Genomic DNA, 72,089 nt, shown 5'->3' with positions numbered 1-72,089 from the left:
CATTCGCCGTCGGATTTTCCAAGGGCATAGCGTGATTTATCACTCCAAATCACTTGTTTCTAATAACCTACTGTCCAACAGCGAAGCTCTTTACGGTGCCTCAGGTGTCGCTTAGCCTGACAAGAGAAACATGTTTGAGTTTGACGACTATTGTACTCTCTTATGTTTAACACCTTACGCACAGTATTTGAGCTAGCCAGACTGCTGATAGCACTCTGGAACTCGTGAGTGATCCCTTCAGTTGATTTCATACCATTTTTGACAACCACTCTCCGCAATGTTCCATCGTCCATGTCCGACAGTACATGTCTGACTAGTTTTCGTTGAGCTGTAGTTATTTCTTCGCATTTCTACTTCCCAGTCACGTCACCAACAGTGCCTTTGGGAAGCTTTACAGGGGTTGAAGCGTCCCCGATGGATCCGTTACTCAGGTGACATTCGTTGACTAGTCCTCTTTCGAGGTCATCGAGCTCACCTGGTTGACCAACTGCGCTCTCACTGCTTCCCTACTGACAACACAATACTTTCCGCTTCCTATTATACTGATGGGTCCACCTGTCGTGACTTCTAATGGACAACTCCGCTCAACAAAGGGGTGTCCGTATACTTTTTAGCACATTGTATTTTAGTCTGTGAAAATATAGCTACGTGATGACATTTTTAGTAATTGTATTGTGTATCTTCATATGCAGGGTGTTCCGTTGCAACCTGTGGCTGTACAGGTACCAGCAGCCCATAGTGGCTCGCCTTCGCGCATTCCCTTTTATATATTTTGTAACTAAAGTCCTTCTGGCCTGTTAATTATTTTATATATGACATTTAAGTACTGCCTCTGTCTTTTATTGTTAGTCAGTACTTAGACTTTTTATATAAAAATGTCTTTTCCTATAAATCTGTAACTATGTTATAGGCCATTTTAATTGTTTTAATTCTGATGAAGGCACTCTTAGAAGTGTTGAAACCTGGTCAATAAGACTAAAAATAATAGTTACCGAAGGCTCATTTGTTTCAATTTTAATGTAAAAAGAAAACACCGATAATTCTTTGGACGTTATCAACATTCACTGTAGATGACCATCACCTATTTATTTTTAAGCTCAATGCTACCGCTTCCGATCAGTAGACCATTATCAAGCCGAAGAAAACCGTAACCAGCTTGTCACATTAAATGTTGCGTGAGAAGGCAAACTGATCGGGTCCACAGTTCGTGGTCTAGTGGCAAGCTTTGCTGCCTCTGCATCACGGGGTCCCGCGTTCAATTCCCGGCCTGGTTGGGGAGTTTCTCTGCTCAGGGACTGGGTGTTTGTGTTGTCATGATCATCATCATCATCATTCGTGACGGTGGCTAGATTGGACTGTGTAAAAAAATTGGGCCTTGTACAGGCTCTGATGACCGCGCAGTTGAGCGCCCCAAAGCCAAAAATCATCATCAAATTGATCAGTTTTCAAGAGGGAACCCATATTCAAAAACTCACGTTTTTGGCTCTGAAGAGCCTAGGTATGCAACCGTTTAGCCATCTGTGCACTGCGGATGGACGACCTGAGCCTCATAACATCCTTACCAGGCGCTCCATTGGTCCATAAGGCCATTGTGCCCATCCTACTGCGGACCTCGTGTGGTCTGCCAGTGAAGTAATGTTGTTGACAGCAGTGCGACTTCTAGCAGGTGTTTTCTGCATGAGAAGTGTCCATTGTACAGCAAAGTAACAGCACTTTGCGCTTCGTACTCTGCGAATGCTGTCCCTAGTCTACCGTTTGTCCCCTGGTAGGCGTCGATACGTGATGCGGGTCGTCCGCGCTCGGCTTGAACACTACAGTTGAAGGAGGCTGACAATGTTCGAAAGGAACCCAGCCATCAGCAGTCGGCAGGTGGCACAGACACTGCACACGGGCAGTGTGGCGTGTTGTCCATGAACACTGGCTCCATCCAAACCATCTGCAGAAAATTCAGGCGTTATGGGAGGAGGACTACGCACGGCGGGCACAGTTTGCCCAGCGGTATTTGAAGCAACACATACTCTAGCCACAATTCCTGAGCTTGGTGATATTCACGGATTAATGCATGTTTACTAGAGGCAGCATACTGAACTTCCACAGCATACATGTTTGGGAGGACAAGAATTCGGATGCGCAGGTGATTCAGAATCTCCAGGTATTAACATCTTGGCCGGGATAATTAGTGACCATATCATTGGGATGGATCTAATATCAAACAGACTGACAGAAACGACCTGTCTCACACTTGTTGAGATGTTTTGCCTAACCTATTGGGTGTAGTGCCACTGAATGTTCGGATGGACAAGTGACTACAATACGACGGAGCTCCATCGCACCTTGCTGTCTACCTCTTCTTCTTGGTGAACCTTGGCTTCCTCATCGATTTTCCCCACATTTCTCGGTTGTTTGCTGCTCTTTTCCACCGCCGCCTCCCATGCTGGTGAGATCCAATATTACGTCATCAATCCATCTTCTTCTAGGTCACCCTTTTTACCTAGCTGAATGGATCACACCTTCCATCATTTTCTTTGGATTTATATCCTCTGCCGTTCTCTCTACGTGTCCTAGTCATCATATTCGCTGTGAATTCATCAAGCTGGCCGAAGAGGCCGAGCGGTGCTAGGCGCTACAGTCTGGAACCGCGCGACCGCTACGATTGCAGGTTCGAATCCTGCCTCGGGCATGGACCTCGGGCATGGATGTGTGTGATGTCCTTAGGTTAGTTAGGTTTAAGTAGTTCTAAGTTCTAAGGGACTGATGACCTCAGACGTTAAGTCCCATAGTGCTCAGAGCCATTTCAACCAATTCACCAATATTAATATGTCCTTATTTATATTATGACTTGTAATTCGGCGTTGTGGCGCATTCTCCAGCCTTCTTCCTCCCTTATTTTACCATAGATTTTGCTTAGTATTTTCCGCTCAGAGGTTCTTAGTGCATTTTTATTATGTTCGGTCAATGTCCTTACCTTAGATCCTTATGTGGTAACGGGGTGGACTAGGGAGTTATATATTAATAGTATTGTTTTTCTTGTAACAAGGCTATTTCTAAAACGTTACATACTTGCAAAGTAAGTTTTGTTTTCTGCTTGTATTCTTTTCTTTATAGCCTTTCCAATACTATTACCATCCGTTATCAGGGATCCCAAGTAGTTGAATGAGGACACTTCCTTGAAGCATTTTCATTTATGTTTAAGTCTTCAGGAGTTCTTCTGGCCTCAGATAGTGACTTTACCATAAATTTCATATTGTTTTCATTTACTGAGGCCAATTTACAAAGCTTCTGCTTCCGTTGCCTAGTATGTTTCTTTGAATGTATTGATATTTCTTCCTAGTATTGCAATGTCATCAGCGTATGCAAGTATCTGGAGAGTTTTCATAAATATGGTGCCTCTTTTGTTGATTTTATGTACTACACTATGCAGGGCTATATTGAATAGGACAGTGGAATCACCTCTACGTCACGTATCCCAGTCGATGAACTGGTAGGAATGAACCAGTTCCATGGCCAGCACTTTCGTCAGATCCGACACTCCAAATAATGGTTCAAATGGCTCTGAGCACTATGGGACTTAACATCTGAGGTTATCAGTCCCTTAGACTTAGAACTACTTAAACCTAACTAACCTTAGGACAGCACACACATCCATGCTCGAGGCAGGATTCGAACCTGCGACCGTAGCAGCAGTGCGGTTCCGGACTGAGCGCCTAGAACCGCTCGGCCACAACGGCCGGGCTCTGACACCCCTCAACGATTCTCTGTGCAGTAGTATCAAGAGTACGGTGTATGGCACACTTGTAAAGTCAGCGGAGGACTTTATTGCTCGAGTCCACAGAGCAATTTAAATACTTCAAAGACCGCACGTAATAACTCAAGTGCGTGAGATTCAGCACCGCCGATGTAGGCTCTCCATTGACGTAAGAGGTACATAGTTCTAAGCCCGTTTGTGATGTAGACAGCGCGTTCTGCTATTAATGTTGGGTTTTTTGACGTAATGTGGAACGCACATCCATGTCAGACTTCAATGCTCTACGGCGCCCAAGCCATGCGTTTCTGGATTTGGGTTCCTTCCTGCACAACGTACTACGAGTTGTTCATCTCTGCCTTTATTTCATTTTTATTTAACTTCCTGCATACTGTATAATAAAATGAAATAACTGTAAACCTGCCAACACAGACACCGTCTATTGACAGATTTATTTATTGCATTAAAGCAAGTGTCAGCGATCCGCCAGAGACAACGTGTCTCATACATCATAACACTTAGAAAATATCCCTAACCGTTGTCCGTACAGTTTCACACTCTATACAGAGTGTAACTAATTTCCCCTTACTGGGTTTGACGACTTGTACTGGGCACCAAGACTGTTAAATTTAGCATAGGCTTTCACGGATGGAAACGTACCATTTCGTCGCTACACGCAGAATATCACAACATACGTTGTTCTCTGACTCTCCACTTGTCTGGGTCCACAACAAAATATTGGATCAAAACAAAATGTCCAGACACTCTGTGACCACAAAGGTACTGAAACAAAGGATGACAGACTAAAGGCCGAAATACTAAATGTATTTTTCCAAAGCTGTTTCACAAAGGAAGACTGCACTGTAGTTCCTTCTTTAGATTGTCGCAAAGATGGCAAAATGGTAGATGTCGAAATAGACAACAGAGGGATAGAGAAACAATTAACATGGCTCAAAAGAGGAAAGGCCGCTGGACCTGATGGGATACCAGTTCGATTTTACACAGAGTACGCGAAGGAACTTGCCCCCCTTCTTGCAGCGGTGTACCGTAGGTCTCTAGAAGAGCGTAGCGTTCCAAAGGATTGGAAAAGGGCACAGGTCATCCCCGTTTTTAAGAAGGGACGTCGAACAGATTTGCAGAACTACAGACCTATATCTCTAACGTCGATCACTTGTAGAATTCTGGAACACGTATTATGTTCGAGTATAATGACTTTTCTGGAGACTAGAAATCTACTCTGTAGGAATCAGCATGGGTTTCGAAAAAGAAGATCGTGTGGAACCCAGCTCGCGCTATTCGTCCACGTGACTCAGAGGGCCATAGACACGGGTTCCCACGTAGATGCCGCGTTTCTTGACTTCAGCAAGGCGTTTGATACAGTTCCCCACAGTCGTTTAATGAACAGAGTAAGAGCATATGGACTATCAGGCCAATTGTGTGATTGCATTGAAGAGTTCCTAGATAACAGAACGCAGCATGTCGTTCTCAATGGAGAGAAGTCTTCCGAAGTAAGAGTGATTTCAGGGTTGCCGCAGGACTGAAATGTCCGACAGGTGTCGAAAACAAAGTGGCAACAATAATGCTGTCATCCTGGCCGCTTTTTAGTGGAGTTCGAGAGCTTCATTGAAGTGTACGCTATCCGTGAGCGTTTATCACTGCCTGACTCCTACTTGGCATGCTCCGTACAAGTCACAGAAGCGACCCGATTGGTTGCTATTCTTCAATGAGAGCTCATGAGAGTTCTTGGAGAGTCTGTGATGGAGCAGGACGACCACGAACACATCTGTCCAGCGTGTCCCACATATGCATGATGTGGTTTAGGTTGGGTCCCACCCCCGGCTGTTCCATTAATTCGATGATGATGTTGGTTAGTGGGGAGCTCAACATCGTGGTCCTGAGCGCCCGATCAAATTTAAAATCTTCCTTTTTCCAGTCTCGGAACGCCCTAAATAATGATGAGATGATGAGGACAACACAAACACCCAGTCCCCGGGCGGAGAAAATATACGACCCGGCCGGGAATCGAATCCGAGACCCTGCGATGAAGAGGCAGCAACGGTAGCCACTAGACCACGAGCTGCGGACCCATTACTTCGACGTCCAGGCTTCGCAAGACACTCTTTTGACGCTCACTATATAGATTCTGGCATTAGACCGAATTTAGGACCACCATCGTATACAGCATCCACCACATGATCCAACAGGATGTGTTCGATATACTGGCTGGCGGTATGACGAACGTGGAACATGACAAAATCCCTATGGCTGTTAACAGTGAGGCCTTCCCGCTGCATCACTGATCGTTGGAACTGCATAGATTTCATGGACAGGTACGGCGCACCATGAACATCCACACACGAACACGGCTTTTAGCATTTGTCAGAGATATCTGGAATCAATCGAACGGGACGTATGGGTCATAAGGTCCTTTCTCATAACCTTTTCATTACAGTCTGATCGGACACAGGGTCTCCAGTGGCTTTCTGTGGTCGTCTTGCAGTACTCTGAGGCATCCGTACGACGCCGGAACGCAGAGATGAGCATGTATCGGTCTTCGAGTGGTGTTGTAATGCGTCGGCGACCTCGTCCAACTCGAGTTGTGTACTGTCTCGTTGTAAGGTGTCCAGAACCTGTGAACGACACATGGACAGACACTGGCGTGTGTACCAACACGACCGAAAGACCATCATTTTTGGATCAACTTGCACTGCATTAAGACGTGTCATTATGTGCGCTTGGTAGAATACAATGTCGACAAATGACGACTAGCATCTGTACACCTGACTAGAAAATAGTGGGACACCGATGCTCGTTTCCATCTGAGGGCTCACCTGGCACTGTAATGCCTAACACAGCCAATAGAAGGTGAACGATTTTAATTGTCGGCTACACTGAAAGCGAAGATCTGAAGCCACGAAGCAATACAAAAGGTACAGACTATCGAAATGTATTTAACGTACTGGATGTTGATACACGTGTTCTCCTAATTCTTTTTAACAGTGTAGTTACACCCTGTATGACATGTTCAGACTTCGCTACATCACAATGTAGATATCTAACGGACATATTGTAAACACATAAATAGTCCACGTTCTCCGTCTGTACTTTTGTGCTACTTGTTGCCGAGAGGGAGCTTACTAAACAGCTAGATATTCTAGCGGAATTAGTCAGGCTTCCATTTCCTTTACCAACTTTCTCAGAGCTTAATATCTTCCAAAAGAAATGTTGAACAGGACGCACGCTAACAGCAAAGCACAGCCAATTTCCTCCACGGGTACGAAACGGGAAATGTGAAACGTAAGCCAGGCCGGAAGGAGGTCCAGCTAGCGATGAGGCATCCCGCAACGAGAGACGGAATGAATGGCACGTGACGGGGGGCGCGCAGCCGCATCAGACGCGCCTCATTACGAGGAACAAGTGCTGGCGGCAGGGTCATTTCCATCCGCGCTGCCCTCAGCACCACGCGCGGGTAATCTTCGCCGCCTCGAATGCCTCCTGATGACGCTCAATTAAGATGAAACGCCCGGCGTGGGGCCCGCGCCATTAGTGTAACTACCTCCGCATTAGGGGCCCCTTATTGATTCTTATTAATGTAGCTAATTGTGTAAAGGCCATGGCGCGCATCCGTACGTTTAATTGGATTTCTTCGCCCGCCGGAGCCGTCGCTTCGCCGCCCCGGGCCACGTTCCGGGTCGGCTCTTAATCGGCACGGCGTGTGTAACGACGTTAATGCCGGCCACTGGGTATGTAAATAACATTACCGGCCGGCGACAGGGCTTTGATGCAGCGCGCAGAACCGCCCGCCGGCCTCGTGCGCCGGCTACCGAATAAAGGCTGGTCAGCGCGTGCCGTTCGATCAGCCTCAATTGCACTCCAAGCGATGCGAGACCGGCCACTGGTCGTAATAACGTACGCTGAATTTCTTTTTCGTTACAGACACCCAACAGAAGCTTTTCAACCATCGATTTATATCACAGTAATACTTTAAATAAAACGCACAGTGAATGTTTGTTTCCATGTACCATCATAATTCGAATGTTCCGGAAAACACCCGTTTAAAAGGCAAGTCGAGGAATGGAGTTAGCTCTTATATTGGCTTCGGAAGACACACAGGTTACTCTATTATCAGATTCACATTGTCACTAAGGTTAACAGTTTCGGGAGTTTGTGAAGAAACCTTGCATAAATTTCCTTTACTTCACGTCTATGGTCACAATGTTTTTGTTATCAGACTACCCGTTTCGGTTTATATTGACCCTCTTCAGATGTGTTTTATAAAAACATGTCCTAATATACTGGAGCCATAATGGCATCGTCAGTTCTTACACACAAAATCAGCACCCGCATCATGAAATATATAAGAATAGCAGCATATGCAAGAGTCATCTTGTCAGCAGCACCAGTGTTCAAAACAAACTGCAAATTGTATGACTTCTAAATAACATGTACAGTTTGTCAACAAAAGTATTTGATAATAAGCTAGGGTTGTACACCTTGTCGACATGGAAACCATGAAAGAAAAGTCAGTATAGAAACAGAGCGAGACGTCGGTCGCGGTTATTTTAAATGAATCATCCCGGTAATACCTTCGAAACTAGTTAAGACTGTGGCGGAAAAACTAAGTGTGAATGACAGGATTGCCATTTAAATTCTGTTCCTTGACATCCGTGAGAGTTTCTTTTTATTATTGTGCCACTTTAGCCGAGTGAAGAGTAGAAAGTTGCTTGTCTGATTGTGGACGACGACATTTTGCTCACCCGACTTCTTAGTTATTTGTTACTTTATTACGAATCATTATACAGAATAATATGAAGTGAGATAATATTTTCAACTGCTTTGGTTCAATACCGTCACGTTTCCATTGTCCTCTAACAGCGGTAAGCAAGTGGGAACTACGAAGAACGATGGAGTGCTAACATTGCAGTAGTAGTAAGAACATGTCAGAAGTTTCCGGAAAGAATAACGTACCTCGAAGCGGGCACCCTATGAAGCCAAAAGCTTCAGGCACTAGTGCACTAACTTTGTGAGGGAACGCTATGATCAAATAAGGCAGAGAATGAAGAGAAGTGGGAGGATGAAAGGAGAAGTTGCGGAATCGGATCTGAGAAGCGGTGCTTGTCACGTACCTGCGCCACAATCGAACTATATCCAGAGAGCTACGAATTTCTTCAGAAAGTTATAGAACACGTAGATGTTTTAATGGCTTTCTAAAGCGTGCTTCTTCTGCGATGTCAGTCATTCCGTCCGACAGAGTCTTATTTTCTTTCGTTAACTTTTAATATAGTGGAACTACCTATGTCATTCTGAAAGGCACATCATTATTCTGTCGAAACGTAATGCCCTTCTAGGATGTAACTATAGTACTGTTGAGTGATAACCTAAATGGATTTCTAGTGTCCCGTAGTACAGACGACAGTACCAGTTCCTAGCCCAACAAACCGTGGCTAAAATGAAGCACCAGAACGAAAGAAATTGGCTGCACTTAAAAGAATTTACAAACATTTATGTGAAATTCGTGACTTGGCTGTGGAAGAACGATACATGTCTATGATATTGCGTCTGAGATTGTCTTAGGTCTCTTATAATGAAACACGAATGGTCTACAAAAATTTAAGTAGTGTAACTGATCATGTAACCAGATGGTTCACAATCTTGTTATCGGCACTCATGCGATAGCATGCGCTCCCAGTATGTCCATAAACGCCGCGCCTAAAAACGGGATTCGTTTGGGGGTCCTACCTCGGGTTCTGCTGTTGATGGAAAGGTAGAGTCAAGTATTTTGGATCATTTGTATACTCAACAGGACAATCGTCTTACTGTAACCGTCCTACTACACATAGTGAAAGTTTGAATATTACAGATTTCCTCTAGCATAGGCAGATGGAGCAAATTCTTTGTTCTTTACGGATTAGATGGGGTATACGGTGCGACTTAAAGAGTCTCATAGAGGCATCATTTAGTTAATGGCGTTTTCTAAAAAAAAATTACAGAAAAAAGCGTTTTTCACCTTTTTCGCTGTCAGCAGCGAATATCTAAATAACTAATCACAGAAAATTGGTGAAATTTTAACAGTATATTTTCTAGGCATTTATCTAGAAGTTCCATCTTCTCGGTTTCAAAAATCTTTATGTGTTATCGAGAAACATCCCGAAACATGGTTTTCTTGGTACCAAAACCGAACTGCACATTTTAAGGATGCCATGCACAGCAAATGGCTGACATTTTTGCGATGTATTCCTGTGATCCCGATCTCGAAAGACATTGAAAATTTACGAAATACAGAGCTTCAAAGTTATCCTATTTGCATACGTAAAATACGTATATAAAATCCGCTGTGAGTTGAAAACATAGGTTATAAAGTGACGTAGCACGGAGAAATATATTGTAAAGCGTTTTCGTTGTCATCAGAAGCATTATGGGATTATTTGTTATAGTACTAAGGCACAAGACAGATTTTTGCTCTCGCAAAATAGGTTTGAGGCATAAAATTAGTTTTGTGTTGTTTCAGTTATGCATAAGCAAACTACCAAACTTTTACTTTACCATTAAGTTCTTTTCATGTGACTAACATGTTCTGCTGTATCACGGAAAATAAGGCAAACACCAGAAAAATGCTCCTATCGGAGCACAAAAAAGGCATTATACTCCTGTTTAAAAAGGCTCTGAAGGGTGGAGTATCAGTTGCCTCATTTTTACCTCCCTCAGCGCATTTAAAATTTCTCTCAAAAAATTAGGCACGCAGACATATTCGCACTTTCTCATGCTAAGAGAGAAGGAGACACTGGCAGTAGGAAAGAGGCGGAAAGGTAATAAATACTCGAAGATAGTAGACAGTGGTTGTCGCACAGACGAGCGAAGAAGACAATGACAGTGTGAGAGAAAGAGGAGGACAAAGGGAAAAAAATGGCTCTGAGCACTATGGGACTTAACTTCTGAGGTCATCAGTCCCCTAGAAGCTAGAACTACTTAAACATAACTAACCTAAGGACATCACATACATCCATACCCGAGGCAGGATTTGAACCTGCGACCGTAGCGGTCGCGCGGTTCCAGACTGTAGCGCCACACCGGCCGGCGAGGACAAAGGGACTCAGTGGCTGTGGTGTATAGTTGACAGTGATAGAACAGTACTGGGAGGGGAGTGAAGGAGACAGTTCCAGTGGGACAGGAAAAAACAGAAGGAGAAAGTGGATGTAGTTCAGAGCCAGTAATAATGAGAGACAGAGTGTAGACTATGACGAAGAGGAGAGAGTTGGCCACAATCAGAACAGGCAATAGCAGTCGGAAGGAATGAATGATGTAGTAGCTGTAAGAACTTGCAAGAGGGAGAAAGTGACAGAGAGCAGACATTTGTTGTAGTACAGAACGAAGAAGGCTGTGGCCGTGAGACGGGAGAGAGACACACAAATTGATAATGATAATGAGTTGAGCTGAATGATTGAGTGAGAATGGGCAAGTGGGAGTGGATAGGTATGAGCGACTTACAGCGATGCGTTTGTGGGGGCGAAAGGATTAGTTAGTAGAGCTTGTGGGGATGAGAGTCGAATTTTATTTTAGAAAGAGCGCGAATACGTTAGTACGCCATAATTTTTGGGAAAGTTTTTAAAGATGCTGAGGAAGGTAGAATGAGGCGGCTGGCAACCTACTCTTCCGTTAGAGTCTTTTAAACAGGAGCATATACACCTTTCTTGTGCTGCGATAGGAGAATTTTTCTGCTTGTGTTACACTGAATGAATTTAAATATATTAGTCGAGAGTGATAAATTCCACATTCGAGGTTACGCGGTCAGAGAATGAAAATACTTGTAAATTTGCCGATCTACTCAAAACCAATATAATTGTACTAATGTACCGGCTCTGTACTTTTGCTCAAACATGTGAACACAAGGATAAAAATAAATAATTAAATATCATTCTCTGGTATTAAATATAGTTGCCACACGTATGAACACGAATTTTATTGAATAATATGTATGCATGTGCCCAGAAATACACTGAGTTAATCGAAATACACCGATGCACCCAACCCATGCAACTTGCGTGGTATTGAAAACAGGCCAATCCCAAAGACTAAACACCAGCTATCAGAGACCAATATCGCAAGAGCTGCGATTCTCGCCCAGTCAAACAAAGCACGTTTGTGACAGGTTTTCCGCGCACGTCATCTGTTGATTTGGCCAAAGTTGTTTATTTACTAGTATTAGGCGGATTTCAGATTTGTTCATCTGACAGAGGTATTTATGTATTACGTGAGACATCAGAATCTGCTGAGCATCTTAATTGCACTAAATGAATGGAAGCATGTTTGACTATTACATGTTTGGCTACTATTGTGCTAAACAAAAGAAAAATTGTACGGAGGCATGGGTAACAAACACTACATTTTTATTTTCGTATTGTTTCAATGACAATTTTGTCGTATACCCAGAACTTAAAATATTACGACAGGAGAAATATTTTAATGTAAGGAAAAAACCAGGTACTACTTTTGAAACCAGTTTGGTAGGTACTCAGAGAGCGCACAGGATAAGGTTATGATTGTGGATGGGGTCACAAACAGTTACTGTGAGTTGCACAATGAAACACACAACTTAATTTTTCTAAGAAACACTCATTTACACATTGCTTTAAAAGATCACACTCAAACAACATGGCTGAAAGTCTAGTTTAAGAACTTGAGATGGTTTCTGGGCTGAAGGCCCAAAACTACACCAAAAACAAGAATGGATGAAGACTTGGCTTAGAAATCAAAAGCAATTAAAAATACAAGGTAAAAATTTAAAAAAAAACCATGCAATTGAAAACAACTAGCGGCTGAAGGCCTATACTACGCGTCTGAAGGGCAACTATAATTAAAACACATTAACAAACAATGTTTCTAACTAAGAAATTTCTCTTTAAACTCACAACAGAATGGCCAAAAGCCTAATTAAAGAAATATTAATTTATTACATGGCTGAAGGCCACCAACAAATTTGAAACAACACCTGAAGGCCTGAACAACAAGTCAGACAAACAATTTAAAATAAACCCCTTCCTTCTTGTAAAAAATGTCCTTTACAGAATACACATGGCGTATTAAAAGTGGTTCACGTAAATCCCCAGCTGAAGGCCACACATAGCATATCGAACAACTAACGGCTTGGGGCCTGGATTACAAACAATTTCAGATATAACAAAATTTAAGAAATTAAAAAAAAATAAAATCAATGATCAAATTTTAATTTAACATGGCTGAAGGCCTTTATGTAAAATTCAAAAGAACTGAATCCATACACGGCCGAAGGCCTCACACAATACTTCAAACTAAAATGAAAATCACAATGTAAAACAAACAGAACAAGTGGTACTCAGAAATGTTCCAAGGGTCAGCCTGAGAAGGTTGCTCAAACGTAAGGTGAGGTGAGATAGGCAGCCAAGAGTTGAAGTTAAATAATCAGATGGCAACCCAGACTAGGGACGGCCCAAGGTCCGACCACAATTTAACCATTTCCCTTCCGTCCAACCAACGGCACAACGATGGAAATATTTGCCAAGGACGAAGATACGAACAGCACTACATCTTCAGAAATTGCCGTCTAAAAACAGCCAAGGGAACAATAACCACTCCAAGCAAAACATGAACCAAACAACTTAAAGGCTGTCGAGCTACACGCCGTGCCAGACAGCACCAACACGACGAGGAAACGCACACTGCCGGAAAACGACACTAACGACCAGGGAGGTAACTGGGGCGTTAACAGCCGCAGGGCAGAAAATACCGCTGGTGCACTTCAGTGGCAAGTAACAGTCAATTTAATAATGAATCACAATATAGGAAGACGGCTCCAAGATTTCGTCAACTCCAACACACCATACGTTGCTGCTAGCCGGAATGGCCCAGGGAGCAACAACCAAAAATGAACGAAGATATGTCACAATAGTTGAAGTTTCATAACAGGTTAACTGATCACTCAACTTCAGCATCCAGGTTCGGTGGGCAACGAGCTTTTTCGCTCTCGCAACTACCGCCTCACGATCTGACAGCGCGTGCACGCCGCAAGCGGTCCCAGCCTGGCCTCACGCTGTGGAGACTTCCTCGCTACTCTGTCCCAACCGATTGACTCAATTCAGCACACAGACAGCATTAAAATAACTGCTCAATCAAAACCCCACAAGCTTCACACGGTTCCGCGAAACACTTCCGCAAACAACTAGAACAATACTAAAAGCAGTCAGTGTGGAACAACTAGGAGGAATCACAAGTCGACACACACAGAGAACCCGGAAGCGGTCGTACGACCAACCAAGGTCGTCCCCACTGAAGTCATGTGTGCTGGCAACGGTCAGGCGAGTCAGAACCTCACTGCTGCTCCATCCCCACTTAACTCCTGACAAACGACGACCCGGAAATTCAAAGCTAGTACGACTGTGCTCTTGTCGATAAGCGCTGCTGCTGCCACTCAAGGGCAGGCAAGCCAGCAACTTAGTGACGCCAGTAAATCGAATCAGAAACGAGACAGGAGTACGGCCAAGACAAGATGTCAAGCAATAACGGCATGCACACGAGCCGCGTACGGCTCAACTTTATTTTTGGAGGTGATAACCAGATGTTATGTAGCAGTCTTTTTCAGAAGTTTCATCTCTGGTTGCACCTCACCTCGTTACAGAATGCCCAGACAGTGTGGCGTGGATTACGAGCGATGCTGGTGTTTTGTGACTGTGCGTTGAGAATAATGTGTTCTGAACCATTGTACATCTGCTGCATGTAACAACAGCGCTCCTGTTATGTAGCAACTTTCATCGTGAGCTTCATGTCGTAGGACTGCAGTGCCACAGTGTGCACTGTTTGAGACACGCAGCACTGACGTATTTACAGAGTATTCTCGTCTGCAGAAAGTCCTCTCCGTGACACCCGCAAAAATGTTCCAGTTCAATGGGCGATTCGACACAGTTGAAGGCTCATTCACATAAAAAAACAGTAGAAATGGAAACCTGTGTCAGTCTTTGAATATCATCACTACTCCATTACATGTCTCTGAAATTTAAATAACATTTTCCTTAGAGGGAACCAGCAACAAAAGTAAATGAGTAAGAGCAGCATTAATAACTCTTACGGTAACATCTACATGTTGTCACACCTTGCGTGCACGTGTTGTTATTACTTATTTGTTTTTGTTGCTGATTCTCTGTAAAGAAAATTTTATTTAAATTTCAGAGACAATTAATGGTCTGATAATGATCTTCAGAGACTGAAAATCGTTGCTATTAAACGAAAGTATTAAAAAAATTGCATCTTGCGATCTAAACTGCTTATTTCCTTTAAAAGATTTGTAGAATGTTAAAATTCTCATTAGATTTAGATGAAATTCAAAAAGAAATTGCTACTTCCAAACAAATAGCTAGGGATAATGATTTTCATGCAAATGAGATTGATGATACGTTCAATTCAGTAAGTTAAAACGAAAATCTTCAGATTCTCCTGCCACGACTACTTCAAGATTTTTGAAAATGGCGTATGTGGGTAACCTGTCTTATAAAATAAACACACTGTTTAAAAATACAGGCATCACAGCAGCGTTTACCACTAATAACGTCCTACAAAATAAGTTCAAACATACAGTTCGTAGTCAAGGTAGCAAATATTCGAAGTCAAGTATCTACAAACAAGGATCTTTCTAATGACTGTAACAGAAAAAACAGGTCCTAAGATTATCATTCGCTTTAAAAAGTGTACAACTGGTGCTGCTTGTAATAAATCATTATCTGTCAGCACCTGATGCAAAACAACCATTCTGAAAGGTCGGTCCAGGATACCTTAAAGGTTTTACATAATCCCCATAAGTGGCACCTGTTAAATGCCCTTGAAAAAAATATGAATTTATCGACTGTATAAAAACAGCCGTATCACCTGCTAAACAGACGACTGAACTTTAGAGAGAAACATTTTTACGATACAGTACTTTACTGCTGTTTTGTTCCTTTATGTCTTGTTTTCAATGTTCTTAAATATTTTATGCTCCATTTTATTCTTTTTCTTTATATTTATACATTTACTTCTTCAAGTATTAAGGCTGCATATTTTTATTGGTCTTATTCTATTTTATCCCTGCCCAGTACACAACTGACAGTTCTTTTTTGTTTCTTCAGTACCTACTATTCACACTTTAATAAGTCACATGCTTATAACGGGATGTATGAACTAATATTTCACTAGTTTATGACCTATACAATGTTTCTCGTCCTAAGGGTGACTGACATTGATCGGGTCATCGATGTTCTTGTCTCCATAGTGAATGACGGCGTCCTTTGCCCTTACATCCCTGGTTTGTCGCCTGCCTTACAACAGACGCACTATTTCAATAGCCCTCACGCTGCTCGTCCACTTCACAACTGATGGCGTCGTCTGCATTTATCTCAGCGTTTCTGTGACGTACATTTTATTCCACAGGTGGCAGTTATTTTCATTAATTCTTATTGTACTGTGTTATTCATTTTTTACAAATGTAACTAATGTTTGTAGCGGTTACTTCTAATGTACTTTATTCCGCTATTTTAAACTTCTTCTTTTACAGTGCACCCAGATTGATTACTCTAAGCTTGTTCGTACGTTACCATCACATTACTCACCTTATTGGCTGCTTCCGTGCTCATGAAATAGGCGAGGGGTGGAGCTTCATCTATTTAATACATAATGTTCTTATTCTATCCAGAATTCGACAGATGTGTCTTTTGACAAATGTTCGTGCGCCACTCGACCTCTCTGCACACCACCATCGAGTATAAACCTTTATATATGTTATCATGATTTTTGTTGAACATGTTCTTATTGCTCTTCTCTTTCTTAGGGCTCTGTAGCTCGTTCTGTAAAAACGGAACCCTCTTAGGATCACTTTGTTGTCGGTCGTGTATCTTGACAAACTAGAAGCAGTGTTATGTTGGCAACATTAAAAAACACAATACACACTTAGAAGAATAAAAATAAACCGTAAACAGTGGTATACGAAATGCTGTGCTGTGTAAAACGTAAGAAACACATAGTTCTGCAGAACAGCGAAAAATGATACAAGTATTAGTGTCTAATGAAGAAAGATATCAAAGGTGAGCTATCAGGCGACATTTCTTGATGCGGGCGAGAAACCAAGCACGAATCACCGTAAGTAAAATCAAACAAATTGGCAACGAAGGTGTTTTTCGATCTTAAAAACACATCAAATTGTAAACGTCTTTAAATACAGAGCACTGATGTAGCTTTACCTCAATAAAGCGAAACGTTTCTGGTGAGAAAAACGCGCATTTTCCTCAACGTGTGACGACGGAACGAAAATACCCTCAAATTTGCCTGTCTGTCTGCCTGCCCGACAGTTAGGAACCCTCTACTCATGAAAAGGTAGACGTATCAATTTGAAATTGGCACGTACTAGGATCCACGGTTCCTTGGTGGTGACACACAGTTAAGCTTCTAAATCAATCCAGTCAAACGTTACGATCATTTATGTCACATACACTGAAGAGCCAAAGAAACTGGTACACCTGCCTAATATCGTATAGAGCCCACGCGAGCACGCAGATGTGCCGCAAGACACTGTGCCATCGACTCGACTAATATCTGAAGTAGTGCTGGAGGGAACTGACTCCATGAATCCTGCAGGGCAGACCATAAATCCGTAAGAGTACGACGAGGTTGAGATCTCTTCTGAACAGCACGTTGCAAGGCATCCCAGATACGCTCAATAACGTTCATGTCTGGGGAGTTTGGTGGCCAGCGGAAGTGTGTAACTCAGAAGAATGTTCCATGAGCCACTTTGTAGCATTTCTGGACGTGTGGGATGTTGCATTGTCCTGCTGGAATTGCCCAAGTCCTTCGAAATTCCCAATGACATGAATGGAGGCAGGTGATCAGACAGGATGCTTACGTGCGTGTCAGCTGTCAGAAACGTATCTAGACGTATCAGGGTTCCTGTTCCACTCCACTTGCACGCGCCCCACACCATTACAGAGCCTCTAACCACTGGAACAGCCCCTACTGACCTGAAGGGTCAATGTCTGGGTTGTTGGGCCCAGGCGCGGCGTAAAGCCTTGCAGTCATGAAGCGTACACGAGTGGGCCTTGGCAACGAATGCCCATATCGATGATGTTTCGTTGAATGGTTCGCACGCTGACACTTGTAGATGGCCCAGCACTGAAATCTGCAGCAGTTTGCGGAAGGCTTGCACTTCTGTCACTTGTAACGTTTCTCTTCAGTCGTCATCAGTTCCGTTGTTGCAGGATCTCTTCTTGGTGGCAGCGAAGTCGGAGATGTGATATTTTACAGGATTCCTGACATTAACGGTACACTCGTGAAATGGTGGTACGGGAAAATCTTCACTTCATCGGTACCTCGGAAATGCTGTGTCCCATCGCCCGTACGCCGAATATAACACTACTTTCAAACTCTTGATAACCTGACGTTGTAGCAGCAGTAACCGATCTAACAACTGCGCAAGACACTTGCCTTATATTGGCGTTGCCTACCGCAGCGCTGTATTCTGCCTGTTTCCATGTCTCTGTATTGAGTAAGCTTGCCTGTAGCAGTTTCTTTGGCGCTTCAGTGTATACTGAAGGTCTCAAATTCACTCATCAAAACCTATTAGGTACTTTCCTTTGACCTAGACTCATGAAAATTCTCATGAAAATAGACAAGATACATTGTTTCAAATGGAAAAAAGTGGAAAATTGTTTATCTGTAATTATATTATACGAAAAAATATTTTTTTGCCATTTATTATCCTCTTATCTGTCCATCTGTTAAGACTCGTTTTTCTCAGGAACGAGTACACGAATCAAATTGAAATTTATGTCACATACCAAAGTCTACGGTGCCTTGGCAGTGTAAAAAGTTCAGCTTCTAGGTCAAAGTAAAGGAAAAATATGTCACGTATGTTGATATCCTGCCAATGTGAATATCGATATCAGACAAAAATCGTCGAAATTCTCGATTCACGGAATGGATGGATTGTCTACATACATAATAAAGTTTTTACGAAACCCTCAGTGCACGAGTCATACGTACTCGCAATCTACAGGATTTTTTTCCGATAACCTCTAAGGAAAATGTTATTTGAATTTCAGAGACATGTGCTGGTCTGATGACCATCTTCAAACATGAAGACCGATTACTATTAAAAATATTTAAAAAAAGATATTTGTGTGTTCGAGACTGATTATTTCTTTTAAATTCTAACATCTGTATTCTGATAAATAAAAAGTTCCTGTGTGGTATGAGAAATCTCCTCCAATTACAGAGTTTCTGATGCTTTTGTGGCCACACGTAGTCCGTTGAGTTTTGTGTCAGAAGGCTCCGCCGACGTTTGTTTATTGACTTTCCCGACGTTTAGCTAGTACGAGTGGTTTTCGTTATCCATGTTTCACCCTACCCTGTTGGCGGTATTCCTGGGAGCAACAGCGAATATTCGAGTTGGTGAAGATTTAGCCGCCATGTGGCGGAATTGATTATATTTGTCGGTTTGAAATTCGAGTGCACCAGCGGAACTTTCTGCCTTGTGGCCGTCAGTGTTCCGGTTACCTGCCCTGGTCGCTGACGTAAATTCAGGCAGTGTTCTTTCCTTACCTTTTGTCGCTGTGCAACATGGTGTGTAGTTTTTGACAGCTTAATGTATTTTTGGTTGTGGGCAGCTATGTCTGTAAAGTTTTGGCTTTGGAATTCTCGTATACTGGTTGGTGATTAGCAAGTAGTCTTGTCGGTGGGTCCCTAACTGTCTCTTGGTTGTGTTGCCGGCGGATCGAGTATAGCTGGGGCGACTTCTTGTCTCACCTAAGCGAACGTTAAGACTTCAAGGGCAGACCGAGCCCCCTGGAAACTGCTGAGCGCCGTTGCCTATACTGCCTTTCTTGTTGGCGTTTAATTGCATATTTTTAATGGCTCATCGCCAAAGATTGGAATTTAAATGCTTGTAATTGTGTTTTTAAAATCAAAGGCCTTCAGCCGTTTTAAAAGTAAGTTTTTTTAAATTGGGCAAGTGTTACACTGTCTGAAGGTAAATCTTGGGCCTTCTGCCTGTTGAAAATGTATTGAATTGTTTTAAAGCATCGGCCTTCAGCTGCTTTAAGTTTTAAGGATCTTACTCACCAACTATTACCTTTTGGAAGATAAAGCTGTGGGATTTCTGCCTGTTGAAAATTTATTGTAGTGTTTTGTTTTTAAAAGCATTGGCCTTCAACTGCTTTAAGGATCTTACTTATCAAGTATTACCTTTTGAAAGATACAGCTGCGTGCCTTCTGCCTGTTGAAAATTTATATTAGTTGTATTGTTCTTAAACTGATGGGCCTTCAGCCGCTTTAAAATTTTGAATTCTTACTTATCAAGTCTTACATCACTTGGACTTAAATACTATTTAAAGTTAAAAGCTTTGGGCCTTCTGCCTTGGAAAATTGGCTGCAGTTTTTTTTTATTTTAATAAAGACCTTCAGGCGTTTTGGAGTAAGGTTTCTTATTGATCATAAGGCTTGGGCCTTCTGCCTATTGAAAGGTTATTGTAGTGATGTTGTTTTAAATTTATGGGTCTTCAGCTGCTTTTAAAAAGTTAATCTATCTGACTAGTCAAGTCTTACATCGCTTGGCCTTAAATACTATTTAAGGTTAAGCTTAGAGCCTTCTGTGTCAAAAAAAAAATAATAATAATAATAATTAAGCAGTTGTATTGAATTCATGGGCCTTCAGACGTTTTAGAATTAAAGGCTTTTCTGTCGATAGTCAAGCTTAGAAGTTGCGCTGTAATGTTTGGACAACTAAAAATAATTGCTATGTTTGGAGTGTAACTGACAGCCGCTCATTCTGGCCCCCTTCCACAATTCCTACTACTTGTCCTGCCTTGCCGGCTTAGCAGGGCGTCTCAGCGTTCCTGCCATACATTCACACGAAGAGGCACTGAATCCGTCTTATACTGCGCTGACACGGCAATGAGATTGATTTACAAATTGACCAAAGAGATCAAAGAGAGTCTCGAACCGCCAGACGTCAAAAGAAAAACAACAGAAAAGTTGGGAATATACCGCAAATATCGTGCCAGTAGAAAAGTATTCGTGAGAATCACCAGACTACCCATGAGCACAGGGATGACCGAATATAAACGGTATTAACGGCTGGGACAGGCAGTGAAATCAGCCGCGGCGGAGCACGCGCTGTTTGAGACTGACACAAAATAACTTTCACCGACAAAGCACGTTCCCACCGTGGAGAAGAGTTACCAAGCCCATTTGTTGAGGGAAGCCACGGAAATTCGCAAACGTTACAGTGGCTTTAATAAGAAAGAGAAGCCTCAAGGTAATCCTGGATTCTCGTGCCGCAGCGAACGATGAACGCAGTTAACAGGAGGAGAGCCACAGCGACAATAGTTGGTGGGTGGGGAAAGGCCTTTAAACATTGGCGTGACAGGTACTTACGTACACTGTCTGACCAAAAGTAGCAGGAAACACCTGTGTAACGCGCAGTTGACCACTAAACGTCAGTAGATGTGGACAAGCCAGAATAAAAGGAAGTGGGGAGTACTGAGTTGTCAGTAGAGAAGTAGTGAAGTGGAAGTGGGATGGAACTATCAGGCTTACCCAACTTCAGGCAGACTACTTCATGTAATGACGGATATGGACGGTAGAAGGAAGGAACGAATATTGGGTTTAACATACCATTGACATTGAGATTGCGGGCTTTCAAAAAATGTGAAATGATGATGTGATGGTTGCCCTCAACTACATACCCTTTGACCCAGAGTTGAAACTTTGAAGTTTTGGCTGGTTTCGTTGTCTATGGGCTGGGATACGTAGCTGCCGCATTACAAGCCAAATACTGCTGAGTTTACAGTATACAATATGGATAGACACGTGAATCAAATGGTAGTAATATAGACATTTATAAATGAAACATTGCAATAAAATAAAATCTATAGGTACTATTTTAACGACTTTAAATGATGAGTAGAATAGTAGAACCACTTTTGAGAATGCGATATATATCTCCAAAACACTTATTGGTGTCGATGGTACAGCAATTAAATAAAATATAACTTGAATAATATGGAACCAATAGATTCCTACTTCACGTAATTAGTTATGAACAACAACATAGATCGCAAGATATTCACTTCCAAATGCGTACTACATCTTCACTGCAGAAGCCACGGAAATCTCACAAGTTCACAAGTCGGCACTCCGAAGTATTTCTATCTTCCGCGATCATGCGCAAACCACTGCACACTATCCAAGTCTTCCCTGTGACCGTACGTCGCGCCTTCACGTCCAGCACTTGCCGTGTCCTGTCCTGCACTGCCCCTTGCGCCGCACTCTTCATAACTCCATTCGCTTCACTAGTCACCTCCATTACTCACGAGCGCTGTGATTGGCGATATCGCTTCCGTCATGTCTCCAAGACAATGCACACGCACAAACATTATGAAACACATTCGAAATACTGGATTTACATTTAAATAACTTGGAATTAAATAAATATTCCTACGGCTGGACCATAAACACACTCTAACACACATTATTAAATACATAAACAAAGTAAATAAACATATATCAGAGGGATAGAACAGAAGGTGGGGCAGTAGCCTAATGTCTCTGTGCTTTCTAAAACACAGTAAATATTTAACAAATTTCTTCATGAATAGTATATATAGATGAATAAACATATTTATAAGCATGCTGCCACCGTTTTTTCGTGTCATTGCGGAGTACTTATGGCCTGACACAATCAATAGTGATTGGTCACTTTGGCCTCCAATCACTCATGAATTATTGAAGTGACATGCCTTTAATTCATACCATTTTAGGTTTACACTGATAGTTTTCTAAAGGCATGTCGATTGACGAAATCAGATGAACCGTTTGGATTTTGGAAAATCGTTGCTGGATGTTACTTGTATAGTTTACAGTCAGATACTAAATTTTAAACTAATAAAGATGCCGGCTAGAGTGGACGAGCGGTTCTAGGCGCTACGGTCGCAGGTTCGAATCCTGCCTCGGGCATGGATGTGTTGTAAGTAGGCTGTTTATGTTTTCTTATTGGCAACGTTACATAGCGCTCTGTATGAAAATCACTGGGTGTGCTGTGTGCAGTCTGTGGCTAGTTTGCATTGTTGTCTGCCATTGTAGTGTTGGGCAGCGGCAGCTGGATGTGAACAGCGCGTAGCGTTGCGCAGTAGGAGGTGAGCCGCCAGCAGTTGTGGATGTGGGGAGTGAGATGGCGGAGTTTTGGACAGCGACAGTAAATCTGTAAGACTGGATGCCATGAAGTGATATATATATTATGACTTTTGAACACTATTAAGGTAAATACATTGATTGTTCTCTATCTAAATCTTTCATTTGCTAACTATGCCTATCAGTAGTTAGTGCCTTCAGTAGTTTGAATCTTTTATTTAGCTGGCAGTAGTGGCGCTCGCTGTATTGCAGTAGTTTGAGTAACGAAGATTTTTGTGAGGTAAGTGATTTGTGAAACGTATAGGTTAATTTAGACAGGCCCATTCTCTAGTAGGGATTATTGAAAGTCAGATTTCGTTGCGCTAAAAAATATTGTGTGTCAGTTTAAGCACAGTCATGTATAATTCTTCAAAAATGGGACGTTCCATATGTCGACCCTTAGCCGAGGATACCTCACTGGAATCTTCTGATTTTTTCTAATAGTGACGACGAGCGTAGCTTATCAGCACCACTGTGTAATGAAGTAACAGACATTCAAAGTAGTAATTTGGTAACTGTGCGTAGGGAAATGGAGCGGGCGTCAAATAATGATGGTGTAGACAGTGAAACAGGTAGTGAACAGGGAAGCGTTATCGATCGATCGGTCGGCAACAGCTCGCCTCAGGAATCGGGAATGACAGAACACAATATTGCAAATACTGTAGACTGAAGTTTTGGGTTCTCACCGTTTTCTCAAATGAGTCAAGATACATTTTCTACTTGTCAAAATGTGAATGTTGCCGGTGCAAATTCACTGTCGAAAAGCACTGAGGAACATGTTTCAGACACCAGTGCATTGTTATTACAATTAATACAACAAATGGGACAAACACAGAAAAAGCTTCAAAAGTTAGACACAATGGAACAAAATCTTCGAAAGTGAGACACAATGGAACAAAATCTTCAAAAGTTAGACAACAGTTCGGAATTTTCGACTGAACTTGACACTAGCAATCACTCTGCAAGTACTGACAGGGATGATATCGACGGCGTATTTGATACTAATGAGTTAATTCAGAATAAAATTCAAACAATTGAGAATTGTAATGACACTGATAGGCAGGACCTTTTTGAGAGTTTACAAGCACAGTCCACAGTTTTTACTCACAAAACAGGAACAATCAAGGGATTTCAATACCAATTTCGTGTTCGTGAGCATACAAAATTTTGTGTTAGACCATATGTAATTCCAGCACATTATAGGGACCGTGTTAGAACAGAAATACAATCTATGCTTGACGAGGGCATTATTGAGCCTGCAGTAAGCTCATACAACAATCCATTACATGTTGTTGAGAAGAAAAATGGATTGATCAGGCTTGTCTTAGATTCGAGACAAATCAATACTATCATTATTCCTGAAACAGACAGGTCGCAAACGTTGGAAGAACTTCTTCAAAATTTTAATGGTGTAAAAGTGTTGTCTTCCATTGATCTCAGATCCAGCTTTTATCAGATCGAACTTCATCCAGAATGTAGAAAATTCACAGCTTTCCTTTGTTTCGGCGTTTGTTATCAGTTTCGGAAACTTCCTTTTGGTTTGAACATTTCTTCGGCAGCATTCATTCGCAGGCTAAATTCCATATTACCTGAGTTCTTAAAACGTCACATCACCTTATATGTGGACGATATTCTAATAGCAGAAGCTTCATGGGAACAACATAATCGCATCCTCAACAGTTTGTTACGTATTTTTGCAGAATCTGGAATTACAGTTAACTTGGAAAAGTCTGAATTCGGTAGGTCAAAGGTGAGGTTTTTGGGACATATTATTTCTTCTGAAGGCATTCAGCCGGATCCTGAAAAGTTAGAAGCAATCAGTGCCATTCCAGTTCCATCCACAAAAAAACAAGTCCGCAGCATTCTAGGTCTCGTAAATTTTTACCGTCGTTTTCTGAATATGCAAACTCTTGTTACACCAAAACTTTGTTCTCTCACTGGAAAAAATACTATTTGGAACTGGGACGAACAAGCACAGTTGGAATTCAATTCTTTGAAAGAATCTCTACTTAACGCGCCAATACTAGCTCATCCAGATCTGTCACAAGATTTCTGCCTTAGCACGGATTCTTCTAAAGTCGGTCTTGGTGCCCATTTATTTCAAGAAGCCATAGAAAATGACACTACCGTTCAGAAAACCATTGCTGTTGCTAGCCGAGTGCTAACAAAATCTGAAAAAAATTATTCCGTTACTGAATTAGAAGCTTTAGCTATCGTTTGGGCATTTAACAAATTCCGTTTCTTTCTTTCTGGTAAGCACGTAAAAGTATACAGTGATCATCGTGCATTACAATTTCTTATGTCTTCAAGATTAAATCATGACAGGTTAAAACGTTGAACATTGTTTCTGCAAGAATTCCGCTTCACAATAGTCTACATTCCCGGCAAGGAGAACATTGTTGCGGACGCACTGTCACGCGCACCGGCTGGGCTTGAGAAAAGTAACACAGAAGGCAACCTCGAGAAAAATTTCAGTATTCTTTACATTCAGAAAGTCGCCTTTGAAAACTTCATCACCACATCTTTAAAGGACATTGCTCATGATCAAGATAAAGATCCGATTTGGAAAGACATCAAGAGCAAATGGCATGAAAAGACACACACACAGATTCGGCATTATTACCTGGTTAGAAACAACATACTATTCAAGCGCTGCACTGTTGATGACAAGCTATGGGTACTTTGCATTCCAGACGATTTTGTTAATAAGCTCATTTGGTACATTCATTTCAGCTACGCACATTTTGGTCCACGAAAATGTTATCATATTCTTCGAACGAATTGTTATTTTAGCAATATGGAAAAGAGAATTCGTAGAGTCTTGTCTATTTGTAAACTTTGTCAAAAGGCCAAACCATCTACTATCTCCCATCGTGCTCCGCTGTTTCCTATCATTCCTTCTAAATTAAAAGAATTTGCTGCTGTTGAACTCTTGGGACCGCTTGTCAGAACATCTAATATTTTTCGTACATTCTAGTCGCTGTTGAACTTACTTCAAAATTTGTTTCTTTCACACCGTTACGTAAAGCCACTGGACGGTCTGTATCCAGCGCCTTTGTTAAATATTTCTTACGTGAAGTTGGACACGTTAGTAAAGTCATTTCAGATAACGGACCGCAATTCAGATCTGCTGTTTGGTCACGCACGCTTCGGAATCATAAAATCAAACCTGTTTTTATTTCATTGTACTCACCACATTGTAACCCGTCTGAACGGATTATGAAAGAAATCAATAAGCTTTGCAGACTTTATTGTCACAGAAAGCATCAGCATTGGGACAGATATTTACACTTATTTCAAAACGTGCTGAATGAAATGCCTCACGACTCCACTGCTTTACCACCTATTCTTGTACTAAAGAATGAAGAACCACCAAACAGAATCAGAGAGCTTGTACCTTTCCCGAATACACGTAAACTTCGACACAAAGACATAATTGATTTGGCTGTTAAAAATATAAAATCTGCAGCAGACAAAAGGAGAAAACTACACGGTAAAGCAAATGCAAAGAAATTGTATATTGGTCAAAAAGTTCTCCTTAAAGCTCATTCATTGTCACATAAGAAGAAACACTTGAGTCACAAATTCTTTCTAGTTTACCCGACCTTACAGAATCCGACGTATACCACATGATAGTTGCTTTGAAGTTGAAACTCTGCGTACTCGGAAGAGTAAAGGTTTACACCACATTTCACATGTGAAACCGTTTTTTGAAAGATAATCTGTTTTTTAACTTTGTCTTTGCCATAAAACTCTTAACTTCACATTTCTAGTATGCATTGTCAGACTTAGAAACTGTTACCATGCAACAATGTTTGAAGTTAAATATCCAATCAAGAACCTAAGGAACATTTTTAAACAGAAATTACGAATGCATTGTTATTGTGAAGAGACGACCCAGTGTTATTGTGTGTGTGCATTCTTGCTTGTTAGTTGCATGATTATGTAACGACTATAAGGCTTACATACTTAGAACATTTACCAGTACTGCTAATGAGATTTTAATGCAACATTTTGGTTTACTTGAAAATACATTCTGGATTTAAAGTACTTTCAGTGAGATACCAGATGACACAGTGGTTAGTTTATGTGACAGCTACACGATTTTATCATGACGCTACTAATGAGTGACAATTTACAATGTTGCTTTTGCAGTGCTTCTGTTTTATATCTGCACAGTTTTTCTGCATTATTCTGGAAAGTAAAACATGTTTTAGTAGTAACTTTTGTAGTATAGCTACAATGAGACTGCCTTTTCCGTGGCACAACAATACGTTACAGCACAGTACTTTCTTCATCATGGCAATAAGCGTAATAACTAAGATATCTATACGCAACGCATTTCACTTTTGTTTATCATGAGGTAATTACATTGACTTCTGCAGAACTTAGCTTGCGGAGGACGACAACTATGACACTTCCACAGAGATTATCTTACAACAAGATGTACAGTTTAGCGCTACAGTACATGTATTTGAGTGATTAATTTTATACTTAAAACATTTATTTTTAAAGGTTTTTGAATTACAAAGAAAGTTTTCCGTGATACATTTTATTCCATTGCAATAATCTGTAACACCTGAGGGTATAATTACATTACTCCTCAGGGGGGTACACGCTTACTTTGTGTACCATGTGTTTGGCAAGCACAAGGAGTCCTAGCTAATATGGTATTTGCTTATACAACTTTACACATCGGTACCATATTTCTCTAACACACAAATTACACAGCTATCTGATCATTTAACTGAGAGATAAACATTTTTTTTACTACATCAGTGACACGTGTTTACGCAATTACACAGTTGGGTAACTTCACACTTATGAAATTGTATTTTGTCTGTACTTTGTGAACTGTTCATATTTTTTCGGAACCATTGTGATACTATGAGAGCTTTGAATGATGTATTTGGTATGGGATCATGATTTTTAAAGTACATTTGAGGTAGATGACACTATTGAAATGAGCAGAGATTTTTTTTTTTAGGTTTTGAAATTATTGGAGGAAACTACGACGATTTTGAGAGTTGACTGAGGTGTTATGATGTTATTATTACGATGACTATGTGTATTATGCTGTTGTGGTATGTTTATGATCAATAAGCTGATGCTATATGAGTTATTTGAGTATGCTACGTATTTATTAAGATGAAATATTGAAGAAGTGTCGACGAATAAGGTAAGGAATAATGAGTAGTGGTTAGGGACTCTGGTTTGTGAAAAAGGTTGTTGGAAACCAAGAATCGTACTTTAAGAGTTATGAAATGTGTGTAATTGCGTGAATGTATTACAGTGCCAACCAAAATTTTTTGCACACTGTTATATTCATAGGATTTTGTTTCTAAACATTTGCAACGTAAATTTTCGACCTGTGAAATTTTCATATGAGACTGTCACTGTAGCGGAAACTGGTGTCGTAAATATTTCGGTAAGAAAGTTGAGTGACCACCTGCACGTAATGCATCGTGGGCACCCAGCTGGGCGACAGTCGCCTGGGAAAAAAAAAGCCATTAGCATGTGCCCCTTTCAGAGGTACAGGTGGAGAAAAAAAAGGGAGGCCATTATCCTCGCTATTGACGTTCCTTTGTAGAAAGCATCGCAAAAACGACATGGTCGAACTTGAAAACATATGATTACACTGTTGAACTCTTAATTTATGATATTTACTGAAATGCCTAATGAAATGACGAGAAATATTTTTATGTCTATACACCTGATTATGACTACTGTCTCTCTAGTTGAGAGATTTTTCTACTAACTTATGAAATGCCTCATGAATACTGAATGATGTTCTTATGCTTTACTTTGTATGTAATTGCTCATTGTGTTTAATATCTAGTTTCTAGCTGCACTGCAGCATTGGTTAAAATAAAATTTTATAGATGTACTAATATAAATATTTTCTGTCTACAGATCGAGTAAATTATAATTTTTTCAAAAAATGAGGGAGCACAAAAAGACATTTACCTTCACAGGAACTGCATTCATAATTTTCTTTTCAACTACTTGGTAATATCTTTTGTAGAATTAGTTTTGTGATGCACCACTTTAATGACATAGATATTAAGATGTGAACAGACATTTCCCTTATCTGTGTTGTTGTCTTTAGTGTACTATTATTTCTGCTTGAGCTTTGTCATGTTTAGGTTTACAGCATTTGCTGCTGCTGCTTGCCAGGCATAGTGTTACTGAATTTGACTTTGTATTACTGGGTTAAGCCAGTTTTACTACTGATTTATTTTTATTGTTTGCTGCACATTGCCTTATATTAGTTGTAATATTGCAATTGCTTTGCCAATTTCCATTTTTTTGTCATTGCTGTTTGTGTTAACTGTCTTGTGCTGCTGCATTGCCTCGTCCCTTAGTTTAGGCTCTGAGCTCAGTAGATTTAAGTTAGCTTAAGATGGGGTAGGCCATATAAGAGAACAAGTTGTGATGAATTGGAAGAAATACATTGAGAAGCTATAAGAAAATGGTTTGGCCAAAACAGTATTTTGAAAGAGGATATGAACGAAAAAAGTAGGGTTTAGGGACAACAGGTTTAGGTAGGATTTTCTTGGAAATAAATGATGAAGTAAGATAATGGAAAATAAATAATGAGGTAAGAAATATGTGAACATATATATACAGAAAGCATGCTCGAATAGGATTGTTTTGGTGGAAACAAATGTGAAAATAAGACGAAAGATCTATGGAATGAAGTTTTGGGTTGGACTGCAGTACCAAATGTTACACTGAAAACAAACCCTGTCCTTTCCTTTTGTGTTATCCCACTATGTGTTTGTGTACCCTTGTGTATTTGTTTTCTTCCTGTCTCTGTGTAGTTTCATAGAATTTTTTCTTCTTCTAATACTAAGCTACATTCACTATTATGAGGAATACTGTTATCCTCAAATATAATTGGCATTAATAATATGTTATTTACCTTGTAAATATGCTTAGACATTATTTATTCTGTTTTGTTTTAATGCTCATGTGTAAAGTTGATGTTTCAAAAGTTATTCTGATCTTTTATGTATTACTCATGTCATAATTCCTGTAACACTGATGTATATGTTATTTCAATTCTTTTGTAAAGCCTGTACTACAAATGTTATCTGTATTGTTATGTTCTTTAATGATGTATTTTGTACCTTTATAATTGTATTCTTATGTTATAAAATTGTAATTGACACCAGTTCATCAAATTAAGTAACTTGTAAGTTACATTTCACTGCACACGTTTCTGTTGGTCATAGTATATGCACAATGTGTGCGAAGTTGGGACTGTCAGTGTTTGCACGTGTGTTAATAATTCAGCAAGGGACTGGATAACAGCATTGCTGGTTCTAAGGACAATTCCAAAAAAACTTTGTGAGTGCACAAGTGGTGGTTATGGACTTGCTATATTATCCGCAAGACTCTTCAATGGTGATTGTGCACCTGCACAGTCACAACAGATGGCTGCTGGCCATCTCTACAAGGACAACAGTGGGTCTGCATCTTTGATGACCCACCAATACCATTATTTCTACAAGGACTACAGTGGGTCTACACCTTTGCTGACTCACCAATACCATTATTTCTACAAGGACTGCAGTGGGTCTGCACCTCTGGTGGCCCACCAATACCGTAGTCTCTACCAGGACTACAGTGGGTCTGCTATGTGATGACCTACCTACCAATATTGTTCAAAACTTCGACTGACTCTGCTGTGGGTTTGTTCTGTTGTGGGCCCATTACCTCTCTGCAGGTCGAGAGTCAGCACTGTCTTTCCGTTGGAAGGACAACACTACTTATTCAAGACTGCATGGAAATCCACTACTTCCGTGTGCATTTTCTTTTACTGCTCAGACTTTGAGAAAAACACTGCTATTTTACTGTGATGAATGATCAGGACTGTCTTTACGGACTGTGGGAAAATTTTAGCTTTTGACCAACGTTGTATCAATAAGTGTGTGCATTTGATTTCTTTGTTATTGTAATTGTGAAAAAAATTTTAACAAATATGTATTGACCACTGCCCAAAACAATTTGTAAAATTTTTTTGTGGGGAGCATGGGGGCTATGTAAGTAGGCTGTTTATGTTTTCTTATTGGCAACGTTACATGGCGCTCTGTATGAAAATCACTGGGTGTGCTGTGTGCAGTCTGTGGCTAGTTTGCATTGTTGTCTGCCATTGTAGTGTTGGGCAGCGGCAGCTGGATGTGAACAGCGCGTAGCGTTGCGCAGTAGGAGGTGAGCCGCCAGCAGTTGTGGATGTGGGGAGTGAGATGGCGGAGTTTTGGACAGAGACAATAAATCTGTAAGACTGGATGCCATGAAGTGGTATATATATATTATGACTTTTGAACACTATTAAGGTAAATACATTGATTGTTCTCTATCTAAATCTTTCATTTGCTAACTATGCCTATCAGTAGTTAGTGCCTTCAGTAGTTTGAATCTTTTATTTAGCTGGCAGTAGTGGCGCTCGCTGTATTGCAGTAGTTTGAGTAACGAAGATTTTTGTGAGGTAAGTGATTTGTGAAACGTATGGTTAATTTAGACAGGTCCATTCTCTAGTAGGGATTATTGAAAGTCAGATTTCGTTGCGCTAAAAAATATTGTGTGTCAGTTTAAGCACAGTCATGTATAATTCTTCAAAAATGGGATGTTCCATATGTCGACCCTTAGCCGAGGATACCTCACTGGAATCTTCTGATTTTTTCTAATAGTGACGAAGAGCGTAGCTTATCAGCACCACTGTGTAATGAAGTAACAGACATTCAAAGTAGTAATTTGGTAACTGTACGTAGGGAAATGGAGCGGGCGTCAAATAATGATGGTGTAGACAGTGAAACAGGTAGTGAACAGGGAAGCGTTATCGATCGATCGGTCGGCAACAGCTCGCCTCAGGAATCGGGAATGACAGAACACAATATTGCAAATACTGTAGACTGAAGTTTTGGGTTCTCACCGTTTTCTCAAATGAGTCAAGATACATTTTCTACTTGTCAAAATGTGAATGTTGCCGGTGCAAATTCACTGTCGAAAAGCACTGAGGAACATGTTTCAGACACCAGTGCATTGTTATTACAATTAATACAACAAATGGGACAAACACAGAAAAAGCTTCAAAAGTTAGACACAATGGAACAAAATCTTCGAAAGTGAGACACAATGGAACAAAATCTTCAAAAGTTAGACAGCAGTTCGGAATTTTCGACTGAACGTGACACTAGCAATCACTCTGCAAGTACTGACAGGGATGATATCGACGGCGTATTTGATACTAATGAGTTAATTCAGAATAAAATTCAAACAATTGAGAATTGTAATGACACTGATAGGCAGGACCTTTTTGAGAGTTTACAAGCACAGTCCACAGTTTTTACTCACAAAACAGGAACAATCAAGGGATTTCAATACCAATTTCGTGTTCGTGAGCATACAAAATTTTGTGTTAGACCATATGTAATTCCAGCACATTATAGGGACCGTGTTAGAACAGAAATACAATCTATGCTTGACGAGGGCATTATTGAGCCTGCAGTAAGCTCATACAACAATCCATTACATGTTGTTGAGAAGAAAAATGGATTGATCAGGCTTGTCTTAGATTCGAGACAAATCAATACTATCATTATTCCTGAAACAGACAGGTCGCAAACGTTGGAAGAACTTCTTCAAAATTTTAATGGTGTAAAAGTGTTGTCTTCCATTGATCTCAGATCCAGCTTTTATCAGATCGAACTTCATCCAGAATGTAGAAAATACACAGCTTTCCTTTGTTTCGGCGTTTGTTATCAGTTTCGGAAACTTCCTTTTGGTTTGAACATTTCTTCGGCAGCATTCATTCGCAGGCTAAATTCCATATTACCTGAGTTCTTAAAACGTCACATCACCTTATATGTGGACGATATTCTAATAGCAGAAGCTTCATGGGAACAACATAATCGCATCCTCAACAGTTTGTTACGTATTTTTGCAGAATCTGGAATTACAGTTAACTTGGAAAAGTCTGAATTCGGTAGGTCAAAGGTGAGGTTTTTGGGACATATTATTTCTTCTGAAGGCATTCAGCCGGATCCTGAAAAGTTAGAAGCAATCAGTGCCATTCCAGTTCCATCCACAAAAAAACAAGTCCGCAGCTTTCTAGGTCTCGTAAATTTTTACCGTCGTTTTCTGAATATGCAAACTCTTGTTACACCAAAACTTTGTTCTCTCACTGGAAAAAATACTATTTGGAACTGGGACGAACAAGCACAGTTGGAATTCAATTCTTTGAAAGAATCTCTACTTAACGCGCCAATACTAGCTCATCCAGATCTGTCACAAGATTTCTGCCTTAGCACGGATTCTTCTAAAGTCGGTCTTGGTGCCCATTTATTTCAAGAAGCCATAGAAAATGACACTACCGTTCAGAAAACCATTGCTGTTGCTAGCCGAGTGCTAACAAAATCTGAAAAAAATTATTCCGTTACTGAATTAGAAGCTTTAGCTATCGTTTGGGCATTTAACAAATTCCGTTTCTTTCTTTCTGGTAAGCACGTAAAAGTATACAGTGATCATCGTGCATTACAATTTCTTATGTCTTCAAGATTAAATCATGACAGGTTAAAACGTTGAACATTGTTTCTGCAAGAATTCCGCTTCACAATAGTCTACATTCCCGGCAAGGAGAACATTGTTGCGGACGCACTGTCACGCGCACCGGCTGGGCTTGAGAAAAGTAACACAGAAGGCAACCTCGAGAAAAATTTCAGTATTCTTTACATTCAGAAAGTCGCCTTTGAAAACTTCATCACCACATCTTTAAAGGACATTGCTCATGATCAAGATAAAGATCCGATTTGGAAAGACATCAAGAGCAAATGGCATGAAAAGACACACACACAGATTCGGCATTATTACCTGGTTAGAAACAACATACTATTCAAGCGCTGCACTGTTGATGACAAGCTATGGGTACTTTGCATTCCAGACGATTTTGTTAATAAGCTCATTTGGTACATTCATTTCAGCTACGCACATTTTGGTCCACGAAAATGTTATCATATTCTTCGAACGAATTGTTATTTTAGCAATATGGAAAAGAGAATTCGTAGAGTCTTGTCTATTTGTAAACTTTGTCAAAAGGCCAAACCATCTACTATCTCCCATCGTGCTCCGCTGTTTCCTATCATTCCTTCTAAATTAAAAGAATTTGCTGCTGTTGAACTCTTGGGACCGCTTGTCAGAACATCTAATATTTTTCGTACATTCTAGTCGCTGTTGAACTTACTTCAAAATTTGTTTCTTTCACACCGTTACGTAAAGCCACTGGACGGTCTGTATCCAGCGCCTTTGTTAAATATTTCTTACGTGAAGTTGGACACGTTAGTAAAGTCATTTCAGATAACGGACCGCAATTCAGATCTGCTGTTTGGTCACGCACGCTTCGGAATCATAAAATCAAACCTGTTTTTATTTCATTGTACTCACCACATTGTAACCCGTCTGAACGGATTATGAAAGAAATCAATAAGCTTTGCAGACTTTATTGTCACAGAAAGCATCAGCATTGGGACAGATATTTACACTTATTTCAAAACGTGCTGAATGAAATGCCTCACGACTCCACTGCTTTACCACCTATTCTTGTACTAAAGAATGAAGAACCACCAAACAGAATCAGAGAGCTTGTACCTTTCCCGAATACACGTAAACTTCGACACAAAGACATAATTGATTTGGCTGTTAAAAATATAAAATCTGCAGCAGACAAAAGGAGAAAACTACACGGTAAAGCAAATGCAAAGAAATTGTATATTGGTCAAAAAGTTCTCCTTAAAGCTCATTCATTGTCACATAAGAAGAAACACTTGAGTCACAAATTCTTTCTAGTTTAGCCGACCTTACAGAATCCGACGTATACCACATGATAGTTGCTTTGAAGTTGAAACTCTGCGTACTCGGAAGAGTAAAGGTTTACACCACATTTCACATGTGAAACCGTTTTTTGAAAGATAATCTGTTTTTTAACTTTATCTTTGCCATAAAACTCTTAACTTCACATTTCTAGTATGCATTGTCAGACTTAGAAACTGTTACCATGCAACAATGTTTGAAGTTAAATATCCAATCAAGAACCTAAGGAACATTTTTAAACAGAAATTACGAATGCATTGTTATTGTGAAGAGACGACCCAGTGTTATTGTGTGTGTGCATTCTTGCTTGTTAGTTGCATGATTATGTAACGACTATAAGGCTTACATACTTAGAACATTTACCAGTACTGCTAATGAGATTTTAATGCAACATTTTGGTTTACTTGAAAATACATTCTGGATTTAAAGTACTTTCAGTGAGATACCAGATGACACAGTGGTTAGTTTATGTGACAGCTACACGATTTTATCATGACGCTACTAATGAGTGACAATTTACAATGTTGCTTTTGCAGTGCTTCTGTTTTATATCTGCACAGTTTTTCTGCATTATTCTGGAAAGTAAAACATGTTTTAGTAGTAACTTTTGTAGTATAGCTACAATGAGACTGCCTTTTCCGTGGCACAACAATACGTTACAGCACAGTACTTTCTTCATCATGGCAATAAGCGTAATAACTAAGATATCTATACGCAACGCATTTCACTTTTGTTTATCATGAGGTAATTACATTGACTTCTGCAGAACTTAGCTTGCGGAGGACGACAACTACGACACTTCCACAGAGATTATCTTACAACAAGATGCACAGTTTAGCGCTACAGTACATGTATTTGAGTGATTAATTTTATACTTAAAACATTTATTTTTAAAGGTTTTTGAATTACAAAGAAAGTTTTCCGTGATACATTTTATTCCATTGCAATAATCTGTAACACCTGAGGGTATAATTACATTAATCCTCAGGTGGGTACACGCTTACTTTGTGTACCATGTGTTTGGCAAGCACAAGGAGTCCTAGCTAATATGGTATTTGCTTATACAACTTTACACATCGGTACCATATTTCTCTAACACACAAATTACACAGCTATCTGATCATTTAACTGAGAGATAAACATTTTTTTTACTACATCAGTGACACGTGTTTACGCAATTACACAGTTGGGTAACTTCACACTTATGAAATTGAATTTTGTCTGTACTTTGTGAACTGTTCATATTTTTTCGGAACCATTGTGATACTATGAGAGCTTTGAATGATGTATTTGGTATGGGATCATGATTTTTAAAGTACATTTGAGGTAGATGACACTATTGAAATGAGCAGAGATTTTTTTTTTTAGGTTTTGAAATTATTGGAGGAAACTACGACGATTTTGAGAGTTGACTGAGGTGTTATGATGTTATTATTACGATGACTATGTGTCTTATGCTGTTGTGGTATGTTTATGATCAATAAGCTGATGCTATATGAGTTATTTGAGTATGCTACGTATTTATTAAGATGAAATATTGAGGAAGTGTCGACGAATAAGGTAAGGAATAATGAGTAGTGGTTAGGGACTCTGGTTTGTGAAAAAGGTTGTTGGAAACCAAGAATCGTACTTTAAGAGTTATGAAATGTGTGTAATTGCGTGAATGTATTACAATGCCAACCAAAATTTTTTGCACACTGTTATATTCATAGGATTTTGTTTCTACACATTTGCAATGTAAATTTTCGACCTGTGAAATTTTCATATGAGACTGTCACTGTAGCGGAAACTGGTGTCGTAAATATTTCGGTAAGAAAGTTAAGTGACCACCTGCACATAATGCATCGTGGGCACCCAGCTGGGCGACAGTCGCCTGGAAAAAAAAGCCATTAGCATGTGCCCCTTTCAGAGGTACAGGTGGAGAAAAAAAAAGGGAGACCATTAACCTCGCTATTGACGTTCCTTTGTAGAAAGCATCGCAAAAACGACATGGTCGAACTTGAAAACATATGATTACACTGTTGAACTCTTAATTTATGATATTTACTGAAATGCCTAATGAAATGACGAGAAATATTTTTATGTCTATACACCTGATTATGACTACTGTCTCTCTAGTTGAGAGATTTTTCTACTAACTTATGAAATGCCTCATGAATACTGAATGATGTTCTTATGCTTTACTTTGTATGTAATTGCTATAAGAAAATGGTTTGGCCAAAACAGTATTTTGAAAGAGGATATGAACCAAAAAAGTAGGGTTTAGGGACAACAGGTTTAGGTAGGATTTTCTTGGAAATAAATGATGAAGTAAGATAATGGAAAATAAATAATGAGGTAAGAAATATGTGAACATATATATACAGAAAGCATGCTCGAATAGGATTGTTTTGGTGGAAACAAATGTGAAAATAAGACAAAAGATCTATGGAATGAAGTTTTGGGTTGGACTGCAGTACCAAATGTTACACTGAAAACAAACCCTGTCCTTTCCTTTTGTGTTATCCCACTATGTGTTTGTGTACCCTTGTGTATTTGTTTTCTTCCTGTCTCTGTGTAGTTTCATAGAATTTTTTCTTCTTCTAATACTAAGCAACATTCACTATGATGAGGAATACTGTTATCCTCAAATATAATTGGCATTAATAATATGTTATTTACCTTGTAAATATGCTTAGACATTATTTATTCTGTTTTGTTTTAATGCTCATGTGTAAAGTTGATGTTTCAAAAGTTATTCTGATCTTTTATGTATTACTCATGTCATAATTCCTGTAACACTGATGTATATGTTATTTCAATTCTTTTGTAAAGCCTGTACTACAAATGTTATCTGTATTGTTATGTTCTTTAATGATGTATTTTGTACCTTTATAATTGTATTCTTATGTTATAAAATTGTAATTGACACCAGTTCATCAAATTAAGTAACTTGTAAGTTACATTTCACTGCACACGTTTCTGTTGGTCATAGTATATGCACAATGTGTGCGAAGTTGGGACTGTCAGTGTTTGCACGTGTGTTAATAATTCAGCAAGGGACTGGATAACAGCATTGCTGGTTCTAAGGACAATTCCAAAAAAATTTGTGAGTGCACAAGTGGTGGTTATGGACTTGCTATATTATCCGCAAGACTCTTCAATGGTGATTGTGCACCTGCACAGTCACAACAGATGGCTGCTGGCCATCTCTACAAGGACAACAGTGGGTCTGCATCTTTGATGACCCACCAATACCATTATTTCTACAAGGACTACAGTGGGTCTACACCTTTGCTGACTCACCAATACCATTATTTCTACAAGGAGTGCAGTGGGTCTGCACCTCTGGTGGCCCACCAATACCGTAGTCTCTACCAGGACTACAGTGGGTCTGCTATGTGATGACCTACCTACCAATATTGTTCAAAACTTCGACTGACTCTGCTGTGGGTTTGTTCTGTTGTGGGCCCATTACCTCTCTGCAGGTCGAGAGTCAGCACTGTCTTTCCGTTGGAAGGACAACACTACTTATTCAAGACTGCATGGAAATCCACTACTTCCGTGTGCATTTTCTTTTACTGCCCAGGCTTTGAGAAAAACACTGCTATTTTACTGTGATGAATGATCAGGACTGTCTTTACGGACTGTGGGAAAATTTTAGCTTTTGACCAACATTGTATCAATAAGTGTGTGCATTTGATTTCTTTGTTATTGTAATTGTGAAAAAAATTTTAACAAATATGTATTGACCACTGCCCAAAACAATTTGTAAAATTTTTTTGTGGGGAGCATGGGGGCTATGTAAGTAGGCTGTTTATGTTTTCTTATTGGCAACGTTACATGGCACTCTGTATGAAAATCACTGGGTGTGCTGTGTGCAGTCTGTGGCTAGTTTGCATTGTTGTCTGCATTGTAGTGTTGGGCAGCGGTAGCTAGATGTGAACAGCGCGTAGCGTTGCGCAGTAGGAGGTGAGCCGCCAACAGTTGTGGATGTGGGGAGTGAGATGGCGGAGTTTTGGACAGAGACAGTAAATCTGTAAGACTGGATGCCATGAAGTGATATATATATTATGACTTTTGAACACTATTAAGGTAAATACATTGATTGTTCTCTATCAAAATCTTTCATTTGCTAACTATGCCTATCAGTAGTTAGTGCCTTCAGTAGTTTGAATCTTTTATTTAGCTGGCAGTAGTGGCGCTCGCTGTATTGCAGTAGTTTGAGTAACGAAGATTTTTGTGAGGTAAGTGATTTGTGAAACGTATAGGTTAATTTAGACAGGCCCATTCTCTAGTAGGGATTATTGAAAGTCAGATTTCGTTGCGCTAAAAAATATTGTGTGTCAGTTTACGCACAGTCACGTATAATTTTTGTAAGGGGACGTTTCAGTGAGTGATGTCTTTAGGTTAGTTAGGTTTAAGTAGTACTAAGTCTAGGGGTCTGATGACTTCAGAAGTTAAGTCCCATAGTGCTCAGAGCCATTTGAACCATTTGAACTAATAAAGATATTGAAAATCTGATTACACCATAAGAATCGTCGTGCACATAATGGTAATGTACTGGTTTCTTTTTGAGGTATCATGATTCATCTGGCTACTATTAACTTCTGTATGAACTGTGAAATGTCTGCCATGATGGTTTCATAAAGTCCGCCATCCTTGGCACTTTCTGCATGTCTCCTTCATCGACACAGCATCACAATGGAATTCCCAGCCACGTGGCCGATGGACCCCGGCTAACGTTCGCCACCACGTGGCAGCTGACGAGCCGCTGCCAGCCCATTGAGTGGCTCCAGTGCGTCCACGCCTGTTCCGAACTTATAATATTTCCAGGGCGCCACAACCCGCCCGTTATCTCACAAGGTCATCATAGCAGAAGCTCAGCTTGTGGCAATGAGGGGGAAGGAAATCAGCCATGCCCTTTCAAAGAAACCATCCCGGCATCTGCCTGGAGCAGTTCAGGGAAATATCGTAGTTACTTAAACCAGGATGGCCGGACATTGGTTTGAACCTTTTTCCACCTGAATGTGTGTCTAGTTTGCTAACCACCAGTTTTGCAAAGTGGGTTATCGCATGAAATCAACGGAGTGAATCAGTCTTTAGTTTGCAAAGTGCTACCAGCAATCTAGTCTCTGCAGTGAGTGTACGTAGGTAGTTCGAAACAATAGGATACAACGGTTAACCAGCTCCTCGCAAGCCACACATTTCCGGTGGCAATGCTAAGCGATGCTTGTGGTGGTGTAAAGGGCGACATTCGACTGTCGATGACTGGAAACGAGTGATTGCAGTGATGAATCAAGCTATACCCTGTCACAATCCGATGGAAGGCTTTGGGTATGGCGACTGCCTACAGAACGTCACCTGCTGTCACAAGTAGTGCCAATAGCGAAGTACGGACGAGGTGATGCGGTATACAGGAGAGATCAACAACTGCACTTAAGAAAACATTAAATGAACACATTTTTCAGAATTTTGCACTGCCCGAGGCAGAGGAACAGTTCGGAGGTGATGGCTGCTTAATCAGGACAACAACGCACCATGTCATGTAGCAGCATCTGTGGGGTAAAGTTTTATGGACGTAACATTCTTGGAACGGACTGCTCTGCCCCGAGTCTCGACCTGAACCCAAGGGTAGATCTTCACGGTGAGCTAGAACGTCCACTTCACTCCAGACCTTAGCGTCCAACACCATCACCTACTCTGGTCTCGGGTCTAGAGAAACAATGGGCTATCATTCCTCCACAGACATTCAGACACCTCATTCAAAGTGTCCCCAGCAGGGTTCAGGCCGTCGCAAGGGCGAAGGATCGACACATTGCACACTACTGGCCATTAAAGTTGCTACACCACGAAGATGACGTGCTACAGACGCGAAAATTAACCGACAGGAAGAAGATGCTGTCATATGCAAATGATTAGCTTTTCAGAACATTCACACAAGGTTGGCGCCGGTGGCGACACCTACAACGTGCTGACACGAGGAAAGTTTCCAACCGATTTCTCATACACAAACAGCAGTTGACCGGCGTTGCCCAGTGAAACGTTGTTGTGATTCCTCGTGTAAGGAGGAGAAAAGCGTACCATCACGTTTCCGTCTTTGATAAAAGTCGGATTGTAGCCTATCGCGATTGCGGTATATCGTATCGCGACATTGCTGCTCGCGTTGGTCGAGATCCAATGACTGTTAGCAGGAAATGGAATCGGTGGTTTCAGGTGGGCAATACGGAACGCCGTGCTGGATCCCAACGGCCTCGTATCACTATGAGCCGAGATGACAGGCATCTTATCCGCATGGCTGTAACGGATCGTGCAGCCATGTATCGATCGCTGAGTCAACAGATGGGGACGTTTGCAAGGCAACAACCATCTGCACGAAGAGTTCGACGACATTTGCAGCAGCATGGACTATCAGCTCGGAGACCATGGCTGTGGTTACCCTTGACGCTGCATCACAGACAGGAGCCCCTGCGATGGTGTACTCAATGACGAGCCTGGGTGCACGAATGGCAAAACGTCATTTTTTCGGATGAATCCAGGTTCTGTTTACAGCATGATGATGGTCGCATCGGTGTTTGGCGACATCGCGGTGAACTCGCATTGAAAGCGTTTATTCGTCATCACCATACTGGCGTATCACCCGGCGTGATGGTATGGGGTGCCATTGGTTGCACGTCTCGGCCACCTCTTGTTCGCATTGGCGGCACTTTGAACAGTGGACGTTACATTTCAGATGTGTTGCAACCCCTGGCTCTACCCTTTATTCGATCCCTGCGAAACCCTACATTTCAGCAGGATAATGCACGACCTCATGTTGCAGTCCTGTACTGGCCTTTCTGGATACATAAAATGTTCGACTGTTGTCCTGGCCAGCTCATTCTCCAGATATCTCACCAATTGAAAAAGTCTGGTCAAAGGTGGCCGAGCAACTGGCTCGTCACAATACGCCAGTCACTACTCTTGATGAAGTGTGGTATCGTGTTGAAGCTGCACGGGAAGTTGTACCTGTACACGCCATCCAAGCTCTGACTCAATGGCCAGGCGTATCAAGGCCGTTATTACGGTCAGAGGTGGTTGTTCTGGGTACTGATTTCTCAGGATCTATGCACCCAAATTGCGTGAAAATGTAATCACATGTCAGTTCTAGTATAATATACTTGTCCAATGAATACCCGTTTATCATATGCATTTCTTCCTGGTATAGAATTTTAATGGCCAGTACTGTATGTTAATGTCCACTAACAGCTGTTCGGATATTTCTGATCAGCCAGTATATAATGTGCGGCTGCTGGCTCGACAGCAGGCCGTCACTAGCAGTAGACGCTGAATCTTTGACAATGACTGCCACTAGTGCTGAAGAAACGGCAGATGGAACGTCGGTCCAGCATCCCGAGACAAAAGGTAGTCCGTTGCAGGTAGTTTTGGCGAACCCAGCATAAGGTGGCAGAAGGCGAGGCGGTCAGCAAGTAAGTGTCGGCAGACAGCTGGAGGCAACGGAGCAGCTGTGCTCAGCCGGGCGGTAGGGCGACGCGTGGCGGGGAGATTTACTGGCCAGCTGCCGACAGCTCTATCAGCCGGCGGCAAAAACACCAGGCCGCATTCTCCGCTCTGACACTGTGCGACGTCAGCCGGGGCCAGTCACGCCGCTCATTACCACACTGGGCGTGCCGTCACGTGAGTCACATGCCGCGTGCGAAGCGACGCACACATAAACACACACTCAATGGGTGGTCTGATAAAGTGGCTGAAATATCGGGAGTCCATCCGCCAAGAGTAGTTATCGGATAACCACCCAAACACTATAAGCAGATTTTTGATTTCCCCAAAAACGGATCGGCCAAGCGTAGGAATTTTTTCGTCCTCATCTCGTGGTCTCGTGGCTAGCGATGCTGCCTCTGGATCAGGGGGTACCGGGTTCGATTCCCGGACGTGTCGGGGATTTTGTCTGCCCGGAGACTGAGTGTTCGTGTTGTCGTCATAATTTCACCATCATTCGGGAAAATGGCGAGCCTGGATTGGAATTGTTTCTTCATCTTAGTCATTTCTGGTTCCTAGCACTATCTGTATCAAGTACAGCTAGCGCTCTGTGTATAATAAAGTTGTCAGTCACCTGTCACTAAACACTAATCTTTATGTATCTATACTGAGCTGAAAAAAGTCATGGGATACCTCCAATTATCGTGTCGGTTCTCCTCTTTCCCGGTGTAGTGCAGCACCTCGACATCACGTGGACTCAGCTAGGCGTTGGAAGTCTCCCGCAGAAATACTGAATCATGCTGCCTGTACAGCCGTCCATAATTGCGAAAGTGTTACTGGTGCAGGATTTTGTGCGCGAACTGACCCCTTGAGCATGTCCTATAAATGTTCGATGCGATTCATGTAGGGCGATCTGGGTGGCCAAATTATTCGTCCTAATTGTGCAGAAGGTTTTCCAAACCAATCACGAACAGCTGTGGTCCGGTGAAATGGAGCACTGTCATCCATAAAAATTCCATCGCTGTTTGGGAAGATGAAGTCCGCGAATGGCTGCAAATGGTTTCCAGGTAGCCAAACATAACCATTTCCAGTCAATGATCGGTACAGTTGGACCAGAGGACCCAGCTCATTCCAAGAAAACACAGCGCACACCATTATGATAGCACCACTAGCTCGTATAGTGGCTTATTGACAACATGGGTCCATCGCTTCGTGGGGTTTACACTCACACTCGAACCTAAGATCCAATAGATATGGTCAGGAGCCCAGGAGAGGCGCTGCAGGCGATGTCGTGCTGTTAGCCGTGACACTAATGTGTTAACGCCAAATTTCGTCGCACTGTCCTAACGTACACGTTCGCCGTACGTCCCACACTGATTTCTGCAGTTATTTCGCGCAGAGTTGGTTGTCTGTTAGCACTGTAAACTCTACACAGAAGCCATTGCTCTCTCTCATTGAGCGAAAGCCTTGTGAGGGGTAATGCCTGAAATCTGGTATTATCGGCACATTCTTGACTCTGTGGATCACGTAATATTGAATTCCCTTACAATTTTTGAAATGGAATGTCCCATGCGTCTTGCGGCAACTACCATTCCGCTTTCAGAGTATATCAATTCCAGTCGTGCGGCAATAATTAACGTCTGAAACCTTTGCGCACCTATCACCTGAGTAGAAATGACTACTCCGCCAACTCGCTGTCCTTTTATACCTCGACTACGCAATACGACTGCTATCTCTATATGTGCATATTCATATCCCATGACCTTTGTCGTCTCAGTGTATCTATGTGTTAATAAAACTCACTGTATATACCTATGTAAGCTGCACTTTTCCTCCTGAAACACAGGACAGCTTAGCATATACAATACTGGCCATTACAATTGCTACATCACAAACATGCAGTGCTACAGACGCAAAATATAACCGACAGGAAGAAGATGCTGTCATATGCAAGTGATTAGATTTTCAGACCCTTCACACAGGGTTGGCGCCGGTGGCGACACCTACAACGTGCTGATATTAGGAACGTTTCCAACCGATTTCCCATACAGCTGACCGACGTTGCCTGGTGAAACGTTGTTGTGATTCCTCGTGTAAGGAGGAGAAATGCGTACCGTCACGTTTCCGGCTTTGATTAAGGCCGTATTGTAGCCTATCACGATTGCGGTTTATCGTATCACGACATTGCTGCTCGCGTTGGCCGAGATCCAATGACTGTTAGCAGAATATGGAATCGGTGGGTTCAGGAGGGTAATACGGAACGCCGTGCTGGATCCCAACTGCCTTGTATCACTACCAGTCGAGATGACTGGCATCTTATCCGCATGGCTGTAACAGATCGTGCAGCCACGTCCGATCCCTGAGTCAACTGATGGGGACGTTTGCAAGACAACAACCATCTGCACGAACAGTTCGACGACGTTTGCAGCACCATGGACTATCAGGTCAGAGACCATGGCTGTGGTTACCCTTGACGCTGCATCACAGACAGGAGCGCCTGCGATGGTGTACTCAACGACGAACCTGGGTGCACGAATGGCAAAACGTCATTTTATCGGATGGATTCAGGTTCTGTTTACAGCATCATGATGGTCGCATCCGTGTTTGGCGACATCGTGGTGAACTCACATTGGAAGCGTGTATTCGTCATCGCCATACTGGCGTATCACCCGGCGTGATGGTATGGGGTGCCATTGGTCACACGTCTCGGTCACCTCTTGTTCGCACTGATGGCACTTTGAACAGAGGACGTTACATTTCAGATGTGTTACGGCCCGTGTTTATACCCTTCATTTGATCCCTGCGAAACCCTACATTTCAGTAGGACAATGCACGACCGCGTGTTGCAGGTCCTGTACTGACCTTTCTGGATACAGAAAATGTTCGACTGCTGCCCTGGCCAGCACATTCTCCAGATCTCTGACCAATTGGAAACGTCTGGTCAATGGTGACCGAGCAACTGGCTCGTCACAATACGTCACTCACTACTCCTGATGAACTGTGGTATCGTGTTGAAGCTGCATGGGCAGCTGTAGCTGTACACGCCATCCAAGCTCTATTTGACTCAATGCCTAGGCGTATCAAGTCCGTTATTACGGCCAGTGTTGGTTGTTCTGGGTACTGATTTCTCAGGATCTATGCACCCAAATTGCGTGAAAATGTAATGAAATGTCAGTTCTAGTATAATATATTTGTCCAATGAATACCCGTTTATCATCTGCATTTCTTCTTGGTGTAGCAATTTTAATGGCCAGTAGTGCATATCATATGTTTAGCGGCAAAACTAAGTGGTCCATATTACCCGCCGGACCATACCAACCGACATTCTCCTACCACCTCAAAATGTTCGGACAGATACAAATAAGATTTCAAAGCGCTGAAAAGATTCACATCTTGTTTTAAATGTTTAGAAATCTAAAATTATGCGCTTCATAATTCGCAGAAAAGTAGTATCACGTGACAGCAATTCAGTAAGTCGCGGTTGCAATAAGTCACACGAATACCTGCGTGCAACAATTCGTAGGGAAATGATATGGAACGATTGCAGGGACTCAGTCGCAGGCAGGTTTCAGACTTGGGTTCCTTGGCTAAATTCTGGAAAAGTCTACAAAGGAGACTACTTGTACGTCCGACTTGGTCGTCTCACCTCAGTCATGAGTTTGTGACTCATAGAAACTAGGACTCACACGGGATATGGAATGTGTAGAAAGAAGGAGGCAGCATGAATGGTCACAGGCTTCTCTGACACGGAAAGGGGGGGGGGGGAGGGGAGTTAGTGAGGGGGGGGAAGGAGGGCGTATCACAGAAAAGTAGAAAAACCTGAAATATTTGACTCTCGAATACAGGCGTTAATTATCCTGCGAAAGACTTCAAAAGTTGCAGGAACCACTGATAAAAGGAAAATGCAGTTAAATTTTCCAGATACATACGTATTGCTCCCCTGGGTATGGCGAAACCAAGATGTACGTAGTTACAGCACCCACATATGCATTTCAGCAATAGTTTTCCACACATGAATGAAACTAAAGAACAATTCGCTATTGTTAAGCCACTGCATAAAAAAGGGGATAGGTCTGATGCTAACAACTACCACCCAATCTCACTTCTGACAGCTTTATCCAAAATTCTTGAAAAAGTGATGTATTCAAGCGTAGCATCACATATTTGTAAAAATGAAGTAACAACAAAATGTCAGTTTGGTTTTCAGAAAGACTTTTCAGCAGAAAATGGTATATAAGTTTTCACTGATCAAATATTAAATGCACTGAATAACCGAACGTCACTCATTGGGATATTTTGTGATCTCTCAAAGGCATTTGATTGTGTGATGCATGAAATTCTTGTAGATAAGCTTAATTGTTGTGGTATGAGTGGGAGTGTGCACAAATGATTGAATTCATATTTAACTGTAAGAATGTAGAAGGTTGAAATTAACAATCCAGACAGTCTGCAAAAATCAGCAGAGTCCTCTAACTGGGAGGATATCAAGAATGGTGTCCGACAGGATTCGGTCTTCGGACCCTTATTGTTCTTAATATATATTAATGACTTGCTACTCTATATTCGTGAAGATGCAGAACTAGTTCTTTTTGCTGATGATACAATTGTAGTAATTACACCGAACAAACAAGAATCAGCTAAGGAGATTGTAAATAACGTCGTTCAGAAAAGTATTAAGTCGTTCCCTCCAAATGAATTGTCACTACATTTTGAAAAAACACAGAACATATAATTCTGTACAGTAAACGGTATAACACCATTGATAAATATAGACTACGAGCAATATATATATAATTCTGTACAGTAAACGGTATAACACCATTGATAAATATAGTCTATGAGCAGAAGTCTAAGGTAGAATATTCAAAATTTCTGGGTGTGTGGATTGATGAGAAATTGAATAGGAAGAAACATATCGATGATCTGCTGAAACGGTTAGGTTCAGATACTTATGCTATTAGGGTTGTTGCAAATTTTTCTGATAAACATATCAGTAAATTAGCCTACTATGCCTATTTTCATTCACTGTTTTCATATGGCATCGTATTTTGGGTTAATTCATCATTAAGAGAAAAAGTATTCATTGCACAAAAACGTGTAATCAAAATAATAGATGGATCCCACCCAAGATCACCTTGCAGACATTTAATTAAGGAACTCGGGATATTCACAGTACCTTCGCAATACATACATTCACTTACGAAATTTGTTATTAATAACCTATCCCATTTCAAAAATAACAGCGATGTGCATAGTTACAACACTGGAAGAAAGGATGATCTTTACTATTGCCAGTAGCTGTGGCCGAGCGGTTCTATGCGTTTTAGTTCGGAACCGTGCTGCTGCTACGGTCACAGGTTCGAATCCTGCCTCGGGCATGGTTGTGTGTGATGTCCTTAGGTTAGTTAGGTTTAAGTAGTTCTATGTCTAGGGGACTGATGACCTCAGATGTTAAGTCTCATAGTGCTTAGAGCCATTTTTTTCTTCACTATTCTGGGTTAAATCTGACTCTGGCAAAGAAAGAGGTGAATTATGCTGGAACAAAAATCCCTGGTCATATGCCAAATAGCTTTAAAAGTTTGAACATAAGCAACAAACATTTAAAAACAAATTAAAGGAATTTCTGAATGGCAACTCCTTCTACTCAATAGATGAATTTTTAGATATGAGGTAGTAGGCCTATTTATTTTGTGTAAAGAAAACTTGTGTTAAAGTTACACGTTCCACGTCATTACGAAATATCGTATTCACGATCTATGTAACGAGTATTAATGTATGTATGAATGCATACTGCGTACATTCTGCCGCGAACTCCACAGTGATTTGCAGAGCATTTATGTGGATGTGGGTACACAGTAATCGACCAAACCATCATGACCACTGCCCGCCGCGACGTTGGATGCCGCCTGGTGGCGTTGCGGGCACGTAACGCCTTTCAAAAGTATGTAAGCGGAGCAATAACAAACGGGGAATCACCCTAGCGACGATATGGGTTGCAAATGGGGAAATGCATTGAGACAGATGACTCTGACAAAGATCACATTATCATTATGCTGAGACTGTGAACGAGTATCTCCAAAACTGCGAAGTTGATCGAATGTTCACGTGCTCCTGCAGTGAGCACGTACGGGAAGTGGTAGAAGGCCAGAGAAACTACCACTAAGCTCTAAATGCTGGACGCCCACGCCTCTTCACAGAATGTGCGGTTCGGAGACTTGCCTGCTCTGTAAAAATGGTTCAAATGGCTCTGAGCACTAGGGGACTTAACTTCTGATGTCATCAGTCCCCTAGACTTAGAACTACTTAAACCTAACTAACCTAACGACATCACACACATCCATGCCCGAGGCAGGATTCGAACCTGCAACCGTAGCGGTCGCGCGGTTCCAAACTGTAGCGCCTAGAAACGCTCGGCCACTCCGGCCGGCACGCTGCTCTGTAAAGCAGGCTGGATGGCGAGCTGTGGCGTCTCTACCGAAAGAGTACAGTGCTGGTGCACGCACAAATGTTTCTGAGCACACCGTACATCGTACATCGTTGAACATGGAGCTTCGCAGCTGACCACCCCTACGTGTTCAAATGTCGACACAATGACATCGTCGATTGTGACTGCAGTGGGTATGGGACCATGGTGATTTGACTGTCCATCAACGGAAATCGGTCGGCTACTCGGGAGAATCATTTTTCTTCTACACTAGGTTGACGGCCGTCTCCACAAACGTCGTGATCAAGGTGAATGGCGGCTCGAAACTTGTAGCGCGCCACGGACGCAGGCTGGTGGGAGCAGTATTATGCTATGGAAGACAGTCTCCTGCGCTTGCATGGGACCTGTGGTAGTAATCGAAGACACGCTGATAGCTACGAACCACCTGCATCCTTTCATACTTGATGTCTTCCCCGACGGCGGTGTCATCTTTCAGCAGTACAATTTTCCGTGTCAGTGGTTTGGTTCAAATGGTTCAAATGGCTCTGAGCACTGTGGGACTCAACTGCTGTGGTTATCAGTCCCCTAGAACTTAGAACTACTTAAACCTAACTAACTTAAGGACATCACACACATCCATACCCGAAGCAGGATTCGAACCTGCGACCGTAGCAGTCCCACGGTTCCGGACTGCGCGCCTAGAGTCAATGGTTTGAGGAGCATTATAGTGGAACTGACGTAGATGTCTCGGTGACCAAATTTGCCTGGCGTAAATTCTACGGAACCCATCTGGGTCGCTATCGGGCGTCGTCACCGCGTATGCAAATCATCGGACCGTTATTCACGCGAATTACATGATCTATGTGTAGACATCTAATGCCCCATGTCTCCATAAACCTACCAACAAACTATCGTATCTCCGATAGGCAGACTCAGTGATGTATTTCATTCCAGAGGTGGAGGAAAAACTATTAAGCAGAAAATAAATACGCTTTGGCTCATCAATCTACACTCCTGGAAATGGAAAAAAGAACACATTGACACCGGTGTGTCAGACCCACCATACTTGCTCCGGACACTGCGAGAGGGCTGTACAAGCAATGATCACACGCACGGCACAGCGGACACACCAGGAACCGCGGTGTTGGCCGTCGAATGGCGCTAGCTGCGCAGCATTTGTGCACTGCCGCCGTCAGTGTCAGCCAGTTTGCCGTGGCATACGGAGCTCCATCGCAGTCTTTAACACTGGTAGCATGCCGCGACAGCGTGGACGTGAACCGTATGTGCAGTTGACGGACTTTGAGCGAGGGCGTATAGTGGGCATGCGGGAGGCCGGGTGGACGTACCGCCGAATTGCTCAACACGTGGGGCGTGAGGTCTCCACAGTACATCGATGTTGTCGCCAGTGGTCGGCGGAAGGTGCACGTGCCCGTCGACCTGGGACCGGACCGCAGCGACGCACGGATGCACGCCAAGACCGTAGGATCCTACACAGTGCCGTAGGGGACCGCACCGCCACGTCCCAGCAAATTAGGGACACTGTTGCTCCTGGGGTATCGGCGAGGACCATTCGCAACCATCTCCATGAAGCTGGGCTACGGTCCCGCACACCGTTAGGCCGTCTTCCGCTCATGCCCCAACATCGTGCAGCACGCCTCCAGTGGTGTCGCGACAGGCGTGAATGGAGGGACGAATGGAGACGTTTCGTCTTCAGCGATGAGAGTCGCTTCTGCCTTGGTGCCAATGATGGTCGTATGCGTGTTTGGCGCCGTGCAGGTGAGCGCCACAATCAGGACTGCATACGACCGAGGCACACAGGGCCAACACCCGGCATCATGGTGTGGGGAGCGATCTCCTACACTGGCCGTACACCACTGGTGATCGTCGAGGGGACACTGAATAGTGCACGGTACATCCAAACCGTCATCGAACCCATCGTTCTACCATTCCTAGACCGGCAAGGGAACTTGCTGTTCCAACAGGACAATGCACGTCCGCATGTATCCCGTGCCACCCAACGTGCTCTAGAAGGTGTAAGTCAACTACCCTGGCTAGCAAGATCTCCGGATCTGTCCCACATTGAGCATGTTTGGGACTGGATGAAGCGTCGTCTCACGCGGTCTGCACGTCTAGCACGAACGCTGGTCCAACTGAGGCGCCAGGTGGAAATGGCATGGCAAGCCGTTCCACAGGACTACATCCAGCATCTCTACGATCGTCTCCATGGGAGAATAGCAGCCTGCATAGCTGCGAAAGGTGGATATACACTGTACTAGTGCCGACATTGTGCATGCTCTGTTGCCTGTGTCTATGTGCCTGTGGTTCTGTCAGTGTGATCATGTGATGTATCTCACCCTAGGAATGTGTCAATAAAGTTTCCCCTTCCTGGGACAATGAATTCACGGTGTTCTTATTTCAATTTCCAGGAGTGTATATATATATATATATATATATATATATATATATGATGACTTTTGAACATTACTAAGGTAAACACATTGTTTGTTCTCTATCAAAATTTTCATTTGCTAACTATGCTTATCAGTAGTTAGTGCCTTCAGTAGTTAGAATCTTTTATTCAGCTGGCAGTACTGGCGCTCGCTGTATTGCAGTAGTTCGGGTAACGAAGATTATTTTGAGGTAAGTGATTCATGAAAGGTATAAGTTATTATTAGTCAGGGCCATTCTTTTGTAGGGATTATTGAAAGTCAGATTGCGTTGCGCTAAAAATATTGTGTGTCAGTTTAGTGATAATCAGAATAAGTAAAGAGAGAAATGTCTGAGTACGTTCAGTTTTGCTCAGCTGTTTGAAAATCAAATAACGTAAGAGGTTTACCAGTACAGTCATTCATAATTTTTCAAAGGCGACGTTTCCATGTGGCTGCAAAGAAAGATGATAAATGTGAGAGAGTGTTAAGTTCAGCTAAAAACAAACACTTAAACGTTCGTCACCATATGAAGCCGCAAACAAATGATTACTGCGCAATTATTCGAGATGACCTACATTGCCCCTCGGTAAGGTCAGAGGCATACAGCGTATTGTGTGCTAGTCTGTGGGGCAATTGCGCATGGTATTTGGAGTTGGGAGCAGCGTAATTTGCTACAATTCATGAGATCCTCAGCGCCAAAGACTATTGCCGTCGTCAGCTGCGGGCTCACAGGTGGCCGGATTACGACACTATGAGACGTGCCCGTAAAGTTTTAACCAGGTGTGATTAACGAAGCTTCGACCATCAGGCTCTTAGTCCTCGTCTACAGACAAAGCGGTGCAATTTTCTCAACGTTGGATCCCTTCGCGGTCAATTTTCGTTGTAGAACAATGTACACGATCCATCTCGAAAATCACCTCATCTCATTCTGCAGATGAGTGCCATTCAACGGTTTCTTCATCCTAGGCTAGAGGAAGAAGTCTCTGGGTGCCGTGTAAGGAGTATCCGGGAGGGGGGTCTGAAGTAAAATGTAACAGCACAAAGAATTTGTACGTGTGACTGTGTCACGTGTAGAAAAAAGCACCGTTGTCGTGGTGCAAAAACAGCTTGGACAACTTCCCACGAAGTTTCGTCTTGACACACTCCTGTAACGTCGTCAGGAGATTTCGATAGTACACTTCTGTGATGATTTGAGCCTTAAGAGCAAATGCTATTCGTCCCACGCCAGGGCAGTTCCAGAAAAACATTCAGCGTTACCACTTGTGGTGTTAGTTGTCATAGGGATCCTCTCCAGCGCTCGGCAGTGATGATTAGACGTCGAAAGATGTTCCTATATTCACCTGACACAGCAGCAACACTTTTGCTGCTGCCTTAGTTCGGGGTGTTTTTCGAAGACGTGTGAGCAGTGAAGGAACCCAGTGGGCGGTGATGTCTGTCACGATAATTTTCGTTGTTTTTACTACCACCTCCATGCGAAGCGCCGGTTAAAATATTACTTTAAATGTCAGCTGAAATTCGTTTTGTATTTTAATGGTAATTCTTTTACAGTCTTCATCCCGATGGAGAAAAGATATACCTGTAACATTTTATGGTGTCATGTTAGTGTTTAATCTATGTGAACCTTCTAAAGAAATATCTTGTAGAATTCCAGAATGAAATTTTCACTCTACAGCGGAGTGTGCGTTGATATGAAACTACCTGGAAAATTAAAACGGTATGCCGGACCGAGATTCGAGCTCGGGACCTTCGCCTTTCGCGGGCAAGTGCTCTACCGGTAGAGCACTTGCCCGCGAAAGGCGAAGGTCCCGCGTTCTAGTCTCGGTCGGGCAAACAGTTTTAATCTGCTAGGAAGTTTCATGTTGTAGTATTGCTGCCTCACTTTCTTTTCTAATATTTTGTAAGCAACATGCAAGTTTCGCTACGTATGGCAAGTTAGTTCAATAATTACTTTAATTTCTCACATATTGCCGTGTGAGTTATTTCAATTCTATCTTCTCTCCGGATCCTTCTCATGTAAATAATATTCATTATGGTCTTAGAATTTTATTTCAGGCTTCAAATACGAGATATTGGTGACGAATTGATGGACGGCGAACGACCAAACGCTAATGGCGTTCTCTCGTTGCTTATTTCTTTAAATGAAATTAAAGCGTCCGTGAGATACTTTGTACCGATCACTTTTCAATAGCTTACGTTATATTTTTCCTACGAATTGTAATAAGCTCACCGGTCAACCGCAGTCTACCAAGAGCGTCAACTAGTTTAGTCGCTCGTCTGATACACAAGCATGTGAAGAGGGAGCTTTTGAGGTAAAAATTACTGAATAAATGTTACCTATCTCTACATGGAAGAATCCTGGAGATACTAGAAGGTATCATACAGATTATATAATGGTAAGACAGAGATTTAGGAACCAGGTTTTAAACTGTAAGACATTTCCAAGGTCAGACGTGGACTCTGACCACAATCTATTTGTTATGAACTGTAGATTAAAACTGAGAAACTGTAAAAAGGTGGGAATTTAAGGAGATGGGACCTGGATAAACTGACTAAACCAGAGGTTGTACAGGGTTTCAGGGAGAGCATAAGGAAACAATTGACAACAGTGGGGGAAAGAAATACAGTAGAAGAACAATGGGTAGCTTTGAGGGACGAAGTAGTGAAGGCAGCAGAGGATCAAGTAGGTGAAAAGATGAGGGCTAGTAGAAATCCTTGCGTGACAAAAGAAATATTGAATTTAATTGATGACAGGAGGAAATATAAAAACGCAGTAAATGAAGCAGGCAAAAGGGAACACAAACGTCTCAAAAATGAGATCGACAGGAAGTGCAAAATGGCTAAGCAGGGATGGCTAGAGAACAAATGTATTGATGGAGAGACTTATCTCACTAGGGGTAAGATAGATACTGCCAACAGGAAAATTAAAGAGACCTTTGGAGAAAAGAGAACCGCTTGTATGAATGTCAAGAGCTCAGATGGAAACCCAGTTCTAAGCAAAGAATGGAAAGCAGAAAGGTGGAAGGAATATATAGAGGGTCTATACAAGGGCGATGTACTTGAGGACAGTATTATGGAAATGGAAGAGGATGTAGATGAATATGAAATGGGAGATATGATACTGCGTGAAGAGTTTGACAGAGCACTGAAAGACCTGAGTCGAAAGAAGGCCCCGGGAGTAGATAACATTCCATTAGAACTACTGACAGCCTTGGGAGAGCCAGTCCTGACAAAACTCTACCATCTGGTGAGCAAAATGTATGAGACAGGCGAAATACCCTCAGACTTCAAGAAGAATATAATAATTCCAAACCCAAAGAAAGCAGATGTTGACAGATGTGAAAATTACCGAACTATCAGTTTAATAAGTCACTGCTGCAAAATACTAACGCGAATTCTTTACAGACGAATGGAAAAACTAGTAGAAGCCGACCTCGGGGAATATCAGTTTGGATTCCGTAGAAATATTGGAACACGTGAGGCAATACTGACCCTACGACTTAGCTTGGAAGCTAGATTAGGGAAAGCCAAACCTACGTTTCTAGCATTTGTAGACTTAGAGAAAGCTTTTGACAATGTTGACTGGAATACTCTCTTTCAGATTCTGAAGGTGGCAGGGTAAAATACAGAGAGCGAAAGACTATTTACAATCTGTACAGAAACCAAATGGCAGTTATAAGAGTTGAGGGGCATGAAAGGGAATCAGTGGTTGGGAAGGGAGTGAGACAGGGTTGTAGCCTCTCTCCGATGTTATTCAATTTGTATATTGAGCAAGCAGTGAAGGAAACAAAAGAAAAATTCGGAGTAGGTATTAAAATCCATGGAGAAGAAATAAAAAACTTTGAGGTTCGCCGATGATATTGTAATTCTGTCAGAGACAGTAAAGGACTTGGAAGAGCAGTTGAACGGAATGAATAGCGTCTTGAAAGGAGGATATAAGATGAACAACAACAAAAGCAAAACGTGGAAAGCGTTTCGGAAGAAGATAAATTTGTTAACATCGAGTATAGATTTAAGTGTTAGGAAGTCATTTCTGAAAGTATTTGCATGGAGTGTAGCCATGTATGGAAGTAAAACATGGGCGATAGTTTGGACAAGAAGAGAATAGAAGCTTTCGAAATGTGGTGCTGCAGAAGAATGCTGAAGATTAAATGGGTATATCACATAACTAATGAGGAGGTATTGAATGGAATTGGGTGGAAGAGGAGTTTGTGGCACAACCTGATTAGAAGAAGGGATCGATTGGTAGGACATGTTCTGAGGCATCAAGGGATCATTAATTTAGCATTGGAGAGCAGCGTGGAGGGTAAAAATCGTAGAGGGAGACCAAGAGATGAATACACCAAGCAGATTGAGAAGGATATAGGTTGCAATAGTTACTGGGAGATGATGAAGCTTGCACAGAATAGAGTAGCATGGAGAGCTGCATCAAACCAGTCTCAGGACTGAAGACCACAACAACAACAACAACGCTACATAGCGCTCCGTTTGAAAATCACTGACAGTGTTGTATGCAGTCTGTGGCTGGTTGCCATTGTCGGACTATATAAGTAGGCTGTTTAGGTTTTTATGTTGGTAACGCCACGTAGCACTCTGTGTGAAATCACTGACTGTGCTGTGTGCAGTCTGTGGCTGGTTGGCAGTGTTGGATTATTCGCTATTGTAGTGTTGGGCAGTTGCATGTGAACAGCGCGTAGCTTTGGGCAGTTGGAGGTGAGTCGCCAGCATAGGTGAGAGAGATGCCAGAGTTTTGAGCGGACGATATATATAGACTTTTGAACGCTATTAAGGTAAATACATTGTTTGTTCTCTATCAAAATCTTTCAATTGCTAACTATGCCTATCAGTAGTTAGTGCCTTCAGTAGTTAGAATCTTTTATTTGGCTGGCAATATTGGCGCTCGCTGTATTGCAGCAGTTCGAGTAACGAAGATTTTTGCGAGGTAAGTGATTCATGAAAGGTGGGGGCTATTGTTAGTCAGGGTCATACTTTTGTAGGGATTATTGAAAGTCAGACTGCGTTGAGCTAAAAATATTGTGTGTCAGTTCAGTGATGACCAGAATAAATAAAGAGAAAACTGTCTGAGTACGTTCAGTGTTACTCAGCTGTTTCTGTATCAAATAACGTAAGAGTTTTTCCAGCACTGTCATTCATAATTTTTCTAAGGGGACGTTTCAGCTATTGGACCTAAGATTGAATATTGGGGAAGCCGATACGCGATTTCCAAATAATGTCACTGGACTATATTCCTTGAATTACTAAGTACTACTTTCTGCATTCTTTTGATTATTTATGACATTATCTATTGATTGGCTGCAACATCAATCCAATAAAACCTCAGTTTATCTAGGAGATTGCTGTGAATGACACAATTAAATGTCTTATTAATTTTATTATTTAATGCTTGTAAAATCTGGTGAGTGAATGTCTAAATAGCATTCTCTGTAGAGCAGCCCTTCTTAAACACAAACTGTAATTTGCTAAGAATACTATTGTTTCTAAGGTGAGATAATATTCTAAAATTCTCTGAGATACTCTTTGAGAATTCTCATGAATCTCGTACCGTATGTCTATGGCACTCTACGCAGAGTTCTGGAATTTAGTCTTGGGCATTCCAGAAAAAAAAAGATAATGAACTGTACGCCTTTACCACTCGTTTAATTCTGCCCACATGGCTGTGTATAAAGAATCGTTTGCTTGTGAGAATGCTGTACAGTGCCGAAAAAATACTGAAGCCTATTTAGTTTCTTTTTGTGCCTCTTTCTTACAAATTAGTTTGTTGTTATTCTGAAAGAAAAATTTTTTCCACATTATTATAACTTTGTAATTATATGTTTAATAAAGAATGAATTCGGAGAAATAGTAGGCTCATTTGAGATTAGAGCAAGAGTTAGTTAAGGCTGTGGGCTATCACCAGCTTGTTTAACTGTGCAATTTCACTAGTGATCGAAGAATGGAAGAAGAAATTGGATGAAGCTGACCTTAGAAGCTGAACTGCGCCACCCTTTAAATACAACTAAGGCCAACTATGTACTGCGTTTCCCTTTAGATACCACTAACACGTACAGATATTCTGTATGAACAGGCTCTAACAGCACTGCAATATGTAGGTGAAAAGCAACGTCCGCCAATGTAGCTCATTCTTGTAATGCTACAATAAATTGTCCTGAGCAGATCTTGCCTACATACGACGACTTAAGCCGTGTGACTTCATGTAATCGTTTGTACTAACACAAGGACGTCACGTAAGATTTGATATTCAGCTTCTCAAGCTATATTTCACGCTACAGCTCACTACGGCAACACTATGTGTGAAAGGATGGACACAGTAACACTTTTCGTGGTGTAGTGAGGTCAGTGATAGCTTTCATATCTAACTGATGAATACGTCATATAAATCCGTTGCGTCTTGTAGCTACTCATCTTTTAAAACTTCAACGAATAATCGTATATACACCCATTTAATCAGTGTGAACAATAGAAATTTTTACCTGAGTCGCAGAATACGCCCACATAGCAAAGATATAATTTTATATTGTTTACTTCTCGTTGTCAGTCAATGATAACGTCTTGCTACAACAATATCCTTCACTCTATTGAAATTTTATCATAATAAACTATTTCGTTAATCTCAACCTATCAGCATTAAATGGAATAACTTTTCATTTATAATTAATTACTTTTCCGTAACACGTAAAACGTGCTTTCTCTTTCTAAAGATTAATCAAATTTCTTTTCGTTACAAGTCTTCTTTGACCTTTGCTTTTACCAGTATTCCAGTCTTTTACTTTATTGGCCTTTGGATTTACTTTATTCCGAAAAGATATATTCCAGATATTAGTCTGCTTTCAAATAAGTCTTTGTTTATTTTTTCTTGTGATAGTTTGGGGGTAGAGGACAAACATTTTCAATATAAAACCGTTTTCTTTATCTCCTGCAATTAAATCCATTTACGGGTTCAAGTCAGCGTTTTATTTTACGAGTGCTGGTTCTCTATTCAAAATCCCACTAAGAAGAAACGTAACAAAAAAAAAAACAATAAACAAAAAGCCTGAGTGTCACCGCCAATTTTCAGCTGTATGAACTTCAAATAATCAGACAAAGCTCGGCCATTTCGGGCGTTGATCTCCGAGACACACTAATATTTAAAACTCAAAACACAGCATTCGATGATCTCTTTTAGAGAGAATTAACATGTTGTCTAATAAATGGTTCACTTCAATAAATACCTATATTTGGCGCGTCTACACCCTACCAAAATCGGCGAAATAATCGTTTTCTACACTAGCCGATAATCTTCTCAAAATACGTTTCCAAACGACTTAGAATTGCTTTGAACACTTTTGAGCTGTATCCCCATTGCACACTAATTCACGTATTGTACGTGTGAGCCAATTCATCACACTCTTGAGATAATGTCTCTCGAGGCTCACTAATCGAACAATATTCCTATACTTCTACTAAAACTCCATGAGGACAAGCCAAGAACCATTGTCTGCGAACAAACATATTACGCCAATTCCCTCTTTAACAAAAAGTGTTTCTTCATAGCCGTCGCACGCAAACATTCGTAGTGCCCAGCTGCATCGTAGTTGTTGTCTTTGCCACACACCGCGATTCAGCAATCGGCAGGGCGTTGCAAAATCACTGACTTGACAGGACACAGATTTTCTCGACCATCAAGTGCCGCATATCTACAACATCTCAACACAATAATTTAAGAAAACTATATAAACAATTAAATCTCTTCATTCTTCTAGCACATAAAAATCGATAATAAGTAGAGACGATACAAATAAGTGAAGTGCTTTTTTTCGGGCTGAAGATGGTTTGGCGCATTACAAATCAGAATACAGATTTCCTGCAAACGGGATAGTGGACTGTTAAGTATTTATAGAGGATTTACCAAATCTAGCAGGCAGTAAAAAGGTAGCAGAAATCAAATAGAATAGGACGAAGAGCCGGACTGCAAATCTTCTTTAACTGTAGATTACTAAGCCCTCGTAAAATTTAGGATTACAGTAGGGTATAACACAGGAGATTTTGTATTTAATTTGGTATGTAACATGCCACTGGAGATCTAATAAATGTAATTAACTAATGCATAACCTGCAAATTACCACTTCCTTCAAATAAATTTGGAGCAGTGCAATTTACGATGGTTTAACAGGAATGTAACATTTCCTCTATTTAAAGTTCTTGAGTTAAAAAAGAAACAAAGATAAAGACGAACAAGGCTCCACCATCAGAGTATAGTATAGAGTATGGTAATACCAGAAGAACAAACTAAGTATAGAAGAGAAGTCATCAGAACCAACGGAGAGGAAAAAGAGGCCATCGTAGCAAGAATACGAAACAAGAACTTAACGTAAGATGTTTATAATTTTTTAAAAAATTCATTTTCTAGAAGTGCTAAAATTTCGTTACACGGCAGCAATTTTGCCAAAATTGACATATGCATCAGAAACACTAATTTTAGAATAAAGGAAAGAAAATTAATAAATCAAGGGAAACGAAACTACTATTGTGAAATTAGGGCGATGACAGAAACATTTAAACTAAGAAGTAACACGTAAACATTCAGTCGCGCAAGAAAGGTAGAGATGAAATTAGGAAAGAAGACTAATGGTTCAAATGGCTCTGAGCACTATTGGACTTAACTTCTAAGGTTATCAGTCCCCTAGAAGTTAGAACTACTTAAACCTAACTAACCTAAGGACATCACACACATCCATGCCCGAGGCAGGATTCGAACCTGCGACCGTAGCGGTCGCTCGGCTCCAGTATGTAGCGACTAGAACTGCACGGACACTCCGGCCGGCGTAGACTAATGTTCTATGGGTAGATCACAAGAATCAGTCCGAGCAGACTGACAAGAAAAATTGTACAGGGTATGAAATATTAAAAGGCAAACCTAACAGGACTGTCATAAACAAGAACGGAATTTCAGATAGAAATAAACAGAGAAACAAAATTAACGAAAAAGTGGTTCAAATGGCTCTAAGCACAATGGGACCTAACATATGAGGTCATTAGTCCCCTAAACTTAGAAATACTTAAAGCTAACTAACGTAAAGACATCACACACATCCATGCCTGAGGCGCCGGCCCGAGTGGCCGAGCGGTTCTAGGCGCTACAGTCTGGAACGGCGCGACCGTTACGGTCGCAGGTTCGAATCCTGCCGCGGGCATGGATGTGTGTGATGTCCTTAGATTAGTTAGGTTTAAGTAGTTCTAAGTTCTAGGGGACTGATGACCTCAGAAGTTAAGTCCCATAGTGCTCAGAGCCATTTGAACCATTTGAACCATGCCCGAGGCCGGATTCGAACCTACGACCGTAGCAGCAGCGCGGTTCCGGACTGAAGCACCTATAACCGCTGGGTCACATCCGCCGGCTCAAAATTAACAGTTGGGGTGATTTCCAAGAGCGCAAGAGAGATAAGGAAAAAGTGAATAGACGAAAGAACACTGGAGGATGTGTGAAGCTAACTTTGTGACTTACATGTGATTCTTGCCTGGCCTATAACAAAAGAAGAAGTAAATCTGAATGGTATGAGAAAAAAATTACGTTCTCTTCCAAATTACGTGTTTTGGGTAGACTTTGATTCGTTACGATTTCGGCCATTCAGTTAAGTGCATGTAAAAACTGATATAACCAGTATTCCAAGAAAATTCTCATTATAAATTTAGTTTTTTGAAATATTGCACTCATTTTCCTTGTCTAGTAGGGCCTAGATGCAAGACAGAGTCGGCGAAACAAATAAAAGGAATACCTTACCCACTCATGAACCTAACAACGAAGCGGGAAGCAGTGCCAATTCGTTTAAAAGTGTGAAACTTATGTAGGGTGAAAGAAAGTCTTCATTATCTACGTGAGACGTCAAGATAGCTCAGGCCAGCGATTTTACTTCCACTGCGTCGCCCCGGGTGCAGTGCTGATACGGGGTTGCGCCAGAGTTTGTTCTCTTCCGGCAGAGCGTGAGACTGAACTGAGTCAAGCCGTGTTTACCATCACTTCTGCCCCGATGTTTCTGTTAGACATGAGAGTGTGCGTGATGGCTGAGCTGTTATACTTAGGAGGATTTCGAAGTGACGAGTTCCTTCAGATAAACGGAAAATCCAACACAGAAACACATGAATCTTATGCAGAGGGCTTCAGATTTAACGTCGAGTCAACGGCGAGGGCGTTACACGCATGGTACGGGGTCTTTCAGACATATTGTTCCTCTTTCGCAAGACTAATTTTGTACAGGAATGAAGACGGAAATTTGGGTTACTCTTGTGCGCCCAAAACGTTCGGGCACTGATTTTATTCCTGGCGTACAAACGACAGTAGCTCAGTAAATACGAAGACAGCTTGAACTAACAACAGAAGACGACAAAAGCGCATTCGATTAGGCTGTTGTGAGCAGACAGTATTAAGTACTGGTCGTGCCGCCGTAATGTGCCAACATTGTTCTGTAACAAACTGCAATGGAGCAACGTCTCTAAGTCAAATGGTCAACACACTCTCCCGTATGTTTTGAAGAAGAGGAAAAGGTGTACAAAGCTTCTCACGCACACCTTGACTCCCGAAAATATCAGCAACACGTGGACCGCCGCAGCTTGACTGAAATGCAAAAAGCGGACGAGATTTCGCGTTACCAGTAGGAACCTATCACAGAACGAAATAATGCAAAAATTGACATTGTTGACGACGTAAAAGACATTGAAGCTAATGTGACCCGCGAGTTGGACAAAATTAGCTTCACAAGGTTGTATGAAAGTTCTGTGCATTGTACCCAAGAACGGTGAGACTGCGTAGAACATCTGAAGCATTAAAAAAAATCGTCTTAATTTTTCATCAGTCCCGTCTCAACCTTTTTTGGACTGGCGAGATACGTCTACAGAGTTAAATATTTTCAAAAGACTCATTCGATTTTACAAGAACGTATCTTTTACGTGTAAATAGACAAAAGTTTGGGGTACTTTTAACAATTACTTCTAGGATTTATTATTTGCATGGAGGTACGTTCCGCTTTTGCAACTAAATGAAAGGCACTTTGTTTTTTTCTACACGCAATTCGCTTCTTTTATTTATGAAGCATCTTCAGTACGTTGTAACACATGTTTGTTTTTATATATATAATACGCATTATGTAGTGGTTACAAATATATGTTACTATGTTACGTTTACTTACTTTTCCTTTTTTTCTTTTTTTTTTTTAAGATCAGGAACAACTTTTGTAGCACAAGTTTCCTGAGATTAAATTATCGTTTATGCTACGTACGATTTCCAATGTTGCTGTTCCATGCGTGGTTGTACATCTCTTTAGGCACCAGTTGTTATATGCATTGCTTAAATCACGTGTACCATTATTTTTTATTTATTTATTTATTCATTTGTCATTTGATGTGTACAAAATGAGAAGCATATTAATAGACTAGGACTCATCCCTCCCCACCCATCACCAACACAACTAATGATAATTCGATACAAATGTCGATGCCACTGTAAACCACTTACGAAATTACAAAGGTTCTTTTCGGACAACGACTCCAGATCACGGTCTTAAAACACTCACTTGGGTTCTTGGATTTGCCTTGCAAGTACTTTCTCACATATCACTGTTACTTAATAACGATTTACTGATTTTATGGCTTCTATTCTCGCCACGTCTAGTCTCTGTTTGTGAGTGTAGCCTTCGGTTCTTTTCTTGTAACGGCACCATGGTACCACATCGCTTGGGGGCAACCTCTCGACTGTATTACTGCGTGATATTTAAATTGCTTGTTTATCATTTTTGTAGTCAGTTGTATCAATTTTTGCACACTTTAACTTCAACATATTCTCCTATTCTAATTTTTTTGATGTGCACATTCTTCTCCTGTTGTCATAAACATGACAAAACCTACTCACAGCATGAATATGAAGACAATTACCAGTTTCAGCATTGATTACCGGACACAGAACTGTGTGTGTGCTTCGGTTCTTCAGTTCTCACTAAAATAGGGACTTCTGATGTTACTTTCATATTGTCCGTATATACTCTTCTGCGGTGGCTAGAAAGCTCTACGAATTGTGGAGGTAAGTTCATTACACTCTTAAGCAATTATCTCCTTTCCTTATTCACACCCTCATTTGTCACACTATAAAAAAGTCTCATGTTTACTTTGTGAACTTAGCCGTTTGCCTCAGATGTTCTAGAAGAGAAATCATTTGTCCTTATTTCGCAAATAATGTGGTAGTTAAAAAATGTTCATTTTCTGTTCTTTTCATCATAAAGACGTTGAGCATAAGAGTAGTTCCTCTTGTCCCAGATGTAATGATGCTGGGTTTTCTAGGAATTTTGAAACGCAGGAGTATTGAAGATTGAGCCTTCGACACACAAGAAGCTTCACTCGGGTGCAAATAACCACTTAGGTTTACAAACAGCCATGGGATAGAAGGCAGTTGCTAACAAGTTAATGGTGGTTCTCCAGGACGGTTGACGAGGTTCCGTTTGGACTACCGAACCTTACAGGACTATATCATGCATGAGAAGGGATTGGTTCTTCTGCATTCTTGTCAGCAATCGGCCGAGAGCTTGCTTACCAATCTAGTTAATGTGATGCTGCTTGGCTCCAGGAGCCACTGAAAACAGGCACAGTAAGAACAGTAACAAATGCAGAGCGCATATTTTGACCAAGTTGAACGTACTCACGAATGGTATGGAATATGCTGACCCAGATGAATGTATCCATTAATAAATGGGAACATTCGTTGATGCTTTTGGAGAATCATATACTCATATAGCTTAGGTACAGTAAAAATTAGAAAAAAATAGACAGCTGGTAAAACAAACAAAAGGAAATTTTTAACATAAATGTCAAACGTTTAGGTTTTCTATCAATGTGGTTGCTCTGCAGTCAGCATGATTAGATTGAGCAGCTACAGTAATCCACTTACAGGAGTATTATAATTCTTTTTATTTATTCACTATTTATCTGTTTTGGACAGTGGCTAATTTGGTTGTAGTAACCTTTACAAATACACCTACTTCTTTATTCTGAAACTGTTAGTATGTTTATATCACACGCATTAAATAAAATGGAGAAAACAATACGCCTATTCCATTAATCATATCATGGGTCGCATTTCCAAGGGTTATTTTTAACTTGGGGATGCATATTACATTAGCAAGGAGAAATTTACAGACGTGTATAATGCATTTAATAAGCAGGAAGCGAATGACCAATTTACTATTAAGAGACTCGTGTGTGTGTGTGTGTGTGTGTGTGTGTGTGATTGTGTGTGTGAGAGAGACAGAGAGAGAGAGAGAGAGAGAGAGAGAGAGAGAGAGAGAGAGCAGAATTTCTCTGAGGCGGGAGTTGCTTTAGCAGATGAAAACCAAGGAAATTCTGTTCTTATCTGAGTGATTGTATTGTCTCCCCTTAAATCCCCTGTTAGCCTTCGCAATAAATTGTTGCATAGTTTCACTTTGGCAGTTTTTCTTCTAAACATACCATAGGTAGTAGGAAGGTAAGATATTCAAAGTAAACGAAAGATACTTTGGAGTGTTGTTGTGTGGTAATACGATATTCTTCTTTTTGCTGGCCGTTCTTCCGTATCTTTGGGCGCGGCGTCGACATGATAATTAAAGCATTCGGCAGTGTTAGTGGTAAAGGGTCAACGGGTGATCTTCCTGTCACTAACCCTTTGCTTCCACTTCCAGTCTGTCTATCCCAAATGTCTGCGTCTTGCGTTACCCCATATGAAAATGTTTGTACGTTTCTCTAAATGTTTAATACTCTCGTAACTGAGATGAAAGGTGGATACCTGTTTCGTATTCAGCTGTTCAGATGAGGGAAACAGCCTAAAAACGACATCCAGGCTGGTTGTCAAACTGGCCCTCGCAGTTATTCTCGCGGATTCGATCTGGAATCAGGCATGGCTTCCCTAATCCCAGAAGGAGCGCGTTAACGCGCGCGTCTATGCGAGCGTGTTGCATGGTAATACAAACAAACGACACACCACGAAGGAATTACCCGAATGGAACGAATTTCGGTAGATGTGGTGTACATGTACAGCCAAACAAATGATTACAATTTCGGAAAAAATGGATTATTTATTCGAGAGAAAGAACTTCACAATTTGAGCAAGTTGATAACGCGCTGAACCACCTCCGGTCCTCAAGTGAGCATTTATTCGGCTTGGCGTTGATTGATAGCGTTGTTTGATGTTCTCCAGAGGGACATCGTGCCAAGTTATGTCCAATTGGCGTGTTAGATCATCAGAATCCCGAGCTGGTTGGAGGGCCCTGCCCATAATCTCAACACGCTCTCGATTGTGGAAAGACCCGGCGACCTTGCCGACCAAGGTAGGGTTTGCCAGGCACAAAGACAAGCAATAGCAACTCTAGTCGTGTGCCGGTGAGCGATATCTTACTGACATATAAGTCCAGAATGTCTTGCCATTAATGGCAACAAAATGGAAAGTAGAGTATCGTCGGCGTACTGCAGTGCTGTAAGGGTGCCGTAGATGACAATCAAATGGGTCCTAAAGTGAAGAGAAATGGATCCTTAGACCATCACTCCTGGTTGTCGGGCTGTATGGAGCGCGCAATCAGCTTGGTATGCCACCATCGTCCAGGACGTCTTCACACAAGTCTTCGGTCTGCAATCTCGTTGGCTGGAGTCGAATTTTCTCCAGTGATTAGTCCTGCTTCGAAATGAGCCCCGATGACCATTGAGAACGTGTGTGGAGGAGCCTCGCCAGTAGTAATAGTTTGGAGTTCCATTTCTTTTCATAGCAGGACCCCTTCAATTGTCTTCTGTAAGACCATTAAATGTACATCATATCTGCCAGTTTCCTTCCCATTGCCGGCCGGGGTGGCCGAGCGGTTCTAGGCGCTTCGGTCTGGACCCGCGTGACCGCTACGGTCGCAGGTTCGAATCCTGCGTCGGGCATGGATGTGTGTGATGTCCTTAGGTTGGTTAGGTTTAAGTAGTTCTAAGTTCTAGGGGACTGATGACCTCAGAAGTTAAGTCCCATAGAGCTCAGAGCCATTTTGAACCATCCCATTCAGATAGTTTCTTCGTAGCGAGTCATTCTGTTTTGCTTTATTTTAGAGAAAAAATTATCTATGAATATAATTTGTGGCCGTCCGTTCGGATTTGGCATGACTTCTTTTCCACTCTGCAGGGGAATGTGTGGTGTTCCGAAACTTAATGGCTGATTAAATCACTGTGTCAGACCAGGAGTTGAATCTGGAAACTTTGTCTTTCTCTGGTAATGCTCTTACTGAGCTATGCAGACGCAACTCTTGACCAACCCTCGCAGATCACTTCTGTGAACAGTCCTCTCATAACTTCCAAACTCCACAGAAGCACTGTTGCAAGTCTTAGTGAATCAGAACTACTTGAGAAAAGGTCACTGCGAAGGAATGACGTAGTTTATGGGCTAAAGGTTGTTACCAGACTTAAAGCTGCGTGGATACCTCAGATGATAAGAGCACTGGCCGTGAAAGATAAGGTTCTGGGTTAGAGTACCGATCAGACACACTATTTGTCGGTACCGTGATCGATACCACCCTCAGCACCATCTCATAGTTGTCAACAGAAACGCACATTTCCGACAGACGCTGATAGAAGTCGCACGCCCACCAAGCGGATCCAATGATGCAACCATGCTGAGCCACGCTTTCAGTGGCTCCGGCTACGAGCGTCATCTGCAGCCTCGTTATAGGATGACCGGTACCAGCTGCACTGCCCAGTTTCATAAGGAACACCTTGAGTCCAAGGGCACAAAAGTGCTATTATGTTCACAGCATTCGATGCCCCACATATTGTCCACCATGAAACCACGAAATTGGCTGCTCATAGCAACAGCGGGAGGGACTGGAGGGATCTAGTGTTGCGCACAGCATGGAACTATGGAGCGTAGTTGAACTTCTTAGTCGACGAGTAAGTCACAACATTACTACAGTGCTAGTGGTGCTGATGCTAAGTAGAGCAATGGCAACGATAAACGAAGCAAACATTGGGTTATACCTACATTAACTGTTGCCGAAGTTGATATTTCGTGAGGAAGGAACCCAAGGATTTCCGCCGATTGGGAAAGAAGTGGCCGATGAAATATTAGCGTTTCTGTAAGACAAGTCAGTGGAATGTGTGGTGTGTATACTCGTACGCTCGACTTTGCGGAACACAATGACGATGCGTGCGTAATAAGTAAAAGTGACGCTGAAACAGGTCCAAGCCATCTAAGTCATCATCCTTGTCAGACAGTGGGCCACAAACACCGTCTCCAGTGAAACGTAGTAAAGGCACCAAACATCCAGACATAACTACGTACATGCAGCATACCCGTATAAAAACTGTACTCCCTTAAAGAAAACTGTTCCCGCTGAAAAGTGTGTCTCATTGCAATTCAAACCACATGGAACCACTGAACAAAGTCAATCTCTGGATGGCGTTTTTTTTTCAGTGCCTATAAAACATATTTTGGCACTCTCTGCAGCTACGACTTAGAAGACAGCCAGTTTCACGAAAACATCCAAGATCCATGACAGACTGTTTCGCATTCGGCTGCACGCATCACATTCCGTCAGTTCTCATCACCCTGTTACACCAATATGATTCTATAAGCATTCTTGAAGAGTGGATATCTAGCTGCCGTCCTGCACCATTTGTAAATCCCAAGGAGTTCGCCTTCGATTTTGATGGTGAGATCCTTTGTGATCATTGTGACCGGCATTTTCATTCGGTGTTCATGGTGTAAGTTAATGGTTTGTTTTGTCGGCGATTGCTGCGCAAACAAGTTCTCCACGTACGAGTACACCACTATTACTCTGCCACGCAAACATAGGGGTTACACTCGTCTGGTGTGAGACGTTCCCTGGGGGGTCCACCTGGGGCCGAACCGCACAGTAATCCTGAAAGAGTGGTTCGGCGTGGGGCGGCGGAGGGCTGAAGTGGACTGCGGTAGTCGTCGTGGGGTTGTGGACCACTGCTGCTGCGGCGGGGACAGAGCGCCCCCCCCCCCCCCTCCCACCCAGTCGTTTCTAGGCCCCCGGTTAACATTCAGTAGAATACAATAATGGTTTGTTTTGAACATTTTTTGAAAATCGGCTGTGTCCATTTCCTGAAGTGAATACATACTTCTCATAGAAGGCTGATCTCTGCGCCTCCAGGACACTCATTTTCTGTCGCGCTCCTGATGCACATAGTGGATCATTACCAGCTAATATGGTCCTGACGGAGGTTCGAGTCCCCCCTTGGGCATGGGTGTGTGTGTTTGTCCTTAGGATAAATTAGGTTAAGTAGTGTGTAAGCTTAGGGACTGATGACCTAAGCAGTTAAGTCCCATAAGATTTCACACACATTTGAACATTTTTGAACCAGCTAATATTTTTCCTCTTATAACTGTTAACACAACACTTTCAAATAAGTGCTACTAAAAACTGCCACCTCACTCTCGAGGTGTACTTTGTCAGCCTATGGGGTAAATGTTGTTTACAGATCTCAAGCTGCCTGAAAATCTCAGATGATAACGGTGTTATAAATGAAAAACAAGGGTCCGGAGTTGTGTCCCAGCCGGCCGGTGTGGCCGAGCGGCTCTAGGCGCTTCAGTCTGGAATCGCGCTGCTGCTACGGTCGCATGTTCGAATCCATCCTCGGGCATGGATGTGTGTGATGTCCTTAGGTTAGTTAGGTTTAAGTAGTTCTAAGTAGTCAGAGACAGCAAAGGACCTGGTAGAGCAGTTGAACGGAATGGACAGTGCCTTGAAAGGAGGGTATAAGATGAACATCAACAAAAGTAAAACGAGGATAATGGAATGTAGTCGAATTAAATCGGGTGATGCTAAGGGAATTAGATTAGGAAATGAGACACTTAAAGTAGTAAAAGAGTTTTGCTATTTGGGGAGCAAAATAACTAATGATGGTCGAAGTAGAGAGGATATAAAATGCAGACTGGCAATGGCAAGGAAAGCGTTTCTGAAGAAGAGAAATTTGTTAACATCGAGTATAGATTTAAGTGTCAGGAAGTCGTTCCTGAAAATATTTGTATGGAGTGTAGCAATATATGGAAGTGAAACGTGGACGATAAATAGTTTGAACAAGAAGAGAATAGAAGCTTTCGAAATGTGGTGCTACAGAAGAATGCTGAAGATTAGATGGGTAGATCACATAACTAATGAGGAGGTATTGAATAGAATTGGGGAGAAGAGGAGGTTGTGGCACAACTTGAAGGGATCGGTTGGTAGGACTTGTTCTGAGACATCGAGGGATCACCAATTTAGTATTGGAGGGCAGCGTGGAGGGTAAAAATCGTAGAGGGAGACCAACAGATGAATACACTAAACAGATTCAGAAGGATGTAGGTTGCAATAGGTACCGGCAGATGAAGAAGCTTGCACAGGGTAGAGTAGCATGGAGAGCTGCATCAAACCAGTCTCAGGACTGAAGACCACAACAACAACAACAAGTTCTAGGGGCTGATGAACTCAGACGTTAGGTCCCGTAGTGCTCAGAGCGAGTTGTGTCCCAGTCAGTTTTCATCTTCCAGCAGTTTCCAGTTGTCTGTTTACTGGATGTTTAGACGTATCTCTAAAGATAGCCCTCCGTGTATTGTGAGACATCAACGACGTGGTGGGTAGCCTCGCAACTGGCAGCAGGGACGGACAGCCCCGCCTTACAAGAGGCGTGCTCAATTAAGCCGCGAGGGGCCGGCGGTTTCCACGGGCCGTCGCGCCGCCTGCCGCATTGAGGTGTCACGGGCCAGCTGCAGCCAGCTGTGCCGCGTCGGTCACGCTCCCACCAGCGTCCGATTCACCAGTCGCTCCGCCCGGACGCTGTTCACATCCGAAGTCGCTTCCTCTGCACGCTTTATCGGAAGAGCTAATCTACCTTGCTCCAGCTAATCTCACCGATCGAAGTGGCACAGTCTTTAAGGTACTCCACTCGCCGGGAAAATCCCCCGTCCGGCCATCAGGATTAGGTTTCTCGTGGTTCCTCCAAATCACGTCCTAAAATACCAGGTCGCTATAATTAAAGTCCAGCTACTCATGCAAGTCCAGTGTGGCCTGTGATTATCGTATGGCTGCGAAACTTGGTACATACTGAGGTGACAAAAGTCATGCGATACCTCCATTTGCTCGACTTGGCATGGACTCAACGAGTCGTTGGAAATCCCCTGCAAGATATATTGATCCATGCTGTCTCAATAGCCGTGCATAATTGCGAAGTGTGGCCGGTGCACCATTCTGACCACGAACTGACCTCTCCATTACGCACTATAAATCATCAAAAAATGTTCACATGTGTGTGAATTCCTAAGGGACTCACCTGCTTAGGTCATCGGTCCCTAGACTTACACCCTACTTAAGGGGAGGTTCACTATCTTTGGCCCGAAGGAAGCACGTTCTTCGAGAATTTTTTTCTCGGCATGTGTTGTAGATATCATTGCGAAATTTGGTCAAAATGTTTATTGATATTTCCTCTATAAACTAGAATTTTTAGACCGGAAATGTGAAAGAGCAAAGATGGAAGTTCCGTCGGAACGAAATACAATTTCGATGTAGACCTCCACACGCGGTATGTCACAGGTCAGCCGGCTCGTCTGAAATCAAAATTGAGTTGATGTTAGCGAAGTGTATAAGAATCTTTAGGAGTTGTACCTCGCTTAACTTAATTGGGCTATAGGAAACAAAATGGTGGCCGTTTGAAAAAAAAATGAATTTTTTTCATAGGTTTTTCGACTTCGTCGGCCAAGTAAAAATATTTATAGTTGATGGATAGGAATAAAAGTGGGACAACTCCTAGCCAATTAAGTTAGCTTCGCCGGAAACAAATAATCACGCCAATCGGTTCAGTAGATTTGAAGTTACCATACCGCGCGATAAAAAAAGTCGTTTCGAGAAAATTATTTTGAAGTTTTGACTACATATAAATGCAATATTAGGTACAACGTACGTTCAGTCTGCTATTCCGGGTCCATAAACTAGTCCTTCCTCTTCCTCAAAGAGGGCGTTCTGCTCGACCTGGGCCATCCTGCGCTGGTCTAGAGCCGCTCGTACGGCCGGTGACAAGCGGTTTTCTGCCGCTTGAATCCGGTGGTCGGCCGAATGCTTGGCGAACTGCGTCGAATAGAGTCCCAGGGAAACGTCCATCGTTGTCATGGTCTTCAGAATTGCTGAATACCCTTCGTTGATGCAGCTCACTGCCAGGAAAGTCGCAGTCTCCACAGTCTTCGCACCAGAATGCAAATGCTTGGGGGCTAACTTCCAAATACACGCGTTCAAACTTTCATTTGAATTTTGTGTGTTTCCTCCCAAGCACCGGTACAATTACTCGTCCTCCGAAAGAAAAAATCTGGTGCGTGAAAAAGGTCGATTTCAGGCAGGTGCATTTTTTTGTTCAACCGCGAATAACAAACATTTCCGTTCCGCATTCGGAAAAACCGTTTCTAGGGGGGAATCTAAACACTTTTATGGATCCAAAAATTCAATTTAATAAACATCGATTTTTTGAACCAAGAGATAGTAAACCTTCCCTTGAACTAACTTATACTCAGAACAACACACACACCCATGCCCGAGGCAGGACTCGAACCTCCAGCGGGAGTCCGTGACTCGACGCCTCAAACCGCGCGGCCACTCCGCGTGGCCATAAATCATCGATGGGATTCATGTTGGGCGATCTGGGAGGCCAAATTACTTACTCTAATTCTCCAGAATGTTCTTCAAACCAATTGCGAACAATTTTGGTCCGCTACCATGTTTGGGAACATGATGTCCATGAGTGGCTGTAAATGGTCTCCAAGTAGCCCAGTCAATGATCAGTTCAGTTGCACCATAGAACCCAGTACATTCCACGTAAACACAGGCCACGCCAGCATGTACAGTGCCTTGCTGACAACGTCGATCTATGGCTTCGTGGGGACTGCGCCACACTAGAATCTTGCCATAAGCTCTTACTGGCTCAAATCGGAACT

Source organism: Schistocerca piceifrons, chromosome 6 (assembly GCF_021461385.2).
Source record: "Schistocerca piceifrons isolate TAMUIC-IGC-003096 chromosome 6, iqSchPice1.1, whole genome shotgun sequence".
Lineage (NCBI taxonomy): Eukaryota > Metazoa > Arthropoda > Insecta > Orthoptera > Acrididae > Schistocerca > Schistocerca piceifrons.
Note: the sequence above shows the minus strand (reverse complement) of the source record.